General features: G+C 42.7%; 1 protein-coding gene across 2 annotated transcripts; it reads right to left on the bottom strand.

The window, feature by feature from the left end:
* Nucleotides 1–325: 325 nt before the first annotated feature.
* WDR48 (WD repeat domain 48) lies at nucleotides 326–33,477 on the bottom strand. Of its 2 annotated transcripts, XM_008154803.3 has the most exons (19): nucleotides 33,391–33,477; nucleotides 23,644–23,784; nucleotides 21,733–21,811; nucleotides 20,487–20,569; nucleotides 20,231–20,360; nucleotides 18,255–18,343; nucleotides 17,766–17,867; nucleotides 16,343–16,567; nucleotides 14,402–14,476; nucleotides 13,427–13,529; nucleotides 12,532–12,629; nucleotides 11,725–11,832; nucleotides 11,309–11,405; nucleotides 10,545–10,640; nucleotides 8,297–8,402; nucleotides 7,281–7,368; nucleotides 4,257–4,333; nucleotides 2,716–2,908; nucleotides 326–2,257 (listed from the first exon to the last, which is right to left on the bottom strand). In XM_008154803.3, exons 1-19 carry the CDS (start codon nucleotides 33,436–33,438, stop codon nucleotides 2,162–2,164), a joined length of 2,034 nt encoding a protein of 677 aa, XP_008153025.1. In that variant the 5' UTR covers nucleotides 33,439–33,477; the 3' UTR covers nucleotides 326–2,161. The 2 variants fall into 2 exon arrangements, with proteins under 2 accessions (XP_008153025.1, XP_054564056.1); XM_054708081.1 differs by lacking the exons at nucleotides 20,231–20,360; nucleotides 20,487–20,569; nucleotides 21,733–21,811; nucleotides 23,644–23,784; nucleotides 33,391–33,477 and adding an exon at nucleotides 19,088–19,121.
* Between the last annotated feature and the right edge of the window lie 21,715 nt (nucleotides 33,478–55,192).

Genomic DNA, 55,192 nt, shown 5'->3' with positions numbered 1-55,192 from the left:
GCAGGAGGCCTGGGTGGCCTGTTCCTGGGCTGCCGGGGAGCCCAGCTCTGCTGCAGAACTGCAGGAAGAACAAGCACCAGGGACTGCGCCGAGGGCAGGGTCCCTGCGCTGCAGCCTGGCAGCCTGGCAGCCTGGCCCCGTCACCCTCACCCAAGGGTTCTGGTTCTTCCTCGCTTTACACTCGCCTCTTCCTAAGTTGGAGGCTAAAGTGGATATCAATGCTAATTATTTCCAGGGTAAACAGGAAAACCAGAGGTTTCTCAATTTCTCATCTGCTCTGAAGGAAAATGACAAGTGAAAAAATAAACATGTACTATGCTTTGAATATTTTAACTAAAGCCTTTATTCTATACAACTGTGAAATACAGATTTTTACCCTTTTGGCATTGCAGACTGTCAACTTTTCCGGAAACTTACTGGTTTGACGGGAAGAAAAGAAAAAAGGACAACCATGCTGGGGTCAGATCTATGGCAGGGAGGGAGCAGCCGCCCCTCGGGGTTCGGGAGCAGGGCCAGATGGCCCACCCTAAAACCCATCCCTTCAGCCCAAGGGCCCCTCATGCAACACAACAGGGCTGGTAATGAGTTTGGTGGTGTTTTTGACATGAATTCACACCTATTGCTAAAAAATGTGCAGCAAAAGTGCACTGTTGTATCCAACAGATAGAAAGGGCTGTTTACAAAAGAAGTGGGCTGCGCTCTGCGTGAGGGGGAGGCTCGGTGGGAGGGGGCTCACGTCCTCAGAGAGCCAGCGGCAGTGACCTGTCCACTTCCCAGAGGAGGCTGCCCGCGGGGCGGGAGCCCTGTCCCTACGGCTGTGCGAATGCGAGTGTCTCCACCGGTAAGGTCTGGCCCGAGGCCCATCGGCTGCCTTCAGCTGAACCCGTGAGGATGTAGAAAAGAAACCCTTCCCCACCCCCGCCCCAGGCGCTGCCGCTACGGGCGCCGCCGCACACGGGCTGGGGAGGCCCCTGGACTGGAAGAAACTGCCTCTGAAGGCACTTGTGCTTCTGGCTCCACACAGGAGGCGTGTCTCATGGAGTCTGGTCGGGGCAGACCGCTGCTCTAGTCTGAATACAAATGACCTTGGGGAGAATCCCAAGTGTTTTTATGCCAAAAGTTGAAGTGTTTATCCCCAATAAGTTATATTCTGTACAAGATCCAAATGGTTCTATGAAAGCTTTAGATTGTTAGAAAGAACAGTGAAAAGCAATCTGGATATAGGTACCACAACAGAAACCTGCATATAAAACTCAGAAACAAATACGTGTATTTCCAGGCTATGAATTCCCATGATAGGCTTGCACTGACACCATACATTTTAGGTAGCATTTTAAACAAAGTTAAAATTTCACCGCGGTCTTCAGTTTTGATGGTGCCTTGCTGCTCACCAGAGCAAGTACCTCTGGTGCCACCTGGCTCTGCCCGTAAATAAAATGACACAGAGGAGGGAGGAGTAGGACCGCTGCACCTCCCTGTGGCTGCCAGACGGTCCGGGCACGGGTCAGTGTGGCATTGCTGGGACACAGCAGTCCAAGTGCTACGGCCCAGCCCCTGGAGGTTCCACAGACCCAGCTACAGGAACACAGCTGAGGTGCAGTAGTAAAAACAAGCCCAACACTAGTCATGTATTGTGAAATGGGCTGGCTCTCGAATTGTGCAACAGCAAGTTCCTTTTAAAAATAACTGCCTTAAGTGGGAAAACAATTTGTTTTTAATGACAAATGTGGAAAAAGCCTTCATAGGTACTGCACGAATGGAATGTACTCTCAGAAAAGCTACACAGCGTGTGTGAAGGGGAACACGGTGACAGATGTGGCCCTACGGGATGTGTTTCTAACAAGTGCTAACGAAGATAAGGTCCTTTGAGATAAAAGGAGGAAGCCAGGCCTGCGCTGGCCTGTCAGTTCTCTGTACATCGCGAGAGACAGTTGGCTGGGGTTCTGCTCTCGGACTCTGCCTCCCTGGGGACAGCTTACTCTACACAAGGAGACTGTTTCTATATTACATTTCCATTAGTCACTGCAGTTGAAAGAGAATCTGTCCATACCAATCGGCCGTGAGAAGTCTGGCTCCCACTGGCTCAGTGGGCTTCCTAGGACTACTCTCGGGGCCACAGAGGAAGGTCAGTAAATGGATACCCAGGAGCGCTTGCCCCCCCTCACGTGGACTTCTGTCGGTAATGGAGGGTCAGGTCACCGCCACTCTTCCATATGAAGTGTTTCACTGTCCGAAGGTCCATATTTGGATCCAAAACCTGCAGAGCAAAACATAAATTAGAAATGTCAAAGCCTCTGCTATCTAAGGCCTCTACTGCTGCCTCTCACAGGTGATCAGAGTGCCCTCCCCTCCCCCTCCCCCACCCCCACCCCGAGGTGGCCTGCTCTTGTGGGCCTGACTGCCATGCATACAGGCACAACCCTGGGTGCAGGACACCAGCTCCAGCCATTCCTCGCGAAGGCCTTCAGTGCATCTTAATTTAAAACGGCTCCACCCACCTCCACTTCACATCCTAAACCAACAACGGAACCTGCTCTGCAAATCAAGGTGACCCTGTGTCTTTCCTTGGGAGACACCCAGAGTTCCTTAGAGCCTCTTTAAAAGCAGAAGCCCCCCCAAAGGCAACAGACTTGGGAACCATAATCGGACCCTGTGATGTAACTGTCTGAGCACCGGCCCTGGCCAAGTGGGGCTCTGGTCCGCAAGTCCACTTGCCTGGTCCTGGCACAGAAGTTCAATTTTCTCCTCTGCCAACACAGCAATATCCTCCTCTTTTTCCTGTTCTCCAGGTTTTTCATTATTAGAAGAGCTAGTGGTTTGAGACTCATTATCCAAGTTGATGATTTTCTCATAAACATGTTCCATCACTTTCCGGACTTGGAGCATGTCGCTAGCAGAAAGTCTATCTCTGTAAAAAGCAAGGGCAGACCTGACATCAGGAAGTCACTGGATATTCTCTCTTCCATATTCTTTGGTGTTAACATTTTATAAAGGTGAAAACATACCACAGAAACATAAACCAATACACTTTTCAGTCATCGCTTTACACCATTTTTAGAATTGCCAACCGATCTCCGTGGTGCCCTTTAAGCCATGCTGCCGCCGCACCAGAGCAGACACACCAACTGCTCCGGAAGGAGGGGCCCCGGGCTCCCAGGCCCATTCCCCCAGGGCCTGCCTTCCTACAGCTGACACCTTGAGTCTCAACCCCCTGCCCCCACTCCACACCCACAAGCCCAGTAGCTGACTGGGTATCTCCAGTTGGCTGTTCCCCAGGAACCTCAAACTCTGCATGTCCAAATCTAGATTCATCCACTGCCTCACCCCAAACCTACTTCTGTTTCTCTGATGTCAGTTAATGGCCGAACCAAGTAGGCTCAGGCTCAAACTCTAAAAGCATCTTGAGTGTCCGGTCATTACGTCTAGTGAAGTGAGATCTAGGACTTGCTCCTGTGTGAGTGCAGGCAGGTGGGGGGAGGGTAGGAGGAAGTAGCAGATGAAGCACAGCTGGGCCGTGTGTGGAGAATGACTGGAAGCTGCTGGATGGGATAATGGGGGTTCCTTCTCCTGTTCTTTGTTGGGTATGTTTGGAAATATCCCCCAACAAAAGGTTTTAAAGTTGTGGATTTTATTTGCTAGGATATACACCAATGAAACCGGAATTTCTTCTCGGACTTCCCTCTTAAGTTATCCCCCCCCCCCACCACCGCCCCAGGCTGTGGCACAGAGGTCCTCGCTGGTTTCCAGTGCTTGCGCTTGCTTCCGCTTCCACTGCCACATCCCTGACCAAACCGTTTCCTGGGCCTGGAATCTCTCTCGAAACCCTATCCACCCTTCCATGTCTAGCTCAAATCCCAGGTCCTTCGAGAAGCCTTTCTGGAAAGCTCCAAAAATTCATTTCTGTCCCCTACGCTCATCATTTCTTCAGTATCCAGTTGTTACAGATACACAGGAGCACTCACCCACCCCGCACGGGGACTTCTGTCAGTAATGGAGGGTGAGGTCACCATCACTCTTCCATATGAGAGTGTAGGGCACAGATTATGGCAAGAGACGAAATCCATGTCTTATTTTTGAACATCTGGAGCTTACCACAGCAGGTACTTGGTAAATGGTTAAACTGTATAAAGTGGTATTATAAAACTAGCCTTACATCTAGTCCTTGCCTCCTTTGCTATAAAAGCAATAATAAGGAATAAAAAACCTGTCTGGTAATTAATTAGGTAAAAACATCACATGACAGTACATTTACTTACTTTTTTAAGGTTTTTGCTCCTGAAGATGCATGAGGTTGGAGGTAGAAAGGAATTTTGTTGAATTTGGGCATATTTTTCTGAAATATTAAAAGTAAAAAATGGTATAATAGTTTCTATTAGCTGATAGATTAAAATGATGTCAACAGGAGAACATGATTTACAAGTTAATAGTTGTTTTACAATTAAAAGTCACTTTCCATGAAATTTACAGTAAGCTACCACATTATCTAAGTCAGCCTTAGACAAAATGTATCAGAAAAGTATAATGCTCAGTTTTGTAATAAAAGATCCTATGCAATGTCAGCGGCAATATGAACTTGCAAACATGGCTCTTTTCAAATAACAATTCAAGGTGTTAAAGGGAGACAAATTTTATTTTAATTCTTGAAGCCATACAAACCAAAATCTAAATTCTACATTAAAATATTAAGGCTGGTCCCTAAAGGCCCAAACAAAAAATTAAGTGTCTTGAGAGAAACCCACAACATTGTCTTTGAGCAAAACCACACTCTCCACGCTGGTGAGGCCCCTCATGCAATGGAAAGGCCAACCAGGTCCTCCCACGCTCCTTCCCTCTGACGTCAGAGGGAGGGCTGAGCTTTTCCACAAGAGTGGGAACTCCAGCCAACTAGCTAGACATCCACCGTGCAGTAAACCACATACTTAGGTGAAGGATAAATCTAACTGGTCACCTTTTCTCTGGGTATTAAGCCCCTCCGAGCCTCCATGCCTTGGCCCATCCAGATGTCTCCTCTCAGGAATAAGCCACGGGCCTAAGTAACCCAGGGGAGTTGCACACTCAAAGGAGTAGTGGTTTATGGGGAGCTCGGACTTGGAGAAGACCACAGAATATCCACCAGGTGTCACACTGGCTTGGAGGTGGTATATCTGGGACAAAGTATTTTCTGAAGGTTCTAGAGATTAAATCTCTTTTCATATGGCTTTAGGGGGATGCAAAATAAGTCAACAGCACAGAAGAGAGTCTAGAAACAGACCCATGTATATAAAGAAATTTAGTATATGAAAAAGACAGCATTCAAATTAGTAGAAAAAGGATAGATTATTTAAAAATTGTGTTGGCACCCTGGCTATTGTCCATTTGTAGAAAGTTAGCATCCTACTTCACACCAAACAGAGTAACTTCTAACAGATTAAAGATCTAGACATAAACAATGATCATAAACATGCCAGAGAATACAGGAGAACACCTTTGCTACTTTGGAGAGGGAAATACATAAGCAAGACATGAAACTCAGAACCATGAAGTGTCAACCTGATTATATAAAGTTAAAACTTTTTGCCTGACAAAAATACCATGAACAAAGTAAAAATTCAATTAAGAGGCTTAATAGTCAAAGAGTTAATATTTAATATGATGAGCTCCTATAAATTAATAAGAAGGACAACTAACTCAATAGAGAAATAAGTAAATAACACAAACAAGCAATTCACAGAAGAAATAGAAACGGCCAATATGAAAAGATGCTTAACCCCACTACATATTAAAAAAAACCCCAAATTATATTAAAACAATGAGATAGTATTTGCCTATCTTTTAGCAAAGATTGAAAGTATCCAGTGTGGGTGAGGGTGTGGGCACGCATACACTGTGGTGAGAGTGTAAACTGGTATAGCCTTTGTGGAGGGCAATTTGCCGATATCTATCAAAATTTAAAATGTGCATACCCTTTGATCCAGCAATTCCACTTCTAGGAATTTATCCTAAAAAGTACACAAAGTTATATGTACAAGGATGTTCACTGAAGCATTGTTTGTAATAGAAAACATTGGAAACAACCTAAGTGCCCATTAATAGGGTACTGGTTAAATAAATTATGGTACATTTTTACAACGGAATAGTATACAGTCATTTAAAAGAAATGATCCAATCTGTAGAGTCATGAAAAAATGCTCAAGATAGATTTTTAAGTAAAAAAAACAAAACAAAAACCCACCAAGTTGCAGAACAGTAATAGATCTTGTGCAAAATAAAACAAGCTGTATGCATATACACAGGTAATATATGCTTGTGTAGCATAGAAAAAAGCACTAACGGCTCTGCACTGAACTAGTAACAGTTATTACCTCTGGGGAGAAGGACAGGGAGCAAATGGAAGAGAAGGAGTGACTGAGAAAGGGATGGGCGTTTCACTTTATTCATTTATTTTCTTTAATAAGCATAGATTATTTTTATAGTTAAAAACCAATACAGATATAAACAGATGAATACCAATACTACTTCTGCCACTTTGGAACTACAGGGAAGCAGAACAGGATTCTACCTGGCAGTCTAGATTTTACTTAATAAATTATTCACAGAAAGTGAGACTGTAGAGGGTCGGGGGTCCACGGGCAGGGGCCTGGAGGGCTCTGTGTATAGGGCTGGGAGACAAGGGACCCTCCAGGTGGAAGGCTGTAATAACATCAAGTAAAAAGAGAGTTACAACCACTCCCTCCTCATCCTCGATCAAAAAGACATCTCTGAGGTGAATGGGGAGCCCAGGACTTAGGGTGTTGGGAGCGGTTCACGTGTGCCAGGGCTGAAGGGGTGTCACCGGCACCAGGTGGCTCCCGTGTCAGCTGGCAGAACTGCACGCAGCCCTCCCTGGGGGCCGCCTGGCTCTCACTGACAGGAGGCAGGAAGTCACTGCAGACACGCCAACCAGCCTGGCACCGGCGCAGGCTGAGCAGTGGCCCCGGTGGACGCTGCCCGGTGGTTGCGAAGGGCTTAGAGCTGACACGGGGCTCCCGGCTCTGTCGCTGGCCCGGTTCCCTAGGCTCAGGGGCTGCAGCGGGAAGGCTACTCCTCCCGCACTTTTCTGATGGAGCCTCGGGAGGCGGAACACCGATTAAGCTGGAGCTCGAGGATGCGGGGAACTGCTGTCCTGTTAGCTTTTTGGTATCTGTTTTCTTTGGCAATCTAGTTTTTATTACACTTTAAGGTTATCCAGTCTAAAGCAGTTCTGCATGGGCTTCATGATTTGGAAACAACACAAGGGCGAAGTGGGAGTGGAGGACACTTACATCCACAGTGATGTCAATTACCCATTGTGGCACCGTCTCATTAAGGAGCATGGACTCCGTCTCCCCTCCGGAATCCCGGCAGAGCAGCCTAAACACAGCCATCAGGTAGTAAGTGACATGACAGCAAGATGACAAAACCCGTTATAAACACCAGACCAAGGGCCAGGACCTTACAGAGTTCATTCAGGACAACCCACTGAGCCGAGGAGAGAAAGTGCAGCCAGCCGAATGGCTCCCTCAGCTAGAGCGAGAGCAGACTCCGAGGCCAGCAGCACCAGCGCTGCCCGAGTCCCTGCGTGAGGGCGGGAAGCCTGTGTGTAGGCAAAGCCCTCGAGAAAGATCCCCTGCCAGCGCTGCAGCCCACGGCACAGGCCTCCCCACGGAGCGGGGGCAGGGTATTTTGGTAACGCGCTCAGGAAACCACCATAAAGGAAGAGAATTCTGCGCTCACCGGCAAGACAAGCCCTCTTCTTCCTCATGGCCCTACAGAAGGCTCTCGTGAGCCCTCCCCATCACTCTAGCGGGCCTTGCCAGCAACGTGGAGGGAAGGCCAGCATAGCTCTTTCCTGCAGGGCCACACGGAGGCCAGCCTCGCACCTCACATTGGGCCATTGTTGGACCCAGCAATTCCCAGGAGCAGCCCAGTCCATCCTGCCTGACCCGGCCTGCGGGCGGTCACCTACCCTGATGCTGCCCCGTGGACAGGGACTTCTGGTGCTGCCATCTGTCCCCTGACCCCGGCAGTCATGCTGAGTAAGTGAAAGTGAGTTTCCTGCAGACAACACCAGACAAGCTGCCTCGAGGCAAGGTGTCGACCTCATTTAACAGCAGAGGCTCAGCTCCCAGTTAGAACGTGGTCTAATAGCATCACTTAACTATCTCACGGAGATGGAAAAGCTTCCCAATCTCTGACACCTCTAGAGGGGATGATAAACCATTTATAGCCTCTGCCTGGACTACTACTTCCGAGCAATGAGAAGCTTCCGCAGACATGCCTCCGCCCCCCCTGCTCATACCTGAACAGTGTGCGGCCTCCCGCTTCGCCAAAGATCACGGGGGTGTGGGGGGGCACTTGGAAATAGCCATTCCCCTTCTGTACTCGGTTCTCCTGCTCCCCATTTACTAGGGAAAGATACAGATGGCGTCAGATGCCGAGTTAGCGCAATGAACAGATTCTAAACATTTTGTTTACCCAGGCTTCAAACACTGCAATATTTTTAAAGTTAAAGTCCTTTAAGTCAGCCAGAGTAAAAAATAAAGGCAAAAAACAAACCAAGTCGAATTCCGGAAAGTAAGAAATACTTGGTATAGCAACTTGTGATGTGCCCCATGAGAAATGACTGCATTTTAGAGGGTTTTAGTAGAAGAGATTAATGTTTGAGATCTGAAGCAAAAGCATAACCATCTACTTGAACCACAGGGAAATCTAGGAAAGTGTGTTTATAAATGGTAATCTGGTGTGTGTTTTTAGTAGAACTCCAAGCTCGGAAAAATTTATTGGGTCAGAAAAAAAATATTTTAATAGCGGCCATAACTAATGGCAGAGGGACCAGTGAAAAATAAAATCCTCAGAGGTCATACCCTTGTTCATATTGTTCTCCGCACATCTCATTTCACTGTTTTCTTTGTAATCTTTTGACCCAAGTGCAGTTAACCCCCACTCAGGTGCCAACTTGCTCAGAGTATTTCCCCAACCTGGAAGCAACCCCATCCTCTGAAGTCCCACAGCACCCTCCGAGCCGCTCCCATGGGACCCGGCACTTCTCCCTGAACTCAGTGCTTCATGTAGGCAGCTCACTGCCCAGCAGAACGTCAGTCCCTGCAGGACAGGGTCCATGCCCATTTATCTGCATTCTCCCCACCTACAACTCACTACAGGCCTCTGAGTACTTGAGCTCAATAATCTAATCGAAGCAGCTCCTGAGTATCCGCTGAGCAGGGAGCAGGTACAGCAGATTACCAGACAGGTGGACACCATAGTGTCCTGAGCTCTGGCTGGGGAGGTGGGCGGGCCCTGCCCTGCTTGACTGTGGCACTTTGACTTGAAGAATGATTTGGGGTTTCCCGGGACTTCTTCCTCCAACCAAAACCTGGATCCAAGAGGTGCTGACTGTTTCTTGACTAATCTTTATCGGACACGGGCCTCTGAGGGCATCCTGTCTAACTGTCATGTTATAGATGGAGGACAAGCCAAGAACAGGACATGACATGCGCACAGCTACACAGCTGATAAATGGCAGAGCCATACCAGAGCCTAGCTTTCTCAACCCTCTGTGGAGAGATCTTTCCACTGGGTTTCTCTGGGCCACAGTGCACTGTACAATTCTGATGGGGAGGTGACATAAAAGAAAAGCCACCATGGGGGGATCAGTGCCCTCTCTCTGGCAGGGACATCAGAAGACTGGCTTTCAAGGAAGCATGCCATGCTTACAAAAGAGATTTAAAGTCCAAAAATCATTCTGGACGAGTCAGTGAGCAGAGCGAAGTCTCTGCTGGGTGCGCATCGCTGCTGACCACCAGAAGCGGGCCATCCTCAGCAGACTTCAGGGAGCTCAGAATCCTCAGCAGAGTAGGCCCGCAGGAGGTAGGACACAAGGAATCCTCAGCTGGCTGTAGGTTACACATGAGTTGTCAAATTTTAAGACCTTCCCTCCCCTTTCTTTAATCAGACTGAGCCTAGGAGAAGGCTGCTGCCCCGGCCTGTGGCACACACGGTCTTTGAATGTCCTCAAGGGCATGCATGCTTTATATAGACGTGTTCACTTTTCCTGACACTTCTGAGCTGGAATTGGATTTTTTTTGAAACATTCAGAGCCAGGATCAGGCAGATCATCAGACTAGGTAACAGCAACATTTCAGGCCAAAAGAATTATGACAATACAAGGCCAAACCTGGCTTTCTGATGCAGCTAACTAGCTAGGTTTGGAGGTAAGTCCAGCAGGTCCATGGGTACTCTGAGAAACTGCTTCAGCATAAGCCTGCTAAGCTGTCTACTTTTAAGGCAAAGGTCATGTGAATGTACAGGGTTTATTCTCTCTATATTGAGCAGTTTCACTGATTGACAGTTCCTTGGATTTTCAGTGAAGACTGGATGGATGTTCCTTCTTTGGGATGGGGAAGGGAAGGCAATAAATTGGGCACATCACAAATATTATGTCACAATTTAGCAAATGCTTAAAATGTTTCTTAAAATAACAACCAGTCTAAGTATTTTTAACTTCTGAGTAAATTGTTAACCATTTATCCTGATATAAAAGCACGAACCATGGTTTACTTCATTTTCTTCTTCGTCTATGGGATTCACATGTGTTCTAGGCCAATATTCTAGGAGTGCCTGGAGCAAAAGTCCTCCTAAGTTCACTGCGACAGAGTTAATTAAAAAGAAAAAAAAATGGAAAAGAGAATTACTCGTTTTTACCTAAAAATAGAGGGAAAGAAATAAAAACAAGTTTCCACATAGTCTGGTGTTAAATTCTTTTTCCTAATCCTCACCCAAGGATATGTTTTTATTGCTTTGAGAGAAAGAGAGAGAGAGAGAGAGAGAGAGAGAGAGAGAGAGAGAGAGAGAGAGAGAGAGAAAGATATGTGAGAGAGAAACACCACATGTATCCCGACTGGGGATTGAACCTACAACCCTGTGGTGTATGGGATGACACTCCACCCACCCGAGCCACCTGGCCAGATCCTGATGTTAAATTCTCAACCCAATGCCAATGATGTTTAAAAGCAAGACTTCAGAGATTTTGCCAAGTCTATTAAAATTTTATCTTTGAATGTTTAAAGCAGTGGTAATATGGAGCAAACATATTCTATTTGGTTGTTCAGATATAGCAATTCTTTAAAAGGCTATTTCCATATAAAGCCACTAGGATGGTATTTGTATACATCGGGCACATGCTATGTACTTAGGAAAATCCTGACCAAGGACATCAACACAACAGCCAGACTCTGAGAAAGACGAGCACAAAGGAGAAGCACAGACCCACCTCCTCTCTCGCGAGGAGGAAGAGGAGGAAGGACACACTCACGTTTCGGATCTGACCCATCGGGGCTGCTGAAGCCGGCATCTTTGGCAGAAACCCAAGCAGCGAAACAGTCGCTCTCGTCCAAAGTAATAGTCAACATCTGCCAGAAATAAAAATTGTTAGTGGCATGCCATTTGGATACATTCTCCAAACGTGTACCTAAACCTTTATTTGTACTATTTAACTAACATGCTAAGCCACAGATTCAGAACCAAAAAGCGTTTCATGCAATTCCATGCAACTACAGTTTAATTTACTAGGATACCAAAAGATATTTAAACTGCATTTTGCAAGAATTAATAATTTTTTCCTTTTCACACTTAAAAACGTAGGACTCTGTAACTAATGTTACTTAATTTTGAGCTACATTAGAAATTTTCAACTATCCCAAATTGCACAAGTATCAGTTGCTAACTTACCCCTGTTTTTAAGTCTACTGAGAACCAATTCGGTACATACACCATCTTGAATCTTTTTTTAATTTCATCTTCAAAATCCACTTTGCCCAGATCTTCCACTTTACTTGCCTATACATCAGAAAGAAAGTATAATAATTAAGTGGCAACTTAATTTGATTCTGACTTAGCTACTCAAAATTTTACACATTTTCACATTTTGCCTATTAATATTCAGTCTAAAACATTTTAAAAAGAAATGGTCAAACATTTTTATTTCAGAGCAGTTACCTTTAAATAACTATTACAATTTTAAATAAAAAACCCCCCACAAAATATTCATTTTGGAAACTATAGCCTTAGCATGGATCAGACTGTCGGGCCTCAGAGGGAGGGTGGGGGAGGGTAGGGGAGGGTGGGGATAAAGGGGAGAGATCAACCAAAGGACTTGTGTGCATGCATATGAGCCAAACCAGTGGTTAAGGACAACAGGGGGGTGAGGGCATGCATGGGGAGGGGTGTGGGATGGGAATGGGAGGATGAGGACAAATATGTGATACCTTCATCAATAAAGAAATTAAAAAAAAAGAAACTATAGCCTTATCTAATATTCACATAAGAAAGTATCTAACTCCCAAATAAATGAAATTAAAAAAAAAAGAAAGTATCTAACTCCCAAATAAAGTATTACTGAAACTAAATCTTAATTTATATATTTATTATCTTGGTGTATATCTATCTATATATCTACATCTATGTATACCTATATATCATAAAAAATAAATAGGATACATGATTCAGTAACATATATTTAATAAAAAAGATACTCACCTTCAATACATCCCAATATGCCACATTATTATTGGTATCTTTTGTTAATATATGTCTCTTATCATTAAGAATGTGGCACTGAATAATACTAGCACCGCCTAAAGGAGAAAAATCCACACAGTTAGCAGAATAATCCTTCTACTACATTTAAATCCACTGTGTGGCAATAACTGTGAACCGGTATCTAACAGAATATAAATCATACTAGCCCCCCAGGAAGAAGAAGGCAAATCAGAAGACTATGTCATTGTATCTAAGGCAATTTAAGGTCAATCAAACAAAAATAGTTTGGTTTTAATACAAATTATAGATGAAAAGAATCCTCACTTCAACACGGGGCTACTGGTTGAAGACTGTTAAGGGCAGACAGTTTTACCCGCTGGGAAAGTCCAAATGATGACAGGAAGCCTTTGACTGAGCCCCAGCTCTCATCAGCTTTTGCTTCCTATCTTCCTGCTCTTTACGCCTCCTGAAGGAACATCGTTCTTGATGTGTCATTCAATATTCTAATCCCAAGCTCTGACACTAGAGTCAGGTGCCATTACAGCTGTAGTCTGTAGAATTCTAGGACCACATCTGACTTTTCTGGCTTGTGCTAAAAGACAACACTAAACTCTATATATTTTTCAAAATGGCTGTTGGCTTTACCAAGGCCGTGACTATTCTGATGCTGGGTAAAAAGATTAATTAAAGAAAGCCCACATTTTGAAGTCACTAAATAGCAGTTTTTAAAAGCTTTTCTTCTATTAAAAATAAATCAAAATGCTATTATGGGTCTTTTGTTGACATCAGAATTACATTTAAAGGAAGATCATCTTCTCCATTTCTGTCAGTCTCTTAGTAACTACAATTAATCTCCACAAAAGGTACAATACCTTCCAATTTCCGTACTCACCTTTAATAACCTGGTCAGGTTGTGTACAAAGGGGTGTTATAGGATTTGTACAGTCATTGTCATAATCTCCAGAGGCTCTAAAATTGTGAATTCCCTTCAATGTCTGAAGGAACAAAATTCATTATTTAATCATTTTATGCCTTATAAGCTTTGCCAATCTGTTTAAAGTGGCAAGAAAAACAAAGAACAAACAAATGAGAACAACCCAATAATAAAAACATCAACCCAAAAATACATAGTGACAAAGTATGATTATGTACCAGGATTTAAAACCCCCAAACAAACATAAAGAAGGGAATGTCTTTTTGGAAAGAACAGTAGCCATTCTTCCAGGTAAACTATGTTGATCTCAAATTAACACAATGAAATGTAGACAAGAAATGTAACATTTGTTACTAGCACAGAGAAAGACCACTTGACCTGCATATAATCAGGAATAAATATAAATACTTTCTCTTTTATTATCCACAAACAGTCTGGTAAGAAAAGTTCAAGTCTTCAATTAAGATTTAAGAATTAATAGTACTTTTGATGACTTCTCTCCGATCATCCTATTTCTCTCCCTGTTTTTCATACTATGAAGAAAAAGGAAATGAGTCTGAAAGCACAGTTTTCTGTGTTGAGAGAAACAGAAGCCTAACCCGTTTCCCTGCTGCGCTGGTACTGGGCTGCCGATTTTCAAATGCAGCTCCATGAGGTCAGAGCTGTACTACATCTACTGGCTGTATCAGGCTACAGCGCCTTTCTAAGCACGTCAAATATATTTCTTGGCTCCTGACAAAGACATCGAAGCATCATTTTGACTGCTACCTTAATTTTTGTACAACCCTTAGGCCCACACCTGCATTCATAGGGGCTTTCAGATTTTTGCACTGTTGACAGGCATGCTGAGTCAGTTCATACTGAGCATTTGCTACTGGTTCTAATCCTTTATCAGCTTCTAATCCTTTGTCAGCTGTATACTGGCTCACTTACCCATTTATTTACTGTAGATTTCGTTGTTGCAACCCAGATTGCAGGAGGTGGATCAGCTGATCTATCAAGCTCCATCTGAAAACAAGGCACAGAAATATTGCTGTGTGGAATGCTGACTCTTCTGAGCTGCCAGGACCAGCTCTACATTGTTAAATAACCCCTCCATTCAACACTGTGTGTTGACTAGACCATGGCACATGTTAAAAGCTAGGGATTCAACAAGTGAATGAGGGAGTCTGTGCTCAAGAAATTCATGACTCTATAACAGTGTAGGACAGTGACTTCTCACCAAAAATAACGGCTCAAAGGTTTAAGTGTGGTTAATTTAAGGCAGGGGTGGGGAACCTTTTTTCTGTCAAGAGCCATTTGGATATTTATAACATCATTCGAGGGCCACACAAAATTATCAACTTAAAATTAGCCTGCTAGATTTGGTCACATTTAATGAACTCACCCCCATGCCTCGGCAGGACTAGACCAAATGATCTGCGGGCCTTACACGGCCTGCGGGCCGGACGTTTCCCACCCCCGATTTAAGGGATCGAAATGGGTACAGGCCAAAGGATGACTTACCAGAATTGTTTTGTTTTTGCTACCCTTTTTTTATGTTCTTAATAACCAAGAAATGGGTTTATTTTTTCTTTGAAAATGTTAGTAGTAAAAATACAACACAGCAAAAGTGAAAAGTACCCCCACATTATCTACCCCCTCACCCAAGGACAGTGCACCTGTGAACAGGTTACTGTGTGCCCGTCTGTATTTTTAAAATACTAAACGTATAAAATATACAAATGCCCATGTATTATGCAATGGGAATCACTCCACATTAGCCCACTGTTCTTCCTGTACCAGGAAGCTGCAGGACTGGAGCTGCGGGGACAGGGCCGGACTCTTGGCCAGCCGGATCCTCTTCAGTTAGAGCGATGCTCCTTGTAACACATGGCTGTCTGCGCTAAGGTCTTTTTCTCCAGCCAAGAGACCCTGGCAGCTGCAGGACTCATAGCACAGTGCTCCTCCGCCCCACATGTCACCCCACCAGCTGCTTCCTGCACACACGCTGTGTCTGTGACTGCAGCCCTAACTCTCTTGCTTTTCTCTAAAGCATTACTGGTCTGTCCATTAGGGTGTGCCATCTACTTTAAAGAACTGCTCTTAGCCAGACCACAGGCATTTCCCAACGTCTCCTCGGACCTCTGCTCCCTTCTGCAGCCCTTCCTCCTACGCTGTGGTCTGGGTTTCAGATGTCACTCAGCTGCATAGGTGATGGGTATTTGCAGCTGTTTCTTGCTTTCCCTGTTGTTGTCAGATGGTTTCTGAGAAGACAGGGTAGCCTGTCTTTATGCTCCTTTTAAAGTTCCTCACTGTTTCAGTGTGCAATTCTAGGATTATCAGTGAGGCTGGACATTTATCCCGTGATGCCTGGCTGTTTTTTAGCCTAGGCTCTACTTCTGATAGGTGTCGATATGGGTGGCTTCCCAAGTACCCGTTCACCCACATCCAGACCCTGATCAGGACCACTCTGAGCAGTCATGGGGTGGGGTATGAGCCAGCTCGTTCCCTCTTCCTGAGGAGCGCTCTTCCACACCCTCCCTCCCTCTTGAGCAGTGGACACATTTCTGCTTATAGATAACTGAACTCCTCATATTCCTCCTCTAATAACAGGTTAAGACAGCCAGGGACTCTCAGGAACAATGTAACAATCTTAATTATATAAATTAAAATATATGACATACTGCCCTGATTGACCAGTGTGGCTCAGTTGTGGTTTGGATTCCCAGTCAGGGCACATACCCAAGTTTCGGGTTCGATACCTGGTCGGGTCGCATACAGGTGCATACAGGAGGCAACCAATCGATGCTTCTCTCTCATGTTGATATTCTTCTCTCTCTCTTCCTTCCTCTCAAATCAATTTAAAAAAATTTAAAAATATGTATCACATACCTTGAGAACTGGTGCCTTTTCTTCACAAATCAGCACTCGAATGTCAGGGTTTCTTAGGTCTGTACAATAAATCTTCCGGTCCCTTCCTCCAGAATACACGTGTGTGAAGGCGTCATTGACTTGCAGAGCCCAAACGCCTTCATCATGGACTCGGTACGTCGCTATACATCTCTGCTGACCGAGGGACCACAGGCGAATTGTCCCATCAGAACTGCCAGAAAGGCACTGGGAACAAAGCAAGTAAAGGTTAGAGATCTGTCTGACAGTTCCTGTGCTCTGCCCAGGCTTCTCGAATCCTGACGCCACACTGTCAAGCGCACGCCTCTAACAACCTGTATTTCTGCCTCTGAAAAGTGGCTCGGCCCAGTTATGTTGACACCAATCAAAGTAATTGCAATGGTGACAGACCTCAAATCATACGATTTGCTAACTAAGGATCTTACGATACAACAAAGGAAGTGAGGCAACAGGTTGCTGTCTATGGGATTCACTGGCCTGTTATATATCATAAGTCCTTGAATCACAACGCCACCAGAGACCCTGCATTAGAAGCTTGCAGGGTAATTCTGCAGGATGCAAAACAGACTCTGGCCCAGTAACTGATACCTAGCGCTTCTGTCTCAAACAAGAGATTGACAATCAGTAGCTGACTTTAGTGAAGTGCACTGACTAGTATTTAAGTCATCTTGGGTAAGAGCACATTCATAAACGTATATATAGAAACAAGGCTTGGAGTGCAGCAGTCAGGAGGAGCTTTGGCAAGTCTGCCAGGCCCAGAGTCCCTTCTGGAAACCATCATGTCTATAGCTCATATGTAAGGGCAGTCCCATGGAGACCATAGGCTCCAGGCAACCTGGACAAAGCTTAGAGAACAAGGCATGGACCCATCTCCCACGCAGCCCAGCAGCTACACTGCAAAACTTGAAGCTGACTGCACTAGGCTTCTTAACTCACATGAAAATGGGGCTGCAAAGGGTTCAAGAGCTCTAAAAATCCAGGGATTATGACAAGAATATACTCATTACTTCTAATCTTCTCACCTACTGCACAAACTAAGTATGATTCCCACTTTGCAGATGAGCTGAGGACCAGGATGAAGTCCTCTCCTCCAGGCCACTCAATACATTAACCCTGAGTGCCTTCTACACATTAATTGAGAGCCTCTCTTCTGGCTCTGAAAAATGAAACGGAATAAATGGTGCTTAGTTTTCATTTTTTATCTACATTGATGAAAGATCGTTTTTCAAAATTGGGGTTATTATACGTACAATTTAGTATTTTAAGGATTTAAAATTAGTCCACCGTTTATAATAGATACAGCTTTGTTCAATCGGTATAGGCAGCAGTACACGAAGTGGGGGGATTTCTATTGTATGAAACTTTGGTAAAGCCAGAAGGTCAATGCCCACGCGAAGCTGCGTACCTGGGTGCCGTCTCTGTTCAGCAGCAACGCTTTGACATTATCCGTGTGCCCTTTAAGCTTCATTAGTTTTGCACATGTTCTTGGGTCCCATACCCTTAATACCTGTAAATTTTAACAAAATATTACACAAACTGAGTGTATCCACGATCAAATTTCAGTAATAGATGACTTCTATAAATCAATGACAGCCATTAAATTCTGAGAAAGGAACGCTGCTCCTGCCAACGCACTCTGTCTAAGGCCCCTTCTCAAGGGGGAGGAAGCCTCTTTCATGTCAAAAAATGAACAGCCTTTCCCACCCCGTCCACACCCCCCGTTACCACACACGACAGTAATTACACAGTTATGCTTATTTGTCCAGATAAAACCTTTCTTTTAGCATTCCACCAGGCAAAACCACTGTCCATATGTTTAGTAATGACACAGATCAAATTATTTTGGTTTCTTTGTTTTCTAGAGTTAAGATACACCCTTTAAGCTCCCCCTTACCTTCTCAGTGGACCCTGATACAATGATTGTTCCCAGTTGATTCATTGCCAGGCTATAAATGGAATCTTTGTTCCCACTTAAAGACGAAGCTATTAAGGATAAAAGGCGCTACATGTTAACAAAATTACCAGATGTTTAGTAGCTAGTCAGCAAAAATTGCAAGTTTAATTATTCAATTTTTAAAAATCTTATCTTTATGAGTGCTCTAAAGAAATCTATCTATAACAGAGATATCAAGTTTCACCTCTTTTCTGGATTTGAGTATACACAAATGTTCAGTAAATATTTGCTAAATTGAACTGCACTGCCATTTAAAACCTATCCACATAAATAATAGATTTTCCAAGATATTCATGTGCCACCAATATATATGAAAAACATGTCCAAACTCACTATTTTCAAATAAACAAAATACTTTTTTCACCAAATCAGATTAAAAAGAAAACAACAAGGTAATGTTCAATTATCAGAAAACACAGTAAAACAGCACTCTCATACATTGCTTGTGGGAGGACCATTTGGTACAACTCTTCTGGAAGGAAACTAGGCAACATGTAGCAAGAATCATGTTCATGCCCTTTGATCCAGAACAAAGTATCACTGAAGTGGAAAAAAAAGCATATACAACTATATAGTATGATCCTAATTTTACAATAAAGAATAATATATGTGAAGTATTTAGAAAAGTAACTGCTTGTAGAAGTGCTCAATAAATGTTAGCTATTAGCATAATTTCTATAATCACAAAAAACTTATGTGAGGTCCTCTCTAAACTATTCTAAGCCAAGACATATCTGTTGCAGAATCTGTAACCACTAAGCCTAGTCTCTGACCTTGAGACCATCCTGCTGTTTTGCCTTGTTCCATATTGTGTCTCTTTGAGGCAGGCCTTACATCTACAAAGAGGTAAGTGGATCATGATAACCTCAGCAGGGACCAGCTACTGAAGCACTGAGATCGTGTACAAGTGAAAAATCAAGAACAAGGGGAGAACAGTGTTTAGACCTTCACATATCTCTCCAGGGGGTGGGGGTGGGGCGGAGGGAAGAGGGGGCAGGAAGGGGAAGCAAAACAATATTAAAAAACTATAAACCAGCCTCCCAACTTGCCCCTCTTGGCACATACTAGGTTGTATTAGAACTGCCTGGGCTATGTCAGTGTGAGTGTCCACAGTCATGACAAATTGAATCTATAAAACAGGGATCTAGAGAGTTCAAGTCCTGAACACAGACCTTCCAGGCCAGCTTGGCCCAAAAATGTGCTCCTTAGAGTCCCTTCTGGCACCTGGCCTACTGGATTCTAGTAGGTTGGGCCAAGCATGAGGCTGAGTTTCAAGTTTAGACTTGGATGGGTCTGACCTGGTCACCTGAGATCTCTTAGTTGAAGAGGCATCCATGCTATTAACCTGCTGTGAACGTTCTGAATTGCCCCTCGCAGCACCCTAGCCTTCCCGAACTCTTTTGGAATTGGCCGGATTCTTTGGGCTGCTCTAAAAAGGTCCTGCAAATTCGCCCTGACAACCTTTTCTTTCTTTGCTTTGGGTATTTTCCATCTGGGCCATGAACTCAAAGGCTTAATACACAGTAACACTTTTGAAAGTCAGAAACTGCCTACTTTGTCAGGTAGTTACCACCTCCATCAACAGTGTCTGCTGAGTGTGTGGCTTTGGGCAGGCGATGCTGTGGGAGATACAAAGTAGTAGTAAGACAGACTCTCCTGGCTGCAGGAGCTCACACTTCAGCTGGGGACCTAAGACATGCACATGTACAGCTGACACCTGGAGAAGTTACCACTTTAGACTGAGGAACCAGCTCCTTGTCCAAGCATACTCTTGGGAGCTAGAACGCTGGAGGTAGAAGCACTCTCTAGATATGAACCACTGTCTCAATGCAAACTTATCCAAGATATTTTATAAACCATTCTTTTTTAATGTCAACTTGGAGCACTTTCAAAGACATTTTTTTCAAACACCTTACTTGTGACAGTGTTATTTGAGGCAGTCAATGCTGTTAGAGTATTCACATCCCAAAGGAATATTTGTCTGTCCAACCCAGCCGATGCTACCAGTTCTTTATCCTTGGCATATGCTAAGGCCTTTACATAATCCTGCAACAGAACACACGTACTATGATCTACATTGTAGATCAATAAGAAATGAGCAACTTAAAGTACTGATACCCCAATATTACAATAAAGACACTGAAAATTGAAATGTTATGTTAGCTCTTTTACCTTGTGTGTCCTTAATGTTGACATACAAAATCCCTTATGTGCATTCCATACTTTTACTGTCGTGTCAGAAGAAGCAGATATTACTAGAAGATGCAAAGAATTAACAAACACCTTAGTGATATATACTTCAATATTTATAATATTCCTACTATTAATTCAAACATCTGTTCATGTTTATATACACATATAGTACATTTATAATCTAAAAGCTTTTTCTAACCCTAGCTGGTTTGGCTCAGTGGATAGAGCGTCGGCCTGTGGACTGAGGGGTCCCAGGTTTGATTCCGGTCAAGGGCACATGCCAGGTTGCGGGCTCGATCCACAGTGTGGGTCGTGCAGGAGGTAGCTGATCAATGATTCTCTCTCATCATTGATGTTTCTGTCTCTCTCTCTCCCTCTCCCTCTCCCATCCTCTCTGAAATCAATAAAAATTAAATAATATATATATATTTAAAAGCTTTTTCTAGAACCTATTGTATTCTGCCTCAAAATTTTATTTTTTTAATAGCTAAGGCAAACATTTTTTAAAGTTCCAGTTGAACTAATTTGATTGGGAAAATTTTTCTAACACAGACTGAAAAACCAAGAAATGGATCCTACCATAATAAGAACAGAAAGAGATATTAATAAGGTTAAAAGGAGAATACATATTATATGAGTCTATTTATAGATAGTTCAAATGTAGGCAAAATGAATCAATAGTGTTTAGAAGACAGTGGGGCAAGGGATAATGACTGAAAGGGTGGCCTGGGGCAGGGGACACTTCTGGTAATGTTTCTTATATGGGTGTTCACTTCACAAACTTGTATTGAGCTGTACTCTCAAGGTGTGTATGCTTTTCTGTATGTATGCTATCTATATATACATAAAAGCCTAAGCAACCGAACAACCAGTTGACTGGTCACTATGACGCACACTGACCATCAGGGGGCAGACGCTCAATGCAGGAGCTGCCCCATGGTGGTCAGTGCACTCCCACAGCCAACCTCCTGCAGTGGCCAACCTCCCACGGTCCCTCCCCTGATTGGGGCCAGCTCCCCAACCTCCCATGGTCCCTCCTCCCGGACTGGGTGAGACCGCCTGGCCCGATCGCCCCGATTGCTGGCCAGGCCAAGGGACCCCACCCATGTACGATTTCATGCACTGGGCCTCTAGTATTTTAATAAAAAGCTTACATGAAAAATGAATAAAACACATCAAATTAAATTAAAAGTTTCCTGAAGCCCAATATCAAAGAAACACTTACATGTTTTCCCATTACAACAGAGTACAATGTCGTTTACCCAATCGGTATGGTGCTCCATAGATGCTATGTATGGATCTTGCTGAAATTAAAAGAAAAATCACAGGATATCATTAGCTTATCTTAGAGAATGAGCTGTATTACAAACTATAGATATGTTTAGATTCTTCAATTAGTGTGACCCACTGCTCTATGACCTTAAAATCTAGCCCCAAGAGTTGATGCTTCCAGATAACATGTGCATAGAAGTTTTGTTTCAGGACAGTTTTATTACTGATAAAGGCCTAGGTTTCCAGGACAAATGCTTAATTTTTACGCCTAGAGTCAGTGAAGGCAACAGTGCTTCAGGAAGGCGTTACTGCAAAGGACAGGACAGGAACCCAACTGCAGGCTGGGGGAGGGAATCAGTGGTGCCGAAGGCTCACAGCAGACAGCGGCGCAGAAACGAGGCGGCCGAGTGGTGAGCAGCCCAGCCTACTGCACAGGGAGATGGACACTTTTGCTTTTAGCTTCCTACTGTGGTTTTTACCTTCTGAATTAAGGTCCTTCAGAGAAGAAATGGAAGCCAAGGGCTAAAGGAGTACTACCCTGGTCACCATTTCAATTCAGTAATTTGAGATTCTTCTATTCCTCTCACTTGGCTTAATTACCAAGCCAAGTATTTAGTTACATCCTATACCCAAGACAGGCAAGTTCAAGACACTTCCTGGCACAGAGAACAGCGCTCGCTCCAAGTCTATCTGAGAAATGACGCTATTCAATCTTGTCACAAAACAAAGATCAGAAAAAAAGATATTTAAGGGCCACATAGGCAGCTTTCTAGGTTCTCCCAGGTTAGTTTTTGTGAATGTTTTCCCGTAATTTGTTTGAAATACAGTACTGTTAATTCCCAGAAAGGTGACATTCCAATTCAGCTATAAGTTTCAAAAAGCACTTAAAAGCCATGGTTTTCTTACTTTCCATGTTTCTGACATCGGGCCACCTCTATTGCCACTGTTTAAAGAATCCAAAGCCCACTAGACCAAAGTCCATTTAAAGAAACATCATCTAGCAAGTGTGCAAAATAGTGGGTCTTTTTTGGACTGAACATCAGACTTGCAGAGCTTGCTAGGAAGCCACAGACTTTAATACTATAAGGATTAGCACTAGGGCTTTGAAGTTAGAAGGGCTCTAACTCCCTATCACTTATGAGCGATTTAACCATGGATTTCTGTAAGCCTGTTTTCCATCTATGAACATGAACCGTAACAGCTGCCTTGAAGGAGGATTGTGAGAATTAAGACCATATTGGATATGAAAGTGCTAAGAGTGTCTGGTACATAGCTAGGAGCTCAATAAATGTCTTTTTCCTTCCCCGAATCTGCCTTTCTATGTCTTTCACAATACGGACATTCAAACAAAATAGAAAAAGAATTCCTTGCAATTTGACTGGGGATTTGTCTTCACATGTGTTTCAATACTGGTCCCTGTTTAAGGAAGCAGGCTTTAGATCTGAAGAAGGGCAGCATACCTTCATACTTTTACAACAACCTTGAAGAAATCTAATATTTGTTCAAGATTAGTCATAGCTGTAAATGCACAGCAGTGAAAAGGGTTGCCAAGAAGTTTTCTGGGAACATATTTACAGCAGAAAAATAAATGGTTGGAAGTAATTCCCCCACCACACAAATCTCTTTATGTCTTTCTTATCACAGACCTCGTTTTATGGAGTCCCTGCCTTAGCTGAAATACTTCTGAAACTCCCCTAGGGGTGTTTTTCTCAAAGGCTCATAGAATGCTGGTTGCAAGGTAGTTATAGAGTGCACCAAATAACTCAGTGCTCAGAGATTACATCTGAAACGCGGAAAGGCCTGCCATATTAGAGAAAAATTTTCCGAGTATGGATTTCAAGTGTCAACTCAACCCCTGCCTTACCTTGTGCTGATTGACACTCCATATCCTAATGATGGAATCTCGACCTGCTGTGAAAAGTCGATTGAGGGCTGGGTCCAGCTGCAGGGCATTGACTCCATTTCGATTGTACTTCTCCACTTCATCTCGAATAACATAGGAAACCTGACAAGTGAGTCAACATTTGCTTTTTATAAAGTGACAGAACATGCAGTAAAATGCAGCCTACTAGTGGCAGATCTGAAATTCAAAATCCCATGTTTTCCAATATAAAACTTATTTTTCAATCCAATAAAATTTTTATTTTACTCTATAAAAGAGTGAAGAGTTGAGGAGAGAAGAATGACATTAATACAAGCTACCATAACCGCTTCCTAACTGGCCTCCCACACTCTGTGGTTTGTCTTTAATCCATTTCCCACAAAGCAGCAAGCTGGAGTGCTTCACCTCTGCTCAAACACCTCTCCAGGGCCTGCTCTCCTAGACTCCCGGTGTGACCAGGACTCCTCAATACGGCTGCAAGTGTCTTGCTCACCTCTCCTGTCACGCATCTTTGCTCACTCTGCCCCTGTTCCTTGCACACACCGTGCCTCCAGAGTCACATGTCCTGGTCCCTCAGTCTGGAAGGCCTTCCTCCCCTCTCTCTGGCCACTCCTGCTGCAGCCTTTAGGTTTCTGTTTAAATAATGCTTCCTCAAAAAGGTGTTCTCTGACCTGGCAAGCAAATGAGTTTTGGGTTCCTTTAACACAATCAACTTCTCGTTCTGAGCACTTTCCACTATTTTGTTACTTGCAGTTAAAGTTCTGTTTGCTTCATGTGAAACTCAAGAGAATCAACCAATTACAATTATGAAAAAGTCAACAAACTGGCTAGCAGCCAAAAGCAAAACTTTTCTAATTTAATGAAATAAACAGTTAAGAATAGAACAGGAGGTTCGGGGGAAGTGGGGAGATCTATTTACAATAGCAACAAGAATGAATACCTAAAATAACTAATAGAACAGAACAATGTACATAAAAGAAAAACTTGAATAAAGGAGGTGCCATATTATGGCACAGTAAGATTCAAAATTAACAACTGTTTCCTAAATTTGTGAATTTAAACCCAACTTTGGCCACAATCCCGTTGGATTGCTTTCTAGAAGCTGACAAAATATATAGTACTAGAGGCCCGGTGCGTGGGGTCCCTTGGCCTGGCTGCAATCCGGGACCTCTCGGGGGTTATCTGAGAGCTGGTTTCAGCCTGATCCCCGCAGGCCAGGCCGAGGGACCCCACCGGTACACGAATCGGTGTACCAGCCCTTAGTATGCATATAAGATCTTTGGTTAATCTCTCCCCACCCTCCCCTCTCCCTGCTTCCCTCTGAGATTCATCAGTCTGTTCCATGTTTCCATGCCTGTGAGTTGAGCGTCTGCCCCCTAGTGGTCAGTGCACATAATAGCTACCAGTCAAATGGTCGAATGGTCACTTAGACTTTTATATATATAGATAGATAGACTTTTAAGTAACCCCTAAATTTTTCCTAACTTGGAAAGAATATATGTCTATTATAGAAAAGATAATTTTGTGTGTGTGTGTGTGTGTAATACCCAATTATTTTAAAAAATGAGAGCATATTCTTTAAAGATCTTAAGAGGTATTATAAAGCTAAATCTACCAAAATTACAATGAAGTACCACAACAGGAATATATAAAAAAAATCAATGGAATAAAACAAAATCTGGAAACATTTTTTCTATTATAAGTTTTTTATTTTGATGTAAACATGGTGTTTCAGATCAATGAGGGCATGATAATTATTAAATAATAAATTATCCAGGAACATCTAGTGACTATACTGGGAAAAATTATATATCCTTTTTCCAAATCTTAAACTAAAATGAATTTTCATGTGGACTTAAGGTTGAAATAGAATAATTTACTCATAAAAATACATTTAAAAAGACAGGTGAATATTTACATAGACTACTTTGAGAAGGCTCTGCTAACATGACAAGAAATACAGTAATCTTTACAAAGGAAAAGAGCAATGCTGATCTGACTAAATACAAGTCAAAACCTTTTGCATGTACACAAATGTTCACCGCAACATTCTTCACAAGTGCAAACAGCTCAAATGTCCATCAACTGACAAAGGATAAACAAAATGTGGCATATGCATGCAATGGAATATTTTTCAGCCATAAAAGGAGTGAAGTACTGGCACATATTATAATGTGAATAAATCTTAGAAACATGGTAAGTGAAACAGGCCAGTTATAAAATGGCTCATATTTTATGGTTCTATTTATTCTAAATGTCCAGAATATGTAAATCCACAGAGACTGGAAGTAGATTAGTGGTTGCCATGAGCTTGGAAGAGAGGAAAATGGGGTGACTATTAACGGGTACGGGGTTTCTTTGTGGGCTGATGAAAATGTTCTGGAACTGGGTGATCAATGCACAACTTTATGAATATATTAAAAATCATTGAGTTGTATACTTTAACAGGGTGACTTTATAATATGTGAATTGTATCTCAATAAAGCTGTTACTTTTAAAAAAATGCTTTCTGAAAGAAGAGTCTGAGCAAGGTTAAAGGGTAAACATCTAACTGGGAAAACAATGAAATAAATACACAAGACAAAAGTTTACTCTTGACATACAATGATTCCTTACAACATAGTAACATGTCAAACTCTCCCACAGAAAGAGGAATAAAGATCCTGAAGAGGAGACTTTTTTTTTTTTTAAATGGCCAATGAACATAAACAGTCATGACATGAAAAGGGTCAGAGTTGTATACTTAAAGACAACAAGGATGTTGTCTTAACTCAGTCCTTTGGGTACAAGTAACTGTAGCTGAAATCTACTCAAGCCTGCTTAAATTGAGAAAAGAAAAATTTTAACATAAGGATACAAGATATCTAACAGCCCAGGGGCAGGAAATACAGTTATGACTCACAAAAGACATTTAAAAATAAAATCATGACACTTCTCTGCTGAAGCCTTCCAAAGGCTTTTTCCCCACTACATTTAAAGTTCAAATTCCTCACATGCTTCCTGCACCTTCACACTCTCCTCAAACTAACTCCCCCCCCCCCCCCCCAGCTTCTTTCATGGTAGTCACACCAAACTCCTGTTCCTCAACACATCGAGCTTTCTTCTTCCCTCCCTTCCCATCTACTGTTCCCTAAGCCGAGAAGATTCCCCCTCTCCAATCCCCACAGGCACTCTTCTCCAGCTTATATCTTGTCTGGCTCACCTGAACCCTCTGGTCTTAGCAGAAAGGTCACCTCCTCTCAAAGGCATTCCCTGATCTCCACCCTCTATCACTTACCCTACTGACTTCTCTAACAGTTCTTACCACAATCCATATTTATCTTTTTTGTGACATCTTCTTCATTCTAATGTTGCAAGAGATCAAGAAACTTGTCTGCCTGGTTCCTCCCACCACTCATTATAGTGTCTGGCATAGAAGGCATTTAATAAATATTTTTTGCATGAATCAGATATTAGAAAACCATCAGGAACCAAGTTGGCTTCAATGTCAATTTCAGTCTCTCTCAATCTCTTTCTCTGGGGCTTTATGACCCCTTATCTGCTTTTCTCCACACATTTCCTTTAACAGAGACTATGTAGCATGTAAATCTTAATTTTCAGATTTCTCGAGATTATCTGATTGGTCCAGTGGGGAAGGGTCAGGTCCTCATTTCAGGCAGAAAGTAATTCTTAGCAAACAAGCCTGGGCCACGTCTTCAAAGGTATCTACCACAGATGCGTGATTAAAAACGGCAAAGAATTAGAAGTATCTTAATCGGATAAATTTTGGCACATCCATAAAACAGAATACTATTTAATCATTAAAAATGTTGACGCAGATCTAGAATGAATGACATGGGAAGACAGCCATGCTATATTTAAGTGAAATGTGTGTGGCCTAACACAGCCGTGTATAATAATCATTACTGTAAAAATGTTTCAGAATATTAAATATATATTTAAAAAATACATATACAAGTTTAGAAAAACATACACATAAAAAACTATCCCAAGCAATGGAATAATGGTGACTGTCACTCACGCCTTTTTTTATATGGTATTAACGTTTTACAATAGGCATATATTACTTAGTTTTTTGAATTTATAATTTAATTTTTATCTAATTCTTGCCTATACTCAGAATATGAAATACTGAAAGACTGTAATGAAAAATCACATATATTGTCTGTGTAATACTCCCCACACCAGTCTTACTCCCTAGGAGTAACTAATTTCAACTCTTGGTTTCTTCTGGATAGTTACTGCATTTCTTGAAATATTGTGTTTATTCTACAGCTTTCTGGCTTATCCACTTTAGATTCACCTATTTACTCAGGCTATGGTAGATTAGGATGTAACTAACTCTGAATCTACCCCCAATAACTCCTCCCTCTCCTCTTCTGATATAGATATATCGCTATTTTTGGTTGAATAAATAATCAGTGCTCCACTGTTTGACTTGGTAATTGCTATCTGCTGACTAGCTAAGTACTATATTATGAATACATTTCCTTCCTCGGAGAGCTTTTTCTTTTCCCTAGAGTTCTATCTTTCTTTCTTCAATGGTTTCCTCTACTTTAACTTCAATTTTCTTTAATTGCTGCATCATATTAGATATTACAGCAAGAATCCACCCCATCCCCCTTTCCCAGGCTTGCCCCTCAGCACCCTCCACCTTGCACTCAGTCTGGGCTGGCTGCCCTCTCGGTCTGCTGGCACAGCCTCATCTTCAGTGCCTCCCTTTACTGCTTTTCTGGGCTACAGCCATTGTTTCCTGAATTCCAATGTCTCCCTTCTGTTTACTCCCACCCTCTCCAGAGATCCCTTTCATGCCTCAAATCTCTCTGACTTCTGCCAGCTGCAGAAAGTTCTTTGTTTTTAAGGGCTAATAGATTGGACCCACTTGGATAATCCAGGATAACCCTCTTATTTTAAGGTCTATAACCTTAATTATATCTGAAAAGTCCTTTTTATCAAGTAACACAACATATTCACAGGTTCCAGGGATTAGGGCATGGCATTTTGGTGGTGAGGCATTCTGCCTACTACAGTAACGAAACACTTTTTTTTATGTGAAAACAAATGTGGGTATATTATGGAATAAGTACAAAATTCACAATACTTTTAAGAAAAGAAGGGAGATTTTGAAAGCATTTCCGGTTCACAAAGGGGAGACTCTGGGCCAGTGGTCGGCAAACTCATCAGTCAACAGAGCCAAATATCAACAGGACAACGATTGAAATTTCTTTTGAGAGCCAAATTTTTGAAACTTAAACTTCTTCTAACGCCACTTCTTCAAAATAGACTCGCCCAGGCCGTGGTATTTTGTGGAAGAACCACACTCAAGGGGCCGAAGAGCAGCATGTGGCTCGAGAGCCGCAGTTTGCCGACCACGGCTCTGGGCTCTTTTCCCAGGCTCCCCTGAGGTGTGTGTGCATTAACTCATCTCCCCTTGGGCACCTCACACACATCTTAATCATGGCATGTTCCAAACCCAGCTCTTGAGAGTCATCCCCAAAATAGCTTTTCCTGTAGTCTTCCTCATTGATGGAGTTCATGGTGACTCCATTTTTCCACTTGCTCAGGCGCAAAAACCTTGGTGCCATCCTTACTTTAATTTCAAGCACTTCTCACGAGCCTGGTGGGCCACTATCACCCAGCATCTGGCCTCCCCACTCTGCCCTGTGCCCCCGAAGTCTGTTCTGAACACAGAAGCCAGGCCAATCTTATAAAACACATGCATATCCTGTATATTCCTCTGCTCAAAACCCCCAATACGTCCCATCGCACTCTAGACCTCACTAGGCCCTGGTGCTCTACATGGTCTGGTCTGCAGTTACCGCTCTGATTTCATCTCCTGCTCCTCTTCCCCTCACTCACTCCCTGCCAGCCACAAAGGCATCTTCATTCCACCTCAGGACCTTTGCATTTGATATTCTCACTGGAATGCCCGCTCTTCCCTGGCTATCTCATTTCCTCATTTCTTTTGGATCCCAGCCTCTCAGCAAGGCATTCTCTGGCCACTGCAACTAAAATGTCACTTCATCTTCTGCTGCTTATCACTATCTAACCTTTAAAACTTATTTTATCTCAGCCTTTTATTATGAAAAAGTTAAAACACGAAAGTCGAAAGAATTACACAGCAAACATTCATATACCTGCCACATATATCTAGTCTACAATTAACATTTTCTATAGTTGCTTTACTTCATAGCCATCTATTCATTTGATCCATGTTATTTTTCAATGCCTTTCAAGGTAAGTTGCACATCATCAACAACACTTCCCCCTAAATACTTCAGCATGTATATCGTTAACTAGAGTTCATTATTTATTCATGGCTCCTTTTTTTTAAAGATAAACTTTACTTAGAGTGAAATGTACAGATCTGAGTGTACATAGGTACTTCTGACAAATGAATATACCTGTGTAATACAAACACCTAAGAGACATTGAACATTGCACCACCCTAGCAAGTTGCCTCATCCTCGTCCCTAACCTCTACACCCCAACTCCCAATCTAGATCTGATGTTTTCTCCATAGATTAGCTTTGCCTGTTCTATAATATCCTGTCAATGGAATCACACAGCTCTTTTATATAAGTCTACTTCTAGCTATCAAGCTAACTCAGGCTAAATTTGGCCAAGAAAAACTGGCTAAATACAATAATTCTCACATCTGTTTTTCCCGCTCAATCTTGTGGACCATGCCTCTCTGCTTGAACCTGTATTTTAGAGTGCTAATTTTAAAAAGCATTCTGAAAAGCAGTCTTGCCTGACTTTTCCTACTCAGTGGTTAGTAAAAAAATGCCCTTGGGCCAAACCCTGTTTAGTAAACAAGGTTTTACTGGAACACAGTCACACCTATGCATTTAGGTATTTTCTTTTTTTAAAATATATTTTATTGATTTTTACAGAGAGGAAGAGAGAGGGATAGAGAGCTAGAAACATCGATGAGAAACATCGATCAGCTGCCTCCTGCACGCCCCCTACTGGGGATGTGCCCGCAACCAAGGTACATGCCCTTGACCGGGAATCGAACCCGGGACCCTTCAGTCCACAGGCCGACGCTCTATCCACGGAGCCACACCAGCCAGGGCTATTTAGGTATTTTCTATGCGTGGGTTCACATTCTAACGGCAGAGGTCTGGTTATGACGCAGAATGGCCTCCAAAGTGTAAAATCTTTATTATCTAGCCCTTTGGAGAAATTTTGCAGACCCCTGTTCTAAACTGACATCGCAGGTGTTTTTTGTTTTTGTTTGTTTAAGTATATTTTTATTAATTTCAGAGAGGAAAGTGGAGGGAGAGAGAGATAGAAACATCAATGATGATAGATAATCATTGACTGGCCGCCTCCTGCACACCCCAAACTGGGAATCAAGCCCGAAGCCCAGGCATGTGCCCTTGACTGGAATTGAACCTGGGACCCTTCAGTCCGCAGGCCAACGCTTTATCCACTGAGCCAAACCAGCCAGGGCGTAACTCTTCAACTCTGTAATGGTTTTCAACCAGTGGCAATTTTGCCTTCCAGGGGTCATTTGAAAATGTTTAGAATCATTTTTGGTTGTCACAACCGGGAAGGCGCTAACATCTAGTGGGAAGAAGCCAGGAAGATGCAAGACTTACAAAGCATAGGACAACAACTACCCCACCTAAAGAATTATCCCGCCCAAGATAAAGTGTCAGTAACACTCAAGGTGAAAATCCCTGGTCTAGGATTGTATGTCACACTGTCCATAGTTTTCTTTGAAGAGTGGAGGACAATTATCATTTATACTTTTGCACTGTTTGTGGGTTTTTGCAGTGAACATGCTCTAGTTTCAAAAACACTCCCATAAACAAAAGTTCTCCCTCATGTTGAGATAAAATCAATCTCTGTGGCTTTTCACATTGGTTCTAGACCTTGGGGGAAAAATTCTGAAAGCAGCTAACAGAGACTCACTGAATCTTCTGTTCAGCAGACTAGTCTTAGTTCTTTTGAGCGCTCTTCATAGGAAATAGTTTAAAGTCACTTTATTAATCTGATTGCCGTATCTCAAACTCTAATTCTGTACTCTGATCAGCGAGAGTGGAATTATCACCTCTCTCATTCTACATGCAATAGCTCATATTCAGCTTATTAAAACACTCAGTTTTTCCACACACACTGCAGATTTATATTTGCCCATTTTATACTTTTATATTGCCTTTAAGTCTAAACACAAGAAACGGAGTGGCCTGATTAGCTCTCCTTACTACCCTAAGGAGTGTACCATTCTAGTGTCTGGAATACTGTTACCATTTTGAGTTACATTATACTCAGAAGCAGACATTCTCCCCACCTGGTCTGCATGCTGGGTTACTTCAATTCTGGCAACGATTCACTTAAAAATCACCTAACAGCCCTGGCCGTGGTCCCAGACACAAAAAGATGTCCGGTTTGGTTCCCCAGGAGGGCACATACCTAAGATGTGGGTTGATCCCTGGTGGGATGGGGCATGTACTGGAGGCAACCCATCAGTTTTTCTCTCACATCGATATTTCCCCCCCCCCCCTTTCTCTAAAATCAATAAAAATATATCCTTGGGTAAGGATTAAAAAAGTGTTTTTAAATCACCTTACAGGATAAGCTATTTTAGATCTTTATTCATTTCACTCAATTCAACATCTACTGAATGCTTGGCTACTGTACTCATCAATGAGATCAATAAAACAAAGAAGTGAACTGTCCAGAGGACTTTATGGCTTACAGCAACTTGCTGGGGTTACCTTACTGAAGGATCACTCATTGATTTCAACCTACATTTCATGCTGTTTCATAAAGAAAGTCTGGGTGTTCCTTATTCCTCTACTCTCTCCATTCTTTGCCAACTAAGTGCTCAGAAATGTTTAATGAATTGCAAACGAAGTGCTCAGCAATGTTGAATGAATAAGTGCACCATATCCTCACTACTACATAAGACATACCTGCAGCAAACACCTGTAGTAAGGCTTTACTCCCTGCATCGCTGAAAAGAGCTAACAGTAACTCTCAAACGTACCCATAAAACAAAAGTAGGTTCACGAAGGCAGAAAGCACACACGGAAGGATAAGATAACTCTTTACCCCTTGGCTAACAGATTATAGAAACAGAAACGAAAATTCAAGGATGCACAGTGGAGATGAAGAAATGGGGAAGGCGAAATTAAATTCCCAAACAGTAAAAAATCCTATTTCCCCCACTAACACCAGCACACTGTTTCCACCTCATCAGGCAAAAAGCTCCTGCATAAAAGGCCGCAGGGGGCTCTCACGTGCACAAGCCCCCCCGCAGAGATCCCGTAGAGCGGTCTGTGCCCCGCCACGCCCCCGCACAGGCCCACTCGCGCCGCGGCCGCCAGCCAGCGGGGAAGCGCCCGGGGGCCTCCGCTCCGACGCGGCTCGGGCGGAGCGCTTAGGGACGGGGGAGGCTGGTGGGCGGAGAACGAGCGTCTCCCGACCTCGCAAGCCCGATCCCCTGAGAGAGCGGGGGATCGGCAACCCCGGGCTCCGAGCGGAGCACCAGAGGGTCCCGGGACAGGGCCCAGGAAGCCTGGGTGGGCCGCCCCCAGCCCCCCGCCCCCTCCAGAAGCCGTTAGCGCCGCGGCCCCACCCCTCGCGCCCCGCCGCGCCCCGTCCCACTCGCCCCAAGCCGCTACCCCGGCCGATCGCGGCCCGAGGCATCTGCTCGCTGGAGGTGGGCCCGGCTGGCAGCCACGTCCGAGAGGTCGAGGAGCCGGGCTCCCGTACCTGCACTTTCCTCCGCCCGGCCGTGTTCTGCCGGTGATGGGCCGCCATCTTGCATGTTGACACTCCTACGTCACTTCCGGAAGTGGCTCCGTCCAGGCGGAAGTCGCGCCTCTTCCCCTTGGGCCGAGCGCTGGCCGCGAGGCGAGGGTTAGGCGGTGTGTCGCCGCGGCCGGTGGCCCCGTGGGGAGGTGGGAGTACCGGAAAGTTGTCGCGTGAGTGACGTGCTGGAGAGAGCTAGTTTCCGGGCCGAGGGAGCAATCCAGTCCAGTTCCGTGAGCCTCTCCCCTGGCTTGTTCCCTCCCCAGGGCCATCTCCAGAGGCCCAAGCGGCACGAGGGAAGCGCGGAAAGAATTAACAATGCCGGACACGGGCGGCTTGGACAGAAACCCTCCCCCCAAGTTTCCCTAGGCAGCCAAGGGAACCCGCAGATTTGCCATGACACCCCATGAACTGGCTTCAAAGGAGGAGACTGCAAAGGAGGCGGCCCCCATCTTCAGGAGGAGCCAAGTATTTGTTTAACTACGAGGTAAAAGGATAGTAGGAAGGTGAAAAAATTCACACTGCCTAAACGTGTTCTCCGGGACGACTTCGTAAGTTGGCAGACGCTGAAGGAGTTGGGCTCGCTCTAGAACCTGGTTTAAATCACCTCATCCTGAGAGGCCCTTGTGGGTGAAGGTTTGACTTGGAGTGTTCCTGACACGTGTAGGTGCCCAGGACACGCAGACTCTGGTGAAAGGGAATCCTTGGGAACCACACTGCCCCACACAGCAGCCACGAGGCACGTGTGGCCAGCGCGCACTTGAAACATGGCCAGCTCAGATTGGGATATGTAACTAAAATGCCCCCCAAATTTCAGAAACTTAGTACAAAGAAAAGGATGCAAAGTATCTCAAGAATTTTCATCCTGGTTACATGTGGAAATGATAATGTTTTGGATATATTGGGTTAAATAAAATAAAGATCATCATTTTTTCCTTTTTATAACGTGGCTATTAGTATATTTAAAGTTTCATATGTATTCACTTTTTAAAAAAATATATTTTATTTGTTTTTCACAGAGAGGAAGGGAGAGGAATAGAGAGCTAGAAACATCGATGAGAGAGAAACATTGACCAGCTGCCTCCTGCACGCCCCCCACCGGGGATGTGTCCGCAACCAATGTACATGCCCTTGACCGAAATCGAACCTGGGACCCTCCAGTCCGCAGACCGACGCTCTATCCACTGAGCCAAACCGGTTTCGGTCACTTTTGTTTTTTGTATAGTGCTACGATAGATATAACGCTTAGGAAAGTTCTTGTCTAGACAAATGTCTTTTTAAATTAATAAATAAATGCAAATTAGAAGAGTAGAAACGAATGGCAGAAAGCCTCGTAAGCAAAACTGGCAGTGATAACTTGTAGGTAAATTACCTGTACTGCATTTTATTACAGACACATTTATTTATTCATTTATTCAAATATTATTTAGCACCTATTTAGTATCAGGCACTGTATTAGGTGCAGGAATCAGTGTTAAGTGCACATAGTCATAGAACTTAGAATCCTGGGTAAGACAGGAATTAAACATATAAATGGATATGGAGGTAATTACAGTGAAGAAAGATGGTTATAAGACAAGAAATGATCCCTGAGTCAAGATCTGAGGATGGCATTAACTAGGCAAGGAGAGGGAACAGTCTGAGCAAAGATCTTGTGGCAGGAGGGAGCTTGGAACATTCCAGGAATTAGGGACCAAGGTTTAGAGTACAGAGAACAAGAGGAAGGAGTGTATACAGAGGCCATACCTAGCAGGATCTTTTATATCAGTGGGAAGCTATTGAAAAGCTTTAAGCAGGGAAGGGACATAATCTGCATTTTAAAAGATTATTTGAAAAATACCTATTGGCTACCCATGATGTGCCAGGCACCAAGTTACTCAGGACAATATGAAATGGATTGTTGGGTGGTTGTGCTCCCACTTGGGACCTGAAGAACATTAAAGTTGTGAAGTCCGTTTAATGGGCAGAATGTCCAGCAGTATGTCTTGAAGTTCACGTTGCCTGAAAGGAGAAATGGCCTTTGGAAGTAATTCAAGGTCAAAGACTAATTGGCCAGTTAGTCAAGGACATGGAAAGAATAAGATTGGAGAACTGGTGATAAGGCATACTCAGGAAGGGATGTTCTGGACCTTGCAGAATAAATCTGAAGAACAATATGGATGACATGAACCACTGTGTGGATGAAGCTCAGCCCCTATCTCAGGCTCAGTGGTTGCTCAGTGGAATTATGAAAAAAAATGGCAATGATAGACAGGATTGAGCTATGCTTGGGATCACCAAGCCATTGCTGAATGTTGAGGTTGCCAGCAGCAGTGACCAATCCTGAGCTGGTGATATACCCCATGCTCCAGGAGGATCAGCCAACCACTTGGAGGCAAGTTGATTCCATTGGCCCTTTCAGTCATTGAGGGAATAGTTATTTGTCCTCTCTGAAACACATTTATTGTAGATTGAGATTTGCTTTTCCTGCTTGCTGTGCTTCTGTCAGCACCACCATCTGGGGACTTACATGTGCCGCGCCAGCACAATCAAGGGTTCGGCGAGCCTGGGGGAGGGCGGTGAAGGATGAAGAAAAAGACAGACGAGAATAAGCTGGGTCTGGGTGGATCTTCTGTGCCTGGCTGAGGCCACAGAACAGATCCAGACTGCAAAGCTAATGCTTTATTTTTTTATTTTTATTTTTTTTAAATCGAGCCTGGAACCCTTAAGTCTACAGGCCAAAGCTCTATCTACTGAGCCAAGCCAGCTAGGGCTTCAAGAATTCCTTTTTTTAAAAAATATATTTTATTGATTTTTTACAGAGAAGAAGGGAGAGAGATAGTTAGAAACATCGATGAGAGAGAAACATCGATTAGCTGCCTCCTGCACATCCCCCACTGGGGATGTGCCCGCAACATGCCCTTGACCGGAATTGAACCCGGGACCCTTCAGTCCGCAGGCTGACGCTCTATCCACTGAGCCAAACCGGTTTCAGCAAAGCTGATGCTTTATTTATAGTCTGAGGCAAACAAGGTAATTTACAATGTTCTTGTAAGTTTCACTTGTTTTGGCAGCACTTGCTGCCCCTCCCACAGCCCATTAGCTACCCAGGAAAGATCTAGGGAGCAGTCACACAAGATCACGCTTAATTATGCTTAGAGGACTGTGCCCTCCAAGCTGGGACTTGTTTGCGACTTTGTCAGCAGGTCAGTCCGAGGCTTAACCCTATAACCGCTCCCTACACTTACAGAATGCTTCATAGCCTGTTGTTGTGTCTGACGCCATAATGCTTCTGACCAAGAAACTCACTCTGTAATGAAAGAAGCAGTACAATGGGCTAATGTCCACAGAATTCATTGGTCTAATTGTATATTCTGTCACCAAGAAGTACCCGGTCTTATTGAAGCCTTAGTTATGGTGCCTTCTGGGAGATAACCCTATTTAATGTGACTTTTAGGATGCAGTATATGCTTTGAACTAGTGTCCAATATTTGGCACTCTTTCTTCCTGTTCCTATATTGCTCTTTAACCACCCCCAAAACTTAGTGGTTTAAAACAACTACAAAATATACTTTGCTTGCAAATCTGTAATTTGTGCAGGGCTCAGTGGGGACAGCTTAGCTGTGTTCTACTTCTCCCTTGATTCAGTTGGGGCAGCTGAAAATTGGGGGACTGAAATCATCTAATGGACCACTCATCCTTCACTGTCTGGTGACTGATGCTGAATCTGCACCATGACACCTACTCATGGCCTTTACAGAGTGCTGTTAGGTTCCTTACAACATAGTAGCTGGGTTCCAAGGGCAGGCACCCCAAAAAAGAGAAATTCGAGTGGACACTAATTACTGCCTTTTCTAAACTACCAGTGAAAGTTCTGCAGCATCACTTCAAACTACATTTAGTTCATTAGGACTTATTAAAGGTGGTTATATCTAAGCAGATTTTTTTTTTTTTATGGTAGAAGTGTCAAAAGAATTTGTGGATATGTTTTTAAAACCACCACAGTTCCATAAGCAAAATTTGATGGATTTAGGAACAAAGAAATATACCTAGTGACCCCCATGTAGAGTTTTTTTTAAAAACTGCCATTCTTTGAGACTCTGGCCTTACTGGTTTAGATGTTAATTTCAATGAAGAAAGATGGGTATAAGACAGATAATGATCCTTGAGTCAAGATCTGAGGAGTTAACTAGGCAAGGAGAGGGAACGGTCTGAGCAAAGATCTTGTGGCAGGAGGAAATGTGGAACATTTATATTCTAAAGAAAGGAATTCTTCAAACGAAGGCTGAACAGTGGTTCCATTGATTTGGAGCTGAGTCTGCTATCTATTTTGTATGTCTTGTGTCACTGGATAGTCAAGATAAGGAGACGAACAAGGTTATGGTATTGGTGGGAGTGATTAACCCTGATAACCAAGCGGAAATAGGTCTGCTGGTATACATAAACACTCAGATTCCTTAGAAATCAGACCCTCAGATTCCTTAGAAATGAAGGTATTAGTTGAAGGTAAAGGGAACACAGATTGGCTGGTAAAGCAAGGCAGTAAATAATGGAGGTAAAATCCTCATGATCAGGGAAAGATAGGAGAGCTGTCATCGCTATTTGTATTTCCTTTATTAATGTACTTGAGGCCTGATGCACGAAATTCACGCATGGGGCTAGGCCCTCGCAGCTGCGGTGGCTTGCCTCGGCCTTGAAGCCCTGGCTTTGTCCGGAAGGACATCTGGAAGGTCGTGCAGCTGTCTGGTCTAATTAGCATATTTTGCTTTTATTATTATAGATCATGTATATTTTTATATGTTTTAACCTTTATTTTCTTCCTTTACCTTTTACTTCACTATTGTTTGTGGGGTGTGCTATTGTTGGTAAATTTCGTTATTTAGTCCATAAGTTACAGAGGAATGGATATCACCGTGAGGTTCTAAACTTAGAAATGGATGGATGGATGTGGTAACTGATGAAACATTGGATTGACTTCCTCAGAGGGTGACAGTGAGTACACCTTTGATTATGAAGGATAGTTGCAGTATTCTAAGTGACAATTTTTTTTGACATATAAACATTGAAAGCAGTGGTTATATTGGTGTTGGGCAGCTAAAGGGATGACTTCTTTGACATTTTTGTGGTTTTATTTACTGCTGTTCATCATTTGAATTCTCTTTCTGTGTTGGAGGAATTCCCCGCTATGTATCTTGGTGGTGGTGAGCACTGCTTACAGAAAATGAAAAAGGCAGTTACTCACTTCTTTTTTTCTAGCCTTCTTACAGCAAGAATGCGTGCATGTGACCTCAGCTTGGTTAATCAAATGACATCTCAACTGTAACTTTATGAGAAACTCTGAGTCAGCACCATTCAGCCAAACTGATCCCAAATTCCTGATCTACAGGAACTGTATGAGATAATAGATGTTTACTGTTTGAAGTGTCCTAATGGTAGGGTAATTTATATGCTGCAATAGAGAACTAATACATCCTCCCTTCTCCACAAGGTGGGGAAATGTCAGAGTACCTTCACAACTCTACGAAGGTATTTTCACCATCAGCCTCATCAAACTCCATTTAATTCTTTGTCTTCTCTTGTGTAACTGCCAGGAGGCTTATCCTGTTGAAATTCCTCTTGGCATTTCCTGCATAGAAAGATTGGCATCGCTATTCAAAATGTAAGAAGGCTTGACACCTATTATATTGTTCTCAGATTTTGAGAACTCTGCTTAATGGCAACATGAAAACTTGACATCCTGCCAAAAAAAGAAATGCACACACATATTAAATAAAAATGCAGTAAAATTTAAAAGTAAATATGAAGCCCGACCAATGTGGCTCAGGGGTTGAGCATCCATCTATGAACCAGAGGTCATGGTTTGATTCCCGGTCAGGGCACATGCCTGGGTTTGGGCTCGATCCCCGGTGTGGGGCAGTAGGCAGCCGATTAATAATTCTCTCTCTCCCTCTCCCCTTTCCCCTCCCTTCCCCCCTCCCACTTTCCCTTTCCCTCCCCCTCCCCCTCCCCCTCCCCTTCCCCTCTCCCCCTTCCTCTCCCTCTTCCCCTTCTGCTCTGAAATCAATAAAAATATATTTTTGAAAAATAAAAGCAAATATGAATTCTCGAGGGCTTCTGCTTCCAAATAAACCAGGCTTGTTCTTGTTAAATCTTGCTCTGGAGGTTGGTCCTTCCCTCTGCCAGTTACTTGAGCAAATAATTAACTTAGGTTTCTTTATCTGTAAAGTGGAATAAAAACATTACCTATCTCAAGGTAAATGAAACAATCTTAGCACAGTACCTGGTATGTGGGAAATCTATATACTTTAGGTATTATTTTTAATCATCACCTTGTTCAGGAAACATTGCTAGTGTCATAATTTCCTAGAGTAGGTTGTCTCATAAGTTTTATGTAATATAGGCTTCATCACTTTTTAAAGTTTTCAAACCAGCTTGAAATGTCATGTCTTTGGGTCTTGCCTTCTCCCTTTTTCTCAATATCCTGGAAAAAGATTTGTGATCAGGCCTTTTTACAGATTGTCCTCATGCTTTAAATACATGTTTTCTGGCTCCACGATCAGTCTGCTTAGTGAACAAAGGGAAGGTAACCAGGTATGTCCTTGCAGACTTGCTATCACCAGAGTGGGGGGTGGGCATGAGTGCTTTAGTGTTTTTTGTTTTAATTATTTAGAGGAATTAATAGGTTTTAAAAATGTGTTCAAAAACACAAAATCATGTAGAGGCTTGGTGTGTAACTACTACTGTCTGCTAGTGATTAATGCATTCAATTGGATACTTCATTTTTTATTTATTTACTAGAGGCCCGATGCACGAATTCGTGCATGGGTGGGGTCCTCAGCCTGGCTGGCTATCATTCGGGGCAGATTGGGGTGGCTGGCTGCGGGGGGGGGAGGAAGGAACAAGGGAGGTTGGCTGTGGGAGCGCACTGACCACCAGGGGGCAGGTCCAGCGTTGAGCGTCTGCCTCCTGGTGGGTGGTCAGTGTGTTGTCATAGCAACCGGTCAACCAGTCATTCGGTCAACTAGTTGTAACGGTCGCTTAGGCTTTTATATATAGAGATTTAAAAAAATATATATATATTTATTGATTTTAGAGAGGAAAGGAGATAGAAATAGAAACATCAATGATGAGAGAGAATCATTGATTGGCTGCTTTCTGCATGTCTCCCACTGGGGATTGTGCCCACAACCTGGGCATGTGCCCTGACCTGGAATTGAACCGTGACCTTCTGGTTCATAGGTCAATGCTCAACCACTGAGCCACACCAGCTGGGCTCAATTGGATACTTTAAAGATTAATTTTAGCCTGGCCAGGTAACTCAGTTGGTTAAAGCATTGTCCTGATACACCAAGATTGCGGGTTCGATCTCTGGTCAGGGCACATACAAGACTCAACCAATGTATGTATAAGTAAATGGAACAACAAATTGATGTTTCTCTCTCTCAAAAAAAAAATCAATAAGTAAAATATTTTTTAAAAAGATCAACTTTAAAAAGAATAGAATCTTAATGCAGAATTGCTAAATAAATAAACTTCTTTGGGCAAGCTGGTCATAATATCAATCAGATTTGTGGAGAAATTGAGAAGCTGCATAATTTCCTTATAACTCTTTAATGGTTCTCTATCAAGAAGGCTGTTATATATAATAGACTACAAGATTATCCTACATAATAAAGGCTAATATGCAAATCAACTGAACTGCGAATGACCTGTTACTATGACACGCATTGACCACCAGGGAGCAGACGCTCAACACAGGAGCTGTCCCCTGGTGGTCAAGTGCGATCCGCCGCTCAGCCAGAAGCCCTGAGCCAGGCAAACGGCTGGCAAGCGCAGTGGTGGTGGCAGGAGTCTCTCTCACCTCTGCAGCAGCGCTAAGGATGTCCAACTGACGGCTTAGACCCGCTCTCCAGGAGTGGGCCTAAGCTGTCAGTTGGGCATCCCTTGAGGGCTCCCAGACTGTGAGATGGTGCAGGCCAGGCTGAGGGAACTCCCCCGAGTGAACGAATTTCATGCACCGGGCCTTTAGTAATTAAATAAGTTTGTATAAATAAAACACTATCATATAAATAAATATAGAGACACAAATCACAGAATGCTTGAGATGTTTGTTAAAAGTTGTGTGCTATTTTGTCTTGTGAGCAAATCTTCAGGTTTAAATACATTGTTAGAAGGCATGGTATTAAATGGTTCCCACAGTGCATTTATTTTTTAACACAGTGGGAAAAAATAGCTGTTAGTTCTTTTATCTCTTTCTGTCTATATTTTTTACATGTCTATATTTTTTACAGTATTAGAAATACAAACCAGTCTCTTTTCCATTCCAAAAATGTTTCAATCTTTGTCTAACTTATCCACTGGAGGGCAGTAGAGAACCATTCAGGCCATCCTTGATTTTGGACCTTCCAGGCTCTTATCTGACAAGTCAGACCTTAAAATTTAATACATATTTCCTGCTGATAAAATGCCACAATCAAAGTAACTTTTTAGGAAATCTATTTGATCCCCTAAAATCACAAATGTAATTTTTTGTGATGGGACTTTTATATAGGAGCTGAACTGAGTGAGGCTTCCCAAAATGCTAGGCCACAAAAGTACAGTAGGTGTGAATCTTATCCCACAAACTGATATATAAAGACTAGAGGCTTGGTGCACGAAATTCGTGCACTGGTGGGGGGATCCCTCAGCCCGGCCTGCGCCCTCTCACAGTCCGGGACCCCTTGGGGGATGTCCGCCTGCCTCCTTAGCACTTCTACGGAGGTGGGAGAGGCTGCCGCCACCACCGCTGCGCTCGCCAGCCATGAGCCCGGCTTCTGGCTGAGCGGTGCTCCCCCTGTGGGAGTGCACTGACCACGAGTATGCATCATAGCGATCGGTTGTTCTGCTGGTAGTTCCACAGTTGGGTCGATTTGCATATTAGGATTTTATTATATAGGATGTCATATTAGATTGTTAAAATTAATTATAATTTGAGCTCACAGCCAACCAAAATGATGGAAAAGTAAACCTCAGTCATTGTTAAGGCTCTCTGGCTACTGTAACCCACTCTAAGGTTACTCATCAATCCCAGGGGTCATATACTGGAGGCACAACAATTCTCAGGCTACACTGGTTACGGCTGAGATGCCCAGTGTCGTTTGAAAGTGAACAGGCCTCTGGCACTGAGCTTTTTTTGTTACAGCTAGAAATCCCAGTGTCCAGGCCCCATCTCCCTAAGATCACCTGCCATCATTGACCAGCTTCCATCACCAACCTGGATGCTTTCAACAGTAGTCACAGTCCTTGACCTTGCAGAACCTCTCCCGCTTTTACTGACTTCTTCTCTGACCTACAAAGAGAATTCATTTGTCCCCTGCACACCTTTTCCACCCAGATTCACAGCTCAACTTCTTCAGGGAGCTTGTGCTCTCACTAAAGGCTAGACCAGGGGTAGTCTCTAAGAGCTTCTGCTTAAGGCCCAGTAATACAAAGCACTTCTGAGATCAGCAAGCACTGTGGACCGGCAATCATCAGCACAAGGTTGGGAAGGAAGGAAAAGTACAGCAAAAACAAAATACACTCTAGTGTTTCGACCAATTATCCTCTGCAGAAGCTGGAATTGAAGACAATTTCCCCCTAGTAATCACCCTACAAAAACCACAAGCATTCTTTATGCCTCTAAACACCTTCAAAGTGCATTCAAAATTATGGTTGTGAGTCTGTAAATCTTCCTTTGCTAATTTGTTGTACATGAATGCCTGCAGAAGCTTTTGAATGGTAAATGCTGTGGGAGGGGCAGTTTCCATGGTGACTGTTCAATGCACCCTTTTTCTTGCACTCACTCTTGTTAGATCTTCATTGCTGATCTGCTGTGAATTAGAAGGTAACAGCTTAATCACATCTGGAGGGCAGGAAGAGATGTGAGAGAGGCAGCCTTTCTCTACACAGCCACATCCTGAACCCACTGAGTTGTACTATGCTTGCCTTTTGCCATTTCTTCTTCATGGTTGCCCTGGCCCCTCTGTAGAAAAATGTATTTGCGACACACATGACAAAGAGCCAATTTCCTTAGCATAGAAGGAGAGCTTATAAGTGACTATGAAAAATACCATAACACAATAGGAAAACAAAATAGGCAAAGGACATAAACAGGCAGCTTACAGGAAAAGAAAATTAATGGCTTACATTGTCTGAAAATATACTTAATTTCATTCATAATAAAGGAAACACTTAAATTAGATTTCATTTTTCACCTACCAGGTTGAAAAAGATCTAAAAGTTTGATAATGTACTGTGTTCAGAGAAGGTGGAAAACCCATGATTTTATACAGTCTTAGTGGGAGGGTAAATCAGTATAATCTTTTTGGAGAGTAGAATTAGCAGTTCCTCTTTTATAAATTCATCCTACAAATGTAATTACATTTGACTTAAAAATACAAGTAGAAGAATATTTATTGAAGCATTCTTGAAGCAAATGATTGGTACAGGTCAGAGTTATACACACAGGGCAATGAGAGGCAAAAATAAAATTGAGTTTTCCTCACATCCAGTGAATTGTATGCTTAACCTGTTTGCTAAATGCGTGTTGTTAAAGGATAATTCAAAAAAAAAAAAAAAAGAAGAAAAAAAAAAAAAGCCCAACTGGTGTGGCTCAGTGGTTGAGCATCAACCTATGAACCAGGAGGTCACAGTTTGATTCCCGGTCAGGGCACATGTCTGGGTTGTGGGAAGGCTCTGTCCCCAGTGTGGGGCGTGAAGGAGGCAGCCAATCAATGATTCTCTCATTGATGTTTCTGTCTCTCTCTTCCTCTACCTTCCTCTCTGAAATCAATAAAAACATTTTAAAAATTAAAATAAGAAAAGAGAAAAAGTAAAATCACTACTTTCGCACAGGTGTAAAATGAACATAAGTTGAAGATTTCATTTTGCTTACAATGAAGGGACTAGGCAGATGTCATGATTAGTTCAAAGGAGAAGTCAAGGAAGCACAAAGCACATGGAGTAAAGGAATGTTAAAGCGAATGCTTGGATGGGGCAAAGCTGATTTTTTCCACAAGTGAGTAAGGATATCTCTCCATCTGACAGAATCGACTTGCATGTAAATTGATAGGAATTATTATTAACAATTCTGCATTGTTATCAGTTATGGGTAATTTGCAGAATTATAAAATAGCTCTCATAGAAAAAGGATCAGTAATGATGCAGGGTCTGCGACAGTACAATTTTCCATTGATTGAAGCAATTTTCTATATAAGACTGAGATGATAAATGCAAGGATCTAACAGAGTATAAAATACTGGGGTCCCAATGATATATAAAAAAGGACATTCAAGTATGTGTACGTATGTATATGCATATGTTCACATTCACATTGACTATTCCTCAGTGGAGACAGAAATTGGTAGTTGTGGCTGACAATGGGGAGAGGAATCTGAGACAAAAGGGGGATCTATTTTTTGTAGACCTTTATATACTGCTTGATTTTTCCTTTGCTTTTGCCATGGGCATGTATCAATTTTTTAAAGAAAAAAGGCAATCTTTCATAAACCTTAGTGTGACAAATGGTAGGTAATGAAATATGTAAATCAAGCATTGCAGAAAATACAAGGATAAATAGATGGAAATGTAGTAGTCATGGCAAACCTCTTTCTGGTTTTGATGATTGAGCAGACAAAAAGTAGGACTATGGAAAGCAGTTTTCAACAGTCTGCATATTAAAAGCTTTTTGGGAGCTCCTTAAGAAAAGCATTTTTATTTCAAACACATGCAAAATAGACTAGTCTGATGAACTCACATGACCCACCATCCAACTTCAACACTCAACAATTCATGACCAACAAATTCCCACCCACTTTCCCCCTTTTTATATTGAAGCAAATTCCAGAAGTCATATCATTTAATCTATAAATATTTCCTCTGGTGAATAGCTCTAAAAAATAAGAACTGTCTTTAAAGACCATAACCACAACACCATAATCATTTAAAAAATAAATTCATTAGTACAATAAAATAAACTAATTAGTACAATATCATTATCACACCTAAAAAAATGACAGTAATTCCTTAACTTCATCCAAGATTCAGTATTAAAATTTTCAATTGTTTCATAAATGTCCTTTTAAAAAATTGCTTTGTTTGAATTAGAATCTGAATAAAGACCACACACTCTGATTATTTGATGTGTCTCTCAAGTCTGTTATAAACTCTACATTACCTGGGATCTTCTAGGAAATACTGTTGTTCAGGCTTCTTCTTGACAATGTTGAATTTTATCTGAGCCCTCTGTTCCTGGAAAACAGTGACAGTTAAGAAACACACACACACACACACACACACACACACACACACACACACACACACACAGCCTTATCTGTGTTCTGGAAAAGACACTACAAAGAACCATCATTTTCCATATGACTTAGGTAAGACTCACACAGGCCCCCGTATTTACCAATGACAAGGCCAGTCACAGACACTTGAAGTTCCCATTCTTGATCTCCTAAATAATTAGCTGAACTGCTTGTTCCACGGAGCCATCAGGACAAAGTGCTTGTTAACCAAACGTTGGTTAAGATCCTCTCCTTCTGCCAGGGCCCTGAGTTTGGTTCCACTCTCAGCAAGAGCCAGCACACAGCTAACTCCTTCTTAACCTCTCCTGAGAAAAGGCTGACCTCAGAGTTAAACGTTCTCTGGCCTGCTATCCCATCAGGTCACTCTTGTTGTTTCTAGTCTTGTTTACTCCTCTCTACTGTAAATGGAAAATTCTTTTTGCCTAACACTGGAGATGGTATGTGTGGTCCGAGCTTCTCCCTATGCAGTAGACCTCCTTCACCTATTGAAGGTCCTTCTCACCCCTTTCCCCCTTGCAGTAATCCTTTCCAAATAAAGTCTCTCCTTAAATCTGGATTTTTAAAAAATGTGACAATTCCAAGAAATTTTGATGTTATTTTTCTCTAGTTTATTATAATATGAAATGAGATTTGAGAACCGCGGCTTAGAGGATGTGGATAGTACAATTGCTAGGATAATCTAATACATACATGTCTGTGTTAGTCTGTGTTCCTCCAGAAAGCAAGTTCTGAGGCGAGTCTTGGTGTAAATGGTTTATTTAGGAGGTAATCTCAGGAAGCACAAGAAATAGCAGGGACAGCGAGACAGGAAGGAGGAAAACCACATCCAGGATGCATAAAGGAGTGGGCTTTCTGCTGTGGATAACAAGCTCAGTTCCTCTGGGGAGCATGTACAATTGCCCCTTAGATTTGATCTCTCCAGACGACCGTCCTGTGGATGTAAGTTGGGTATCTTTTTTTTCAGCCACACTGTTGCTCACTGAATGTATAAAGTGGCCATGAGATCAGGGATTTATGCCAGGCATAGACTTTTTGTCATTAAGATTGATCTGGCTGTTGCTACTGTTTAGTGTACAATATACCAACAGCAAAGGCCAATGCTTAGCCCCTCATATGACATCATTCACTTGAGGGAAAAGCCAGACACCTGGTGGTAAGTCAGTTATATTGGAGCCCTTAATGTCAGGCAGGTAGAAGCACAGAGTGACTTTATGAGAGTGAGGTATGGGTTGGAGGATGAGAATGAAGGGTGGACCAAGCTGATCCTGTGCTTTAGGCCTCGCCCCATCCCTTCTGTGATTGCCTGGGGCTTGCCCCCTGCACGCTTCATTTTCCAGACCCCCATGGCAGCTGGCCTCTGGCTGGTTCAGCCAATGGGAGGCGCTACTGCGAGACTGGAGAAAAAGAAAGGAAGCCAGGGAACTTCTTTCTCCCTTACTTCCTCTCTGCCTCATTCCTGTCAGGGACCGTGTTTCCTCCATAGTCTAGTTATGGCACCAAGTTGGTGTATGTGAGTTTGTATGTGTGGTGTGCTAAGCCTTTGAAATGTGTCTCTGGACCGCTACTGTTACTGTATCTGCCAAGAAAAAGAGAATTGGAAGACACTGTTAATGATGCAGTCTATTAAAGGTGGTTTTCTCTAAGTGGTGACATTATTGATAACTTTTTGTTATCTGGTTATTTTTTTAAAAGAAAAGGATGCTCCCTCTCACCCCCATTAGTGCTCTTTGATGATCAGTGCAAATTGTCACCTGGTATTTATTTTCATGGGTCCCTAATTGCAGCTAATCAAGCATTTACCTTTGCATTTATAAGCTCTTAGTGCAGATACATTTTTAGCCATCCTTAGTAAAGAAACATAATTGCAGTAGAAACCATAGAAATGAGCATAAGCAAAAGTAAGGGATGAGGATCATCACTTATTACTTAAGCATACTTCCTTTTTTCTAAGCTACAGAGAGATCAGGAAGAGAAAACAGCATCTTAAGTAGAATTTATGAAGCAGGGAAGCTGGTGGCAGGGAGCCCAAATAAAAACATCATGGCATTTGCATGTAAAGAAGCCATACTCAGTACACTAATTTTATTCGACAAATAGAATTATGTATTATTTAATTTGTAAATCTCAAAGACCAAATATTTTTTTTCTAAAATGTTCTTATTCCTATTTTAAAGATAAAGGAGTTACCTTGCCTAGATCAGTCTGACCTGTTTTTGCTATTCAGAATAGTATTGGGAGAACATACGATAATTTTCAGACTTAATTGTAATCTTGGTGACCATCAAGTGCAGCCCTCTTATTCAACAGGAAATTGAGACCAAGTGCTTTGTTAGACGAGTAAGTGGCAGACCTAGAACCACAAACCATCCTCTTGACTCTATCTTCTCTACTTCCTATAAATATTAGTGGTTCTCAAATGAACAGTGGTTTTTCTTCAAGCCACACGTATCCTTCTCAGCAGCCCTGCTTTGTGATTCTTTTATGCCTCTTCCCCAGATTGAGAATTTTCCGCTTCTTAAATCAAAATTTGAAATCCCAAATGTACTGTGATTGTGGTCTCTGAATCAAAAGACTAAACTGCTCTCTCTCTTTTATGAAATAGGACTTTAAAAATATTGATTTTAGAGGGAGCGATAGAAACATCGATCAGCTGCCTCCTGCATGCCCCCTACTGAGGATGGTGTCCCAAACCCAGGCATGTGTCCTGACCAGGAATTGAACTGGCAACCTCTCTGTGCATGGGAGGACACTCAGCCAACTAAGCCAGACCTGCCAGGGCAATGGTTTCAAAGTTGAGGGCAAGCCCGGCCAGTGTGGCGGAGTGGTTGAGGGTTGACCTATGAACCAGGAGGTCACAGTTTGATTCCCGGTGAGGGCACATGCCTGGGTTGTGGGGTTCATCCCCAGTAGTGGGTGTGCAGGAGGCAGCCAATCAATGATTCTCTCTCATCATTGATGTTTTTCTCTCTCCCTCTCTCTTCCTCTCTAAAATAAAAAAATATATATATATTTTAAAAAACTTTAAAAAAATTGAGGTCAAGAAAAAAAATACTAGAACTTCTACTTGTATTATATTTTTTCTTTTTTCAGTTTTTATCTTAAATAAAATTATACATGATTAAAGTCAAATAGCTCTATAGGGCTTCCTGGGAAAACACCAGCCCCCTCTTCTCCATTTCCCCCTCCCCAGAGACTAACACTTCCACTTCTTTTCTCAGGCTTTTATGATTTATCTCATTCCATATCTCTAAATGACATGATTATATTTCTATATCTTCTTTTTCAGAGTTAGTTATCTATTGACTTGCTACTGCACGAGATGAGGATTTGGCGGTTTATTATAAAGCATACAATTATAAAGAACAGCCAGATGGAAGAGATGCATAGGACAAGGTATGGGGGAAGGGGTGTGGAGCTCCCATGTCCTGTCCAGGTACACTAGCTTTCTGAACTCTGTCCTTGGGCTTTTTATGGAGGCTTCATTATGGAGGCATGATTGATTAAATCTTTGGCCTTTAGTGATGACTGCAGAGGTCAGAAGGTGGGGCTGAAAGTTCCAACCCTCTAATCACACGGTTGGTACTCCCTGTCAACCATCCCCCATCCTGAGACTATAGGGGCTTTCCAAAAATCACCCCATTAACATAAACTCAGGTGTGATTGAAAGAGGCTGGTTAAAAAACGACAAACGTATCCAGGTCAGAAACTGCAATGCCCCCTAGAGTTGGTTGTAATGTGGACAGTAAAATCAGAAATGAAGCTTAACCTCAGTAGATGGCAGTAGTCACAAAGCAGATATTTGTGGGGTTTTGTTCTTTGTTTGTTTTTCAGTACTTTAGCTTTAGGTGTTGAACACAGCTTTAAGGCTTAAACACACAGGGTCTGGAAACCACAGCCTGGATGGACCTTACAGTCCTCAGCCAGGATCACATAAGTTGCAGGTGACCACCTTTAGCAGGGATGGACCATTCCCACTTCTCCCGGAATAGTCCTTTTACCCAGAAACTGCAGTGCTGACTCCTGTTCGTGAGCACAGGGGAGCCTCATTATCGAAGTACTTCCTATAGGAATCCCCCAAATGAAGGTCACCCCAACCTGAAATGCTTAGTAACAAATTCTTATAAAGCTAGTCCCCCCTTCACACCTCCTCTGGCTTAACACTGGCATCCATCTTCCCCCAACGATAATGTCAGATGTTTCACTGTGATTACTATGCCAACCAGTTGCAAAGTGAAATTGCCAATCTTGCAAAAGATGTGGGATTTTACTAAGGTAATGAAAGTGATGGTGGAGCACTGATTCAATAATTATTAGGAAGTCTCCAAGAAATGAAGGTTTGGCAGAGTTTGTTTGGTCACAACTGAGAGAGAGAGAAAATCAGCATAGATAATGACATACTGGAGGCTTCAGGAAGGGATGATCAGAAATTCAAAACATTAGAAGGTCCTGGGGAAAAGGGATAAAGCCTTTGACTATTTTGCAAAATTTCCTTTCTTTACAACCTTTCTGTGAAGGTCAAATGAGAAGTGACAGGTGTCATATTTTGCTATCTTACAAAAATTTTCCCCTGAAAAAAGCATTCCCAAAACATGTCTTGATTCACTGTTATGTTCTAAGAATTAGTTCACAGTTGCAGTTATAATAAAAATGTGGTTAAATATAAAATAAATTTACTACCATAATTTTTAATTCTTTTAAAGATAAAGCCCCAATTCACACTCCCTACTACTTCCCACTATTTACTATAAATGCTTGCTTCCCATTTAAATAGATTCACTTAAAGTGACCTTTTCCCAGGACCAATTATCCTCAAAAAGTTTTTTTCTAAAGAAGTCCTTAATTGTACCCTGTAAGAGCATATAGGGCCCACTAGGCATGAAAGCAGTTTGAACGTGCTGTGTTTTTGGTTAGCGGAGATTGCAACCCTGGCTCCAGACCAATGGCCCAGCTCCCTCCCTCCAGAGGAGTGAGGTTTCCTCATGAGAGCGGTGTCTGCTTGTCCCAGACTTGAATCAAGGAAAGGCTGGGCTGGCTCACAGAAACTGCTCTCTGGGCTTCGTGAGAAATCCGGCTGCTGATGTAACTGGCTGTTCTTCCTCTCCTTAGCACTGCAGCCACATTTCTTAAAAAGCAATACATGTAAATAAAAGATGTATAAAGTGAACCAACTCTTAGGAAGTGTAGGGGGTGGGGAGTTCATAGTAATCACAGTGAAACTCCCCCTTTCATGGGAGGAGATTTTTAAAGCAAATAATTTCTCTTTCTTGGGAAGGGGATTATGAAAATCCTTCCCTCCCCATCCCTAATTTATAGACATTTAATGTATTTATTTTATAAATTGGGTGGCAAAGATGGAAGCAGGAGATGAGCTAGGAGACCATTGCAATAACTGAAGTGGGAATTGATGGTCACTTACACCTAGGAGTAAAGGAAGTGTTAAGACTGATTGTCTTTGAAGATAGATCCAACATTTACCTTGATGCATTGGATATGGGATATGAAAGAAAGAGGAGTAAGGGATGATTCTTGGTTTTTGTGTGTGTTTTTTTTGGCTACTGAAAGAACTGAGTTTCCATCAACGGACATGGGGAAGACTGTGGTTTGAGCATGAAAACATCTTATAGTTTAGCTTTTGATGTATGAAGTTCAAGATGTCTACCATATATCCCAGTGGAGATATCAAATAAGCAGTTGAAAATATGAGTTTATAGATTAGGAGAGAGTTACAGGCTGGAGGTATAAATTGATTGTCATCAGCAGATAGACAGTAGTTGATAGATGAGACAACTAGGGGTGGTAGAGGAGAGAAGAGGCCCAGGATGGAGTCCAAGGGCACTAACATGTTAAGTTCTTGGGGAGAATAGGAGGACACAAAAATGAAGACTGAGTAAGAGCTGCCAGAGAGGTGGGAAGAGAACTAGAAGAGTGTGGTGTATATATATAAAAAAGAAGGTATATATGAAAGGAGAGAATGATCAACTGTGTCTTTCTGCGGCTAAATTATCAAAGATGTGGACTGGGAAATAGTTATCGGGTTTAACAACTTGGACTTCACTGGTGATTTAACTTGATAAGTTTTGTTACAGGGATGGAGGCAAAAGCCTCATTTGAATGGGTTCAGAGAAAACAGGAGGAAAGGAATTGGAGAAAGTAAGAATAGACAACGCTTTTGCTGCAAAGGGAAGTAAAGAATTGGGGCAGAAACTGGCAGGAGATGTGGAGTCAGAAGAAAGTTTTTTTTTATTTTTTATTTATTTTTATTATTTTTTATTAACATGAGTAAATGGCAGCATGTTTGCAACCTGCTGGATAGAAATGATTCATTAAAGTGGGAAACATTTTTGTTGCAGAAGAGAAAAAGGGAGAAATGATGAAACTGTGTTTCTAAAGTTACAAGAGGGGATGAGACGTGGGCGCATGTGGAGGGGCTGGCTCTAGACAGGAACATGGAGAGTCCATCCAAAGTAAAGAGGGGTGTATGGTTAGCTTTTGTGGCATAACAAACCACCCCAAAACTTAGTGGCTTAGCGGGATGGTTGGTTCTTATCTGGGCTGTCTTGACTGATCTTTCCTGGGCTTGCTGTGGTCAGCTGGCAGATTGGCTGGAAGTTGGATGATCTCAGATCATCTGATTGGCACTCATGTGCCTTTCATATATCTGGCAATTATCTGGCTGTCAACTGGGTCGCCTCTTTGTTTCCCACATGGCCTCTTGTCTGCTGGAGGCTAGCTTTAACTTGTCCACAAGGTGGTCTCCTATTTCCAAAGCTCAGCAAGGGAAGGCAAAACACAATGTGCGAATATTTCTCAAGCCTTCATTTGCATCACATTTTCTAATGTCCTACAGGCCAAAGCAAGTCATAAGGCCAAGCCCATATTCAAGAGTTAAGAGAAATAGATTCTACCTCCTAATGGGAGAAGCTACATAATGACATTGCAGTGGGACATGGCTTCAGGGAGGGGGAGAATTTGTGGCCATCTTTGCAACTTGCTATAGGACAGAAAGCAGTGACTATGAATGCAGATGTCAATAGGTGGGTAGATGTAACTGTGGGATTCTGGGGAAATTATCTTCTAAGTGTTTTAATTTTCTCAAAGGTAAGGTCTCATGTTGAAAGCCCATGCCAGCCTTATGATGATTTATTCGCTGATAATGAACAACAAAACTGCCAAGAGAACCAGGTCCATATGGCAGCTTCTGGAGTCCACCTTTAGGAAAAATGTCTTCTGGAAGCCACCTAACCATGAAGTCTGGGACTCCTACGAAGGGATCTAATTGGATAACTGATGGCTGATGTCATGGAGCTTGACAGCCAGATGCACCCATTCTTGAAAAGGTCAGACTTTCCAAGTTGATTAAAATATCCTAAATGCTAGGCACCCCCTACTCTGGATAATGCTATATGGGCGCTGCTGCGCTCTGCTCTTTGACTATTTTCTCTGTGTACCAGCCCTTTATCCACCTACTCTCTACCACATGTGTTGCCAACGAGGGTGCAATGGCTCCTGTTCTTCCTGTTGTGGTCCTGGAGGACACTTTGACTTTTCAAACATATTTCATCCCAACATTTACCTGTTGAATCTTATTAATTTAACTGCCAGTGTTTGAGAAGTGTTGACACTTGAGGTTTTCTTTCTTTGAATATATAGATTTTTTCAGACCTCTATTTCTTCTGGACTTACAGTGTTTCCCTATAATTTTATGAAATCTCATTTAGTGACTAAAAGCTTCTATTGGCCTGGTTTTATGATCGATGCATGACTTGATTATTTCAGTAAAATTAATTCCTCTCCTGTTTAGTATAAAAGTGCGCATGTGGCTCCAGACAGGAACATGGAGAGTCCATCCAAAGTAAAGAGGGGTGTATGATTAGCTTTTGTGGCATAACAAACCACCCCAAAACTTAGCGGCTTAGCGGGATGCTAATAATTTTAGGGAGACAAAAAAGAATCCAAGGTCAGCTTTATGGACTGAATGTTTGTCTCTCTACCTCCAAATTAGTGTGTTGAAGCCCTAACCACCACCACAATGATGGTATTAGGAGGTGGGAGGTAATTTGGTTTAGATGAGGTCATGAGGGTGAAACCCTCATGATGGTATTAGTGCCCGTATAAGAAAAGACCAGAGAGCTTTCTCTCCCCACCCCTACTAACCCCACTTCTCTCTCTTCGGCAAGAAGGTGGCTGTCTGCGAACTAGGAAGTGGGCTCTCACCAGACACTGATCTTAGATTTCCCCGAGAAATCTAAGATCAGCCTCTAGAACAGTAAGAAATGATCTTGATCTTGTATTTCCCAGCCTCTAGAACTGTAAGAAATAGGTTATTTAAGCTACTTAGTCTATGGTATTTGTTATAGCAGGCTGAACTGGTTAAAACAGTCAGCATAACTTTGAGACACCTAAATGTGGTGTGACCTGGCTGAGAAAAGGTGAGACACAGTTTGGGTTCAGTGCCTTTAAGTGACATTTGAGATGCCCTTTTGGTCGGGCTCCCTTTGCCTTGGTCCTGAATTCTTCTAGGAGTGTCCCATGTCTGGGGTCTGTTGCCCCTCACAAAGCCCTTTAGAAGTATTTCTTCTGCTCTCATGGCCAGACAAGTGTATCCCCAAGCACTTGGGAGTCACATTACCTCAAACAAACACAGTCACAGTTGATCTAAGGCAGAAAAGTGCCTTGGGAAATGAATTTTTCTTCCCCCTTTTCATTGCAATCATTTTCTGGGACTCAGTGGGCCAAGTGCAGCATAACCAGTGGTCCTGAGAATCAGTCAACGCTACCTGTCCTTAAAAATCACTGGATTAGAGTCAGGTCCTACATGGGCTGTGTGATGCTCAGCAAGTTGCCTAATCTATCTGTGCATTGGTTTCCTAATCTCTAAAATAGTGACTGCACCACTCTGGTGGGGTTGCTGTAAGGATTAAGTGAGATAAAAGGTGTGAAAGAGTTTTTACATGACACAGTGACTTTAAGGGTATTTTTACTATTTAAAATGAATCAGGTAGAAGGTAAAGGGATTTCCCCTTTTGTTGATACACAAGTTATTCATATAATATGCATGAGCAGGAGAAAGATGTAATGGGAAGTTGGCTGTCAAGAGGGGAAGATAGATCAGCCAGAGGTATGCAGATTGTCTGTAAAGACAGATAGCAGAAGTCAGCAGTTATATTTAGTGAAACTATAAGCCTAGGGGAGCAGTGTCCTGTCTATCAGTGTTTCGGGGCATAAAAGCACAGAGCACTCTTGGGGAGGATTGAGCGTCAGCTGCGAGGAAGATTTGGCCACAGCCAGTCCAGGATAGATTGAAATCCAAGTCTTTACTCTGTGACTTAACCATGACAGATCAATTTATCAGGCCTTCGGTGAAAAGCTGTACCCATAGAGGATGTGTGATATGCAAAGGATGTGTTGAACTTTGTTTCTGCACTCAAGGATCTTGGGGAGAACAGAATTGTGAG

The sequence above is a fragment of the Eptesicus fuscus genome, chromosome 18 (assembly GCF_027574615.1).
Source record: "Eptesicus fuscus isolate TK198812 chromosome 18, DD_ASM_mEF_20220401, whole genome shotgun sequence".
Lineage (NCBI taxonomy): Eukaryota > Metazoa > Chordata > Mammalia > Chiroptera > Vespertilionidae > Eptesicus > Eptesicus fuscus.
This window is presented reverse-complemented; position numbering and strand designations above follow the sequence as displayed.

Excerpts from the sequence above, each read along its gene's own strand:
- WDR48 (XM_008154803.3), bottom strand. The coding sequence starts at position 33,438 with ATGGCGGCCCATCACCGGCAGAACACGGCCGGGCGGAGGAAAGTGCAG. Across the intron at positions 11,406-11,724 it reads CAGTAGACTTAAAAACAGGG|ATGTTGACTATTACTTTGGA; the intron begins GTAAGTTAGCAA and ends TATTTCTGGCAG. Across the intron at positions 8,403-10,544 it reads AGAAAATGAAGTAAACCATG|TAAATGGGGAGCAGGAGAAC; the intron begins GTTCGTGCTTTT and ends ATCTTTCCCTAG.